The 72,089-nt window shown below is 39.3% G+C and overlaps 1 protein-coding gene, 1 long non-coding RNA gene and 1 pseudogene across 2 annotated transcripts in view; 1 reads left to right on the top strand and 2 right to left on the bottom strand.

The window, feature by feature from the left end:
* Positions 1 to 4,928, bottom strand: part of LOC124108441 (uncharacterized) — a 14,746-nt gene extending 9,818 nt beyond the window's left edge. The window contains exon 1 of the long non-coding RNA XR_006856687.2: positions 4,781 to 4,928. This is a non-coding gene — a long non-coding RNA (uncharacterized LOC124108441). The remainder of the gene's footprint in view (positions 1 to 4,780) is intronic.
* A 56,107-nt stretch (positions 4,929 to 61,035) lies between these two features.
* LOC124108442 (short coiled-coil protein B-like) lies at positions 61,036 to 64,915 on the bottom strand (the record flags this gene model as incomplete). Its single annotated transcript, XM_046466896.2, has 3 exons — positions 61,036 to 61,354; positions 62,155 to 62,239; positions 63,941 to 64,915. A coding segment is annotated over one exon (183 nt), but the record flags the coding sequence as incomplete, so codon positions are not given.
* Positions 64,916 to 68,826: 3,911 nt separating this feature from the next.
* LOC124108440 (E3 ubiquitin-protein ligase ZFP91-like) lies at positions 68,827 to 72,076 on the top strand (annotated as a pseudogene).
* The last annotated feature ends 13 nt before the right edge of the window (positions 72,077 to 72,089 follow it).

Below are 72,089 nucleotides of genomic sequence, written 5' to 3'. Positions count from 1 at the left end.
GTACCAAAAACAGCATGGTACTGGTACCAAAACAAGCGGGTGGACCAATGGTACAGAATAGAGGACACAGAGACTAATCTAAAAAGCTACAACTATGTTATATTTGATAAAGGAGCTAAAAGCATGCAATGGAGGAAGGATAGCATCTTCAACAAATGGTGTTGGGAAAACTGGAAATCCATATGCAACAAAATGAAAATAAATCCCCTCCTCTCGCCATGCACAAAAGTTAACTCAAAGTGGATCAAGGAGCTAGATATCAAATCAGAGACTCTGCATCTGTTAGAAGAAAAATTGGCTCCGATCTACATATTGTGGGGTCGGGCTCCAAATTCCTTAATAGGACACCCATAGCACAAGAGTTAATAACAAGAATCAACAAATGGGACTTACTTAAACTGAAAAGTTTTTTCTCAGCAAGAGAAACAATAAGAGAGGTAAATAGGGAGCCTACATCCTGGGAACAGATCTTTACTCCTCACACATCAGATAGAGCCCTAATATCCAGAGTATACAAAGAACCCAAAAAATTAGACAATAAGATAACAAATAACCCAATCAACAAATGGGCCAAGGACCTGAACAGACACTTCTCAGGAGGACATACAATCAATCAACAAGTACATGAAAAAATGCTCACCATCTCTAGCAGTCAGAGAAATGCAAATCAAAACCACCCTAAGATACCATCTCACTCCAGTAAGATTGGCAGCCATTTTGAAGTCAAACAACAACAAGTGCTGGAGAGGATGTGGGGAAAAGGGTACTCTTGTACATTGCTGGTGGGACTGCAAACTGGTGCAGCCAATTTGTAAAGCAGTATGGAGATTCCTGGGAAATCTGGGAATGGAACCACCATTTGACCCAGCTATTCCCCTTCTCGGACTATTCCCTGAAGACCTTAAAAGAGTGTACTACAAGGATACTGCCACATTGATGTTCATAGCAGCTCAATTCACAATTGCTAGACTGTGGAACCAACACAGATGCCCTTCAATAGATGAATGGATTAAAAAATGTGGCATTTATACACCATGGAGTATTACATAGCACTAAAAAATGACAAAATCATGGAATTTGCAGGGAAATGGATGGCACTAGAGCAGATTATGCTTAGTGAAGCTAGCCAATCCCTAAAAAACAAATACCAAATGTCTTCTTTGATATAGTGAGAGCAACTAAGAACAGAGCAGGGAGGAAGAGCAGGAAGAAAAGATTAACATTAAACAGAGACATGAGGTGGGAGGGAAAGGGAGAGAAAAGGGAAATTGCATGGTAATGGAGGGAGACCCTCAAAATTACATATAAGAGGTTGTGAGGGGAATGGGAAAATAAACAAGGAGAGAAATGAATTACAGTAGATGGGGTAGAGAGAGAAGATGGGAGGGGAGGGAAGGGGGGATAGTAGAGGATAGGAAAGATAGCAGAATACAACAGTTACTAATAGGGCATTATGTAAAAATGTGGATGTGTAACCTATGTGATTCTGCAATCTGTATTTGGGGTAAAATTGGGAGTTCATAACCAACTTGAATCTAATGTATGAAATATGATATGTCAAGAGCTTTGTAATGTTTTGAACAACCAATTAAAAAAAAAGAATTTAGTATCTCGAATAAGGCAAAAGAAATCATGGAATTTCTTCTCAGTATCCCATACAATGCAAGAATTCCCTTACGATCATTCATCACAGGTGATTTTTAGTTTTAATGTTTGTTTTTGTGACAAAAAACATCAATATATAATATAAGTGGTATCTCAAATCAGTAGGGAAACAGTGGGCTTCTTATGAATTGATAATGAATTAAAGAAGTTAAGAATAAAAGTAGACCGATTCAGAATAAATTCTAAATTGGTTGGAAATTTAAATATTAAAAAAAGAAACCAGAGTCTGGGTCTGTGGCTCACTGGTAGAGCACTCACCTCGCACATGTGAGACCCTGGGTTCGATCCTCAGCACCACATAAAAATAAATAAGTGAAATAAAGGTATTAAAATATTTTTTTTAAAAAGAAACCATACAAATACTAAGAAAAAATATGAATGAGTTTCTTAATAACATAAAAAATTGCTAACTAAGTTGCTTTAATGGCTTCAAATTTCAGATACAATTATGAACAGATTGATAAAATTGATGTCATAAAAGTAAACTTTTACATGACAAAAAGTACCAAAAAGAAAATAAAACTATAAGTGACAGGAAAAAAAAAAATACTTGTAATTATTATCCCAGTCGGTTAATAAACCTAATAAAGAGCTTGTAAAAACAGCGTCTTATGACCCACTTCTAATGACAACCACATTGAAAAAAGAAACAGATACGAATAATTCAAACAAAAATAAATTCAAATGGCCCCTAACTTGAAAATCTACTCAAATGCTGCAAGTAGGGGTTGGGATTGTAGCTCAGCGGTAGATTGCTCACCTAGCATGTGCAAAGCCCTGGGTTCAATCCTCAGCACCACATGAAAATAAATAAATAAATAAAATAAAGTCATTGTGTCCAACTACACCTAAAATATATGCAAGTAACAGAAGTCCAAATCAAAACTACACTGTTACCAACAACCACCCCTCCATCAAACTTGCAAAATGCTGTTTGCCACTACACTCTAGGCAAGGCTGGGGGAACATGCACTCACACACATTACTAGTGGAGAAGCAAAATGGTACAACAAGAAGGACAGGAACTCAGTAGTACCTACCAACGTTATATATGTATTTAATCGTTGGCCCAGAAGTTCTACCTCTAAATTTATGGAAACAACTTAAATATCCAGTGGAGATTTTTTTTTCTTTAGGTACTGGGAATCAATTTCCAGGATCTCAAAAAAAAAAAAAAAAAGAATCAAGTTGACTTTGTAAGATAGTGGTATAAACTGGGGTAAAAAGACCTATTTTAGGTTGTCCCCCAAACCCTTCATCAAGTCCTGTCAGTGAGGATGGCAAACAGATTCTCACCCACTCACCCTGCTCAGGAGGCTGGAAGGTAGTCACTAGCTCAATGACTAGCTTAATACTGGGGGTTTGAGGGCCTCTCACATGCTAGGCAAATGCTCGGCCACCAACCTATATACTCAGCCTTCTTTAAATATTATTGTGAGTCAGGGTTTTCCTACATTGCACAGTTTGGGTTCAAATTTGTAATGCTGCTGCCTCAACTTCCTGAGTCACTGAAATTATAGGTATGTTCTAATATGGCTGGCATGATGAGCCAAATTTATTATGAAATTTCAGTAAAAGACTGGCAGGTTTTCGTCCTTTCTATACTAAGCATGGAGTGGTAAATGTGATCTATAGTCATCATAAAACTATTAGCAACATAGCCACAATGCAGATGTAGGGGTCACCTATGAAATCATGTCAGTTAAGCTTTGTTTTTAACACTGCTATGCTGTCAATTTGCCTTTAGTATCATAGCTTCCTTTAGTTTAGACACAAAGATCTGAGAGTTTTTTCAAACTCTTGAATACATTCAAAGTGTAAAGCCAAAAACAATTGTTTGGGGTAGATCAGTTAAAATCACATGCCACACTAATACCCAGATATAATCTCTATTTAGGTGAGTGTTTCCTTCTAATGTCAGGTAGTGAGTTACTTCACTATACATCTCTACCCTTCAATCCCACTTATCTTTTTTGTAATATACAGGACTGGGAATTATAATATCCTGCTGCTTGCCAATGATAGTGAGAAAGGTATGATTACTTTCATAAATTGTAAGTTTGATCCCACAGTTACTAAAAGCTGTATTCCCTTTTTTCCTTCAGTGTAATCTGTGCTAGAGTAGAGTATTTCAAGAAGTCAGTATATATCTCCCTATGATAATGTGGCAGAACACAAACTCAGGTGCATTTAATCTGTGAGACAGCATTCAAACTGAGAGCATTTAGTTTTAAAAGCAAGCTCATATACTGTTGTTGCTCTTTATGTGGTCAAGTATTACCAAGATCATAGTTTTTTGAGTGATAACTCCATGATTAGGCTTTCATGGTGACATAATGACGTGTTATGTGGGTGTCATTTCAGGAGTTCATTCACTGAGCAGGGAGGAAGAAGAGAGTCAAGGCTAGACTCAAGATTCCACCAATCATCATGAACTTAAAGTTTGCTGAACCTCAAAACCCAATAAAGATTGCTATGGTTTGACTTAAAGAGTGGAAGCTGATAAGCTCTTCTCCATATTGAAGTCATAATTTTGACCCTGCCTGCTTCTCAGGTGGTTTGGGAGGTGCCATCAAAGGAAGGAAGTGCATTGAACAGCTCTTCTCCCTGGTGATCACATATTGCAGGAAAGAGGTAAAATGAATTCAGAAGGTGTGTAGTACCTGAATGAACTGACAAGTCAGTGATGGTGACAATGCGAATGAACTCATGCAGCCAAATATTCCCATATGAAGAAAAACAGGGCCCCCACTGAAGAGAATGAAAGCCCTCCCCACTGGACCTGCTTCAAAAGGATCCCACAGTGCCCTAGCAACCACCATGCTATCAATGCTGCCTGGGAGCCACAGCCCATTTTACCTGGAGCAGACAAAGTGTGGTTGAGGGAGGTTGAGAAGAGGTGTAAGAGGAATGCAGGAGGTGGATGAGCTCAATGAGCCTTCACATACCCCTCTCCTCCCTCCATGGAACCTCTTGCATTCCCTCTCAGAGGCGCAATCATAACTGACAGAGGTGGGAGAGCTGGGGTCACAAGCAGCTCAAAGGAGATTTCTGGTGGGAGCAAGAGTAGCAGTTGGGTACCCCACAGGAACACAGAGTCCTGGATATTACTCACAGATACAGCTCAGATATTCTGCCTTGTGTGTCCTCAGAAGCCAGTGAGGGGAAAAGATCCAGACCCAATATTGTCTGATTGTGGACTCAGCTCAGGTCTGCAGCATCCTGGGAGCATCAGATCGCTGTCACTACCATGGGGTACTGGAGGTCAGACTGAGCTGGAATGAAATGTGCAAAGACCAATGACAGCCTCTCAGAGCCAAGAGGCTTACTGGAGATCACTTTACCCCAGTGACCCAGTGTTGATGAGAAAGCAGAAGCCTAGAGAAGGAAAGGGATTCCCTCAAGGCACATGGTATAAACTTTAGATTAGGCCTGGAATCACACTTCTGCTCCTTGCTCAGACACAGCTTACTTCCTGGAAGACTCTCTGTGTGACACCTGCTGGCCAGAATCACTATAGGTTTGGAAAATCCATGCAAGCCTTTCCAGGGGATTTTGGAATACTAATAGCTCCAGAATGGACTCCAAGGCCACATGGGAGTGCCCTTTTTCTCTTGCTGAGCATATCTCCAGCTGCTTTTCTCCTTTACTACCCTGCTACCTCACCAGCCACCTTACCACACCTCTGCAAATAGGAGTGTGCACGTCCTAGGCTTTGGGACAAATGGGGCTTTCCACTGGTATTTTCAGGCCTTCCAGCTAAGATTTTCTAATAAAATCACCTAAAAGGAACACCAAATGATGACAAGAGAAATGATATGAAATTTATAATTCAGTGTACTTTAAAAAATCATTGTTGGAGCACATTCCTACCTGGTCACTTAGGGGTGTCAATGCCTCTTTTTCAATGACAGTGACAGAGTGAGCAGTTGCCAAAAAGGGCATATGGCCCTCAAAAGCTGCAATATTTACCATCAGGCTTTTGCAAAAAAAGAGTTGACCACCTGTTCTCTGAGAAGACTGTTTGTTCCTGTATCAGGAGCATTGGAATAGCTGGCCTCTGCCTGAAACACTCTTCCTCTGATGGACACATGACCTGTCCCTTACTTCCCATTGTGACCTCCTCATAGGCTCTGTCTTGGCCCACCTCCCTGCACTTCTATATATGGTCTTAGATTATTTATGCTCTTTTCTCACATGGACTCACCCATCTGCCTTTGTCTCCCAAAATTTGTATTAGTCCCACTAATGTCTCAGTTCCTTGATAGCAGGGACATCATCATTCCTCAGGATTCCTGGATCCAGGAACTAATGATTAACTTACAAAGAACAAGTGCTCAATGAATATTTGTTGACTGAATAACCAATGTCACATAACACAAGGAGGAGGCCTAGGATCTAGGAGAAAAAGCCAAAATCAACCTTCCCATAGGAAATCATTCTACACTGTGGTGGTGAAATCCATGTATGAAGGGAAGAAGTGCTGCCAAGAATTCCTCTGTGAACAGGACAGTGGGGTGTGGGATGTCAGCACAAATGGGCACAGCACAGAGGATACAGCATCTCTACCCTGAAACCTGCTCACAGGCATCTCCACCAGGAAACAAGGTGAGATGTCCCAAAGGAATCAGGGAGGTAGAAGTTCACATGACTGCAATCTGGCCAATCAGAAGAGACCATCCTCCCAGGACACACTGATTATCTACAGTCTGTGGCAAGTCAGGCTGTATAGGCAAGGACTCAAGGTGGAACAATCAGGGAAGGTTGAAGAGGGAGTTGGTGTCCATCTTGTCACTATGAAGGCATAGCCCTCAAAAAAATGACACCCAGTCAGAAGTCAGCAAGCAGGTCATGAGAGATTACTCCTGCTGTCCTCACCAGAAACAAGATGCAGCTTTGCCTCAGGCCACCTGCCACTGGACTTCTTTCTTTCTTAGATCATTCTTTGCCAGCTCTGCCAAAACAATTTGAACTCATTTCTCTGTCACTGTTCATCCAAAGATTTCTGAGAGTTCCTACCAGCTGTCTAAATGGAGAACTCTGGAACATTAATAACCACCAATAAACTGAAATGGTGGATTCAGCAATTGTCTACAATAAAAATAATCACCATGGGCTAGATCTGGCTTTAGTAAAGCAAACCATAGGTATCAAATATATCATCCACACCAGTAATGACTGTATTAGCATTAATGTTGGGGTCAGTGGTGATGTAATCCCATTAGTTCTGAAAAATGGTAAATATACAGTTGATTATGTAAAAACAAAACATTTTAGGAAGTTAGGAAAATTTTCAATTTCAAAATGTGAACAGAGAATGCAGAAGGGATACAGCATATATTCTTTCTATGGAAGGAGCAGAAAACTAGAATAAGCAAGTTATTGGGGAGTAGGGAAAGAGCAACATAACAAATTTGATCCTTAGTATAAGTAGAGACAAGGAGAAACAAGAGGATAAAAACGTAAAGGACACTAATACAAAATTAAACCAAAATATATAATCCAAAAACCCAAACACCTACAATGTAATACTAGGAAGCAATAGGTACATTTAAAAATGCTAAACATGAGAGAAGAAATAAGTATATTTATATATGTCCTTGAACCAATCAGCCTAGCCAGAATTCACATGAGAATGCACACATGTTCCCACCATTATTGTGTGTGTGTGTTTGTGTGAGAAAAACAAAATGAAAAATAAAAAGAAATAAAAATTTAGAAATCCCAACATCTTAGTGTAGAATGAAGAAATTATCTTTACTGAGGTGGTCAAAATAGTTGATTGGATTCAGTGGTCACTTTCTATGCCTTAGTGTCTTTCTTTCCATTTCTTCTTGAGTTAAATACTGAACTTACAGAGCAAGGGGTGGGAGGTGTTAACACCATTCTGTCTTTGTGTTGCTCTCTGAGATGCCAGTTGGAATGGCTTGAGATTGAAGTGTTTGATATAAGACTCAGCTTCCCTTCTCAACAGTATGAGGTGGGAGGAATTATTTAGTAATGTCAGTAGTATTTTCTCCATTCACCCCAGTTTGGTACACTGGTACACAGTTGGGGTACTCAGTTTGCGTATGCTCAGGGTATGACTTCTACAGCACTCTGTGAAAGGAGTTCCAGCAAGTGAAGCTTAAGTCTAATCAGACCTAATGGGATTTGTTAATGGTGCCACCGTGGGAGGGATTAGATTCACTAATACCTAGGGTAGACAGCAGCTCATCTCTGCTGTGTGTCTGGTCCTCAGAATACTTCCTAGAAAACCAATTGTGGGGAAGAGGTGCCAATCCACTACTGAATGCTGCCCATAAGTACAGCATTCATGGGTTTAGCCCTGAGGTGTTCACCCTGCCAGCTCAGACTCCTAGTCCTCTTCAGCTGGTCATATGAGCCACCAGACACAAACAACAAATGAATTGTGCTTCCCTTTTCCCTTCTTACTTCAATCAAACAGGGTGAAGTCCACTCTGCCTATTTCACTCAATTGGCCACTCCTTGGTCACTCCATAAGTGTCAGCCAAAATATTGCAGCTGTGGTCTTATTTTTTCCCCAAATATCCTAAAACCCCCAGTCACCAGGCAATGATCTCACCCAGAGATGACACCTGCTTCAGATTCCAGAGGCCAGCTGAGATACAGCACACACAGAACTCTCTGCATCAGCTAAGATCAGGCAGCATTTTTATCATTTTAGGCTTTTCTGAATCCAAACTCTATTCCTTCAACATCTGTTTGTGGTGAATTTGCACCAGAGGCACACATAAGGCAGCCAGGTCATCACTGATGTAGTCCCTCATTTTTGCTTATTGTACCAAAATTTCTGAGTGTTAAAGCCACTCTGAGTGTCTAATATGAAATGTTAGTGACATCCCTCCTTCTCAGACCCTGCTGAGAATCTGTACACCATTACTTTGGTCCTGAGGCACATCACAGCCTGGAATGCAGCTTTCTTCCATTCCACCATCTTCCATCTCTTAGTCTACACTCCATCTATGTCATTTATATTAGGTGGCCATTGACATGGGTCCCCGGCCACCAAGCTGTGCACTAAGACCCATGGTCCCTCCAGAGAAGTTGCAGCCTATCAGTGGAATGGAGAAACAGTGGTAGAATGGCAGCCCCAGGTGGGTTGGACACCATTGGTGAATGCGGGCATGAGACAGAGTGGGCCATCCCTGTAGGAGAGCCAAGGCTCTCTATCATCTCAGCAACAACCAACTCCAAGTGGCCCAGTGCAGACCCCTGCTTTAGGCATGGCTGCAGCTAGAGAATATCAGCACCCCCTGCACAACCCATGAGCCTATGGTATTCACTATCTCAACCTCTTGCCAGGAGAGGAGGCCAAGAAAAAATGGAAGTAAGAATAATGTGAATGGGATTTAGGGCTAAGCAATAGCATTTGTAATTTTCCTAACCCTAGTTACCATAAGTTTAGAAGAACAGAATTAGTATTTTGTTCAAACCTAATTGCATAAGATTGGGACAATAGCATTGACCTAAGTGCTATACACTCCCCTACACTCGCACAGGGGGATAGAAAACCTCTCACTGGTTCCCCTCTCACAGGTGAAGAGTATCATTCTTGTTTCTATTCTTCAATAAATCCTATTCTTACCCTCACTCATCTTGTCTGTGGATTTTATTTTTCAATTCAGAAGATAAGAATAAAGAAAGTGGTAGAAATGGACAGTGTGGGGCTGGGGTCTGCTGCAGCATGGGAGGGCATGGCCCACCCTTAAGAAGTGCAACACTTTTTAGCTTAGAGTGCTGCAATTTGTGCAGACCTCATCTGCCAGAAGAATTGTAAACATTTCAGTTTCACTGTCACAGCAATAGAAAGCTGATTAAGGCAGAAAATAAGAATGCAAATGGAATACAGAAGAATACCCATATCTCACTCCATCAATCCTCCCTTCCATCCCCAGCCTCTCCCTACCAGAGTTCAAGTTCTATGAGAGTGAGTCCATCAGATAAATTCCACTGAGTAGTTCATCATATTGGGACCGTCTGAAGATCACAGGCCAGTCATGTATGAGATGAACTGGCAAATGGCTGGTGGCAATGCATCTTCAGCACTGAGGCTCTCAGGCACAAGGAGTCAACAAACCAAGGACCTGGAGGAACAGGAACAAAGATCAGAATCTGCAGGAGGAGTCAGGGGGAGGGAATGTACATTCTACAGTTTCTTTCTATGTATTGTGAAGTGACACTTCAGAGAAGTGGTACCATAAATAGTCACCAAAGAGTAGAGTGCAAGTATCCACACAAGAATAGGTTTAGTGGTCTCCATAGCTAATTTATTTATTTATTTATTTATTTATTCTTTAATTTTTATTGTTGGTTGTTCAAAACATTACATATTTCTTGACATATCGTATTTCACACTTTGATTCAAGTGGGTTATGAACTCCCATTTTTACCCCGTATACAGATTGCAGCATCACATCGGTTACACATCCACTGTTTTACATATTGCTATACTAGTGTCTGTTGTATTCTGCTGCCTTTCCTATCCTCAACTATCCCCCATCCCCTCCCCTCCCATCTTCTCTCTCTACCCTGTCTATTGTAATTCATTTCTCTCCCTTGTTTGTTTTTTTCCCTTTCCCCTCAATTCCTCTTGTATGTAATTTTGTATAACCATGAGGGCCTCCTTCCATTTCCATGCAATTTCCGTTCTCTTTCCTTTTCCCTCTCACCTCTCACCCCTGTTTAATGTTAATCTTCTTCTCATGCTCTTTCTCCCTACTCTGTTCTTAGTTACTCTCCTTATATCAAAGAAAACATTTAGCATTTGTTTTTTAGAGATTGGCTAGCTTCACTTGGCATAATCTGTTTTAATGCCATCCATTTCCCTGCAAATTCTATGATTTTGTCATTTTTTTAATGCAGAGTAATACTCCATTGTGTATAAATGCCACATTTTTTTATCCATTCGTCAATTGAAGGGCATCTAGGTTGGTTCCACAGTCTTGCTATTGTGAATTGTGCTGCTATGAACAACGATGTAGCAGTGTCCCTGTAGCATGCTCTTTTTAGGTCTTTAGGGAATAGACCAAGAGGGGGAATAGCTGGGTCAAATGGTGGTTCCATTCCCAGCTTTCCAAGAAATCTCCATACTGCTTTCCAAAGTGGCTGCACCTATTTGCAGTCCCACCAGCAATGTACAAGTGTACCCTTTTCCCCACATCCTCACCAGCACTTGTTGTTGTTTGACTTCAGAATGGCTGCCAATCTTACTGGCGTGAGATGGTATCTTAGGGTAGTTTTGATTTGCATTTCTCTGACTGCTAGAGATGGTGAGCATTTTTTCATGTACTTATTGATTGATTGTATGTCCTCCTCTGAGAAGTGTCTGTTCAGGTCCTTGGCCCATTTGTTGATTGGGTTGTTTGTTCTCTTATTGTTTAATTTTTTGAGTTCTTTGTATACTCTGGATATTAGGGCTCTATCTGAAGTGTGAGGAGTAAAGATTTGTTCCCAGGATGTAGGCTCCCTGTTTACCTCTCTTATTGTTTGTTTTGCTGAGAAAAAACTTTTTAGTTTGTGTAAGTCCCATTTGTTGATTCTAGTTATTAACTCTTGTGCTATGGGTGTCCTATTAAGGAATTTGGAGCCCGACCCCACAGTATGTAGATCGTAGCCAACTTTTTCTTGTATCAGATGCCGTGTCTCTGATTTGATATCAAGCTCCTTGATCCATTTTGAGTTAACTTTTGTGCATGGCAAGAGAAAGGGATTCGGTTTCATTTTGTTGCATATGGATTTCCAGTTTTCCCAGCACCATTTGTTGAAGATGCTATGCTTCCTCCATTGCATGCTTTTAGCCCCTTTATCAAATATCAGATAGTTGTAGTTTTGTGGATTGGTTTCTGTGTCTTCTATTCTGTACCATTGGTCCACCCGCCTGTTTGGTACCAGTACCATGCTGTTTTTGTTACTATTGCTCTGTAGTATAGTTTGAAGTCTGGTATTGCTATACCGCCTGATTCACACTTCCTGCTTAGCATTGTTTTTGCTATTCTGGGTCTTTTGTTTTTCCATATGAATTTCATGATTGCTTTCTCTATTTCTACAAGAAATGCCGTTGGGATTTTGATTGGCATTGCATTAAACCTATAGAGAACTTTTGGTAATATCGCCATTTTGATGATGTTAGTTCTGCCTATCCATGAACAGGGTATATTTTTCCATCTTCTAAGATCTTCTTCTATTTCTCTCTTTAGGGTTCTGTAGTTTTCATTGTACAAGTCTTTCACCTCTTTTGTTAGGTTGATTCCCAAGTATTTTATTATTTTTTTTTTTGAGGATAATGTGAATGGAGTGGTTGTCCTCATTTCCATTTCAGAGGATTTGTCGCTGATATAAAGGAATTCCTTTGATTTATGCGTGTTGATTTTATATCCTGCCACTTTGCTGAATTCATTTATTAACTCTAATAGTTTCTTTGTAGACCCTTTTGGGTCTTCTAGGTATAGAATCATGTCACCTGTAAATAGTGATAATTTAAGTTCTTCTTTTCCTATTTTTATGCCTTTAATTTCTTTCACCTGTCTAATTGCTCTGGCCAGTGTTTCCAGAACTATATTGAACAGAAATGGTGAGAGAGGGCATCCCTGTCTTGATCCAGATTTTAGAGGGAATGCCTTCAATTTTTCTCCATTCAGCGTGATTCTCTCCTGAGTCTTAGCATAGATTGCTTTTACAATATTTTGGTATGTTCCTGCTATCCCTAGTTTTTGTAGAGTTTTGAACATAAAGGGATGCTGTAGTTTGTCCAATGTTTTTTCTGCATCTATCGAGATGATCATATGGTTCTTGTTTTTAAGTCTATTGATGTGGTGAATAACATTTATTGATTTCCGTATATTGAACCAGCCTTGCATCCCAGGGATGACTCCTACTTGGTCATGGTGCACAATTTTTTTGATATATTTTTGTATCCTATTCACCTGAATTTTATTGAGGATTTTTGCATCTAGGTTCATTAGAGATATTGGTCTGTAGTTTTCTTTCTTTGAAATGTCTTTGTTTGGTTTAGGAATCAGGGTGATGTTGGCCTCATAGAATGAATTTGGAAGTTCTCCCTCTTTTTCTATTTCTTGAAATAGCTTGAAAAGTATTGGTATTAGTTCCTCTTTAAAGGTTTTGTAAAACTCTGCTGTATACCCATCCGGTCCTGGGCTTTTCTTAGTTGGTAGTCTTTTGATGGTTTCTTCTATTTCCTCAATTGATATTGGTCTGTTTAGGTTGTCTATATCCTCCTGACTCAATCAGGGCAGATAATAGGACTTAAGAAATTTATCTATGCCTTCACTATCTTCTATTTTATTGGAGTATAAGGATTCAAAATAATTTCTGATTATCTTCTGTATTTCTGAAGTGTCTGTTGTGATATTGCCTTTTTCATCCCATATGCTAGTAATTTGAGTTCTCTCTCTTCTTCTCTTCGCTAGCATCGCTAAGGGTCTGTCGATCTTATTTATTTTTTCAAAGAACCAACTTTTAGTTTTGTCAATTTTTTCAATTGTTTCTTTTGTTTCGATTTCAGTAATTTCAGCTCTCATTTTAATTAGTTCTTGCCTTCTACTTCTTTTGCTGTTGATTTGCTCTTCTTTTTCTAGGATTTTGAGATGAAGTGTGAGATCATTTATTTGTTGTTTTTTTTTTCTTTTTTTTAAGGAATGAACTCCAAGCAATGAATTTTCCTCTTAGAACTGCTTTCAATGTGTCCCATAGATTCCGATATGTTGTGTCTGTGTTTTCATTTATCTCTAAGAATTTTTTAATTTCCTCCTTGATGTCTTCTATAACCCATTGATCATTCAGTAACCTATTGTTCATTCTCCAAGTGATGTATGCTTTTTCCTTCCTTCTTTTATTGTTGATTTTCAGTTTCATTCCATTATGATCAGATAAGATGCATGGTATTATCTCTACTCCTTTAAAATGCCTAAGAATTGCCCTGTGACATAATATATGATCTATTTTTGAGAAGGATCCATGTGCTACTGAGAAAAAAGTGTAACTGCTTGATGTTGGGTGGTATATTCTATATATGTCAATTAAGTCTAGGTTATTAATTGTGTTATTGAGTTCTATGGTTTCCTTATTCAACTTTTGTTTGGAAGGTCTGTCCAGTGGTGAGAGAGGTGTGTTGAAGTCTCCCATGATTATTGTATGGTGGTCTATTAGACTCTTGAACTTGAGAAGAGTTTGTTTGATGAACATAGCTGCACCATTGTTTGGGGCATATATATTTATGATTGTTATGCCTTGTTGGTGTATGGTTCCCTTGAGCAGTATGTAGTGTCCCTCTTTATCCATTTTGATTAACTTTGGCTTGAAATCTATTTTATTTGATATGAGTATGGACACTCCTGCTTGTTTCCGAAGTCCATATGAGTGATATGATTTTTCCCAACCTTTCACCTTCAGTCTATGTATGTCTTTTCCTAGCAAATGTGTCTCCTGTAGGCAGCATACTGTTGGGTCATGTTTTTTGATCCATTCTACTAGCCTATGTCTCTTAATTGGTGAGCTTAAGCCATTAATATTTATGGTTATTATTGAGATATGGGTTGTTCTTCCAGCCATATTTGTTTATTTATGTTACTAAACATGGTTTGTTTTCCTCTTTGATTATTTCCCCCCCTTTAGTGTCCTACCTCCCACTGATGGTTTTCATTGTTATTTTCCATTTCCTCTTCCTATAATGTTTTGCCGAGGATTTTTTTGAAAGATGGTTTTCTAGCTGCAAATTCTTTTAACTTTTGTTTATCGTGTAAGGTTTTAATTTCATCTTCCATCCTGAAGCTTAATTTTCCTGGATACACAATTCTTGGTTGGAACCCCTTTTCTTTCAGTGTTTGAAATATGTTATTCCAGGATCTTCTAGCTTTCAGAGTCTGTGTTGAAAGATCAGCTGTTATCCTGATTGGTTTACCCCTAAATGTAATCTGCTTCCTTTCTCTTGTAGCTTTTAAAATTCTCTCCTTATTCTGTATGTTGGGCATCTTCATTATAATGTGTCTAGGTGTGGATCTCTTATGATTTTGCACATTCAGCGTCCTGTGGGCTTCTAGGATTTGGGATTCTGTCTCATTCTTCAAGTCTGGGAAGTTTTCTCGTATTATTTCATTGAATAGATTGCTCATTCCTTTGGTTTGGACCTCTATACCTTCCTGTATCCCAATGACTCTTAAGTTTGGTATCTTTATGTTATCCCATATTTCTTGGATGTTCTGCTCATGGTTTCTTAACAGTCTTGCTGAGCTGTCTATGTTCTTTTCAAGTTGAAATACTTTGACTTCATTGTGTGATGTTCTATCTTCTAAGTGTTCTACTCTGCTGGTAGTATTCTCAATTGAGTTTTTAAGTTGGTTAATTGCTTCCTGCATTTCTAGGATTTTTATTTTTTTTTTTTGTTTTTTATAACCTCTATTTCTCTGTATAATTGATCTTTTGCTTCTTGGATTTGTTTATGTAATTCATTGTCGAAGTGATCTTTCATTGTCTGATTTTGCTGTCTAATGTCTTCCTTGAGACTCCAGATCATCCGAAACATGTATATCCTGAATTCTTTATCTGACATTCCATCTGCTGCAGATATTACCTCTTCTAACATTGAGTTGACCTGCATTGCTTGTGGTCCTTTCTTTCCTTGTCTTTTCATACTGTTCACATTTCTTTCTGCTTCGTAAAACTGTTGTGTTATTGAATTTTCACCCTATATATTTATATTGCTCTTGTATAGTTGCAAAGTCTCCCTTGCAGGCATGGGCGGTGTCTCTGCCCGTCCTCCAATTGGAGCAATGTGCCTACAATGCCAGCAGGCCGCCGGGCCTGTTCTGCTGGTCAGTAGCAGGTCCGCCTACCTTGCAGGCATGGACGGCAGCTTTGCCCCTCCACGGGGCCGCTTGGCCTGTTCTGTCTGTCTGTTGCAGGACTGTCTACCTTGCAGGCGCTGGTGGCGTCTCTGCCCCTTCCCCAACCTGGGCGATGTGTCTACATTGCTGGCGGCCCGCTGGGCCTGTTCTGCCAGTGGATTGCAGGTCCACCTACCTTGCATGCATGGTTGGCGGCTCTGCCCCTTCACGGGCCGCTGGGCCTAGTCTGTTGATGGTCACAGTTCCACCTACCTTGCAGGCGCAGGGGGTGGCTCTGCCCCTCCGCAGGCCACTGGGCCTGTTCTGCTGGTTTGTCGCAGGTCCGCCGACCTTGCAGGCCCGGGGGGCGGCTCTGCCCCTCCGCAGGCCACAGGGCATTTTCTGCCAGTGGGTCTCACGTCCGCCTACCTTGCAGGCACGTGGGGCAGCTCTGCCCCTCCGCAGGCCACAGGGCCTTTTCTGCCAGTGGGTCGCAGGTCCGCCTACCTTGCAGGCGCCTCCATAGCTAATTTCACCCCCAAGATAATACTGTGTCAGGAAATGATCCACTGTTTAGTGCAACCACATCAAATCCCAGAGAAGGCAGTCTCCATAGCTTTCCAAAGTCATCATGGACCTTTGAGCATGGCATCTGAGTTGGACCTTGCATCTGATTGGGCATGATATACTGCATCTTGCCTATCCACCTAGCAAGGATTCAGACCAAGTATTCAAGTTCAGGTGGTAGGAATGCAATGAGACCTGCCATCTTCTTTACCATTCTTTGATAAATATTTGTATATGGCACCACTACTCTGGATTATTAGGGAACCATCAAACAGACACAGAATGTATGCAGTAATTCCACCTCTGGTGGATCATGAAAAAAATTAGAGGTACTGACAAAGGATGATGTACTTAAGTGTTCACTGCAGCTTTATTACAATGACTCCCAATTGATAGTCACTTAAATCGCTTCCAGGCAGGTCTGTCCAGATTCAGCAATCCTTCAGGCAGTCCTAAGGGGCTGCTTCCTAGCCACTGACTCTAGTTGTGTAGCTTTCACTACTCCCCTGCCCTATTCAGAAGCCTTTCCTGCCTGTGCCACCCCTCTTCCCCCACGTTTCTTTCTCTGCCTTCATCCTCCCTCTTCTCTTTCCCTTCACACATTGGTCCACCCTGTACTCTCCATCTCTCCCCACCAGCACTGCTCTACCAGTCCCTTCCCTGCTCCTGAGACCCCTCCCCACCACTCCCTGTTTCATTATACCTTCTTTCTCTACAGTGCTTCTATTCTCCAACCCAGACAGAGTCTTATCTCTCTAGCCATGCCTGGAACACCTTGGACACCTCCTCATCCACTGATTCCTCCAGCAGATACTCTGTTCTTTTTTTTAAATTTTTATTGTTGGTTGTTCAAAATATTACATAGTTTTTGATATATCATATTTCACACTTTGATTCAAGTGAGTTTTGAACTCCCATTTTTACCACGTATACAGATTTCAGAATCACATCAGTTACACATCCATTGATATACATATTGCCATACTAGTGTCTGTTGTATTCTGCTGCCTTTCCTATCCTCTACTATCCCCCCTCCTCTCCCCTCCCCTCCCCTCTTCTCTCTCTACCCCCTCTACTGTCATTCATTTCTACCACTTGTATTATTTTTCCCTTTTCCCTCACTTCCTCTTGTATGTAATTTTGTATAACCATTAAGGTCTCCTTCCATTTCCATGCAATTTCCCTTCTCTCTCCCTTTCCTTCCCACCTCTCATCCCTGTTTAATGTTAATCTTCTTCTCATGCTCTTCATCCCTACTCTGTTCTTAGTTACTCTCCTTATATCAAAGAAGATATTTGGCATTTGTTTTTTAGGGATTGGCTAGCTTCACTTAGCATAATCTGCTCTAATGCCATTTATTTCCCTGCAAATTCTATGATTTTGTCATTTTTTTAATGCAGAGTAATACTCCATTGTGTATAAATGCCACATTTTTTTTTATCCATTCGTCAATTGAAGGGCATCTAGGTTGGTTCCACAGTCTTGCTATTGTGAATTGTGCTGCTATGAACAACGATGTAGCAGTGTCCCTGTAGCATGCTCTTTTTAGGTCTTTAGGGAATAGACCAAAAAGGGGAATAGCTGGGTCAAATGGTGGTTCCATTCCCAGCTTTCCAAGAAATCTCCATACTGCTTTCCAAATTGGCTGCACCAATTTGCAGTCCCACCAGCAATGTACAAGTGTACCCTTTTTCCCACATCCTCGCCAGCACTTGTTGTTGTTTGACTTCAGAATGGCTGCCAATCTTACTGGAGTGAGATGGTATCTTAGGGTGGTTTTGATCTGCATTTCTCTGACTGCTAGAGATGGTGAGCATTTTTTCATGTACTTGTTGATTGACTGTATGTCCTCCTCTGAGAAGTGTCTGTTCAGGTCCTTGGCCCATTTGTTGATTGGGTTATTTGTTATCTTATTGTCTAATTTTTTGGGTTCTTTGTCTACTCTGGATATTAGGGCTCTATCTGATGTGTGAGTTGTTCCCAGGATGTAGGCTCCCTATTTACCTCTCTTATTGTTTGTTTTGCTGAGAAAAAACTTTTTAATTTGAGTAAGTCCCATTTGTTGATTCTAGTTATTAACTCTTGTGCTATGGGTGTCCTATTGAGGAATTTGGAGCCCGACCCCACAGTATGTAGATCGTAGCCAACTTTTTCTTGTATCAGATGCCATGTCTCTGATTTGATATCAAGCTCCTTGATCCATTTTGAGTTAACTTTTGTGCATGGCAAGAGAAAGGGATTCGGTTTCATTTTGTTGCATATGGATTTCCAGTTTTCCCAGCACCATTTGTTGAAGATGCTATGCTTCCTCCATTGCATGCTTTTAGCCCCTTTATCAAATATAAGATAGTTGTAGTTTTGTGGATTGGTTTCTGTGTCTTCTATTCTGTACCATTGGTCCACCCGCCTGTTTTGGTACCAGTACCATGCTGTTTTTGTTACTATTGCTCTGTAGTATAGTTTGAAGTCTGGTATTGCTATACCACCTGATTCACACTTCCTGCTTAGCATTGTTTTTGCTATTCTGGGTCTTTTATTTTTCCATATGAATTTCATGATTGCTTTCTCTATTTCTACAAGAAATGCCGTTGGGATTTTGATTGGCATTGCATTAAACCTATAGAGAACTTTTGGTAATATCGCCATTTTGATGATGTTAGTTCTGCCTATCCATGAACAGGGTATATTTTTCCATCTTCTAAGATCTTCTATTTCTCTCTTTAGGGTTCTGTAGTTTTCATTGTACAAGTCTTTCACCTCTTTTGTTAGGTTGATTCCCAAGTATTTTATTATTTTTTTTGAGGATAATGTGAATGGAGTGGTTGTCCTCAACCACTTTTCCATTTCAGAGGATTTGTCAGTGATATACAGGAATGCCTTTGATTTATGTGTGTTGATTTTATATCCTGCCATTTTGCTGAATTCATTTATTAACTCTAATAGTTTCTTTGTAGACCCTTTGGGGTCTTCTAGGTATAGAATCATGTCACCTGCAAATAGTGATAATTTACGTTCTTCTTTTCCTATTTTTATGCCTTTAATTTCTTTTTTCTGTCTAATTGCTCTGGCCAGTGTTTCGAGAACTATGTTGAACAGAAGTGGTGAGAGAGGGCATCCCTGTCTTGATCCAGAATTTAGAGGGAATGCCTTCAATTTTTCTCCTTTCAGAATGATGCTAGCCTGAGTCTTAGCATAGATTGCTTTTACAATATTGAGGTATGTTCCTGTTATCCCTAGTTTTTCTAGAGTTTTGAACATAAAGGGATGCTGTACTTTGTCCAATGTTTTTTCTGCATCTATCGAGAAGATCATATGGTTCTTATTTTTAAGTCTATTGATGTGGTGAATGACATTTATTGATTTCCGTATATTGAACCAGCCTTGCTTCCCAGGGATGAATCCTACTTGATCATGGTGAACAATTTTTTTGATATGTTTTTGTATCCGATTTGCCAGAATTTTATTGAGGATTTTTGCATCTAGGTTCATTAGAGATATTGGTCTGTAGTTTTCTTTCTTTGAAGTGTCTTTGTCTGGTTTAGGAGTCAGTGTGATATTGGCCTCGTAGAATAGATACTCTGTTCTTGAGGACAAAACCCAAAACCCTTTCTGTGTATCTGAGTTTGTACTAATGGTAATCAGAAGAGGTGGTCAGCTGCTGACCCAGCGGGCCAAGGTCTGAAGATCCTTCAGCTTCATAGACATGTCTTAGTCTCCTAGGAACCATGCCAGAAGCTGCCCAGTGGATTTCTCAAGCCACACATTCACTGCCTAAGTTGGGTACACCGGCAGCTGGAAACCTGCAACTTGCCTTGGAAATCATCTCCTTCCAGCCAGCCCTCCATTCAGAGAATTTTCTGTCTCCTGCCATAAATCCTCCCTCTGCCCCCCAGGTTATCTGACCAACTGTTCAGCACACCTTGGAAACTCAGGATATCTTAACTTTCCATTCCTCAATCAGGCCTCTAGAGGAACTACCCCACCCCAGTGCACTAACGGGGAGAAATAAAATCACCAATGGAAGACCAGAGTCCTTGCTTGATACAGTCAAAGAACTGAGCAACAGTAAGTAATACCTAAGCTATTCTGAAGAAATTCCCACCATCACTCCAGGACTCCCATCATAGCCTTCTTTGCAGGTCTTCCTGATGCTATAATGGTGATGGCACCTTTGGTCCTTAGGTCTCTGGTAGATGGGTTCACCAGGTGCCAATGCTGTTGGGTCACACAGTTTCTACATTTCATCCCCCCATGTACTCAGGGCCCTGACCCCCCAAAGCACTTTGAATCATTTGATGATGCTGGGAGACCTCACTGGGTCTGGGGATATCTCACAATTCCCGTGCTATATTCTTAGGAGTACATGACTACCCACAGCTCTAACAGAAGCATAAGCAGTCCTGATTCTGCAAGGGGTGATGAGAAGGAACCACTAAGATGGCAGAAAATGCCAAGTGAAGTCTAGTAAACAAGCTAGGAATAAGAAAATATTGAAAACAGAACATTTATGAAATCTTCTAGGACAGTAGTAATCACCACATATCACTGGCCTAAAAATATTCTGTTGCCATAAATTAGCAGGTGTACAAACTTGATCCTTTGCACTTTAGTGGCTTGCGATCTCTTAAAAGTAGTGGCAGGCAAATTAAGAAACTTCAAAAAGGAATTTGTGTCAAGTTAATTTAAGGGTGGGATGATAAGAGATTCACTGCCAAAAAATACTGACAAGTCTCAAGCATGGACAAACTCCAACCCTTTGGAGACCACAAGGATGCTTCTCCAACACATCCAACAAAAGTCCAACAATACTGACCACAAGTATTTTGGATAATTCATCAAAATTCTACATTAACTATTTGACACAGGTGTCAGTATAAAGTTCAAGTCATTCTTTATATTTTAAAAACTCTATGAAATTAAGTCTAAAGCAAAAAAATGTTATTTACACAAATGTGGTGCCCCAGCTCATTCCAGAGCCTGTCTCAGGACCGCAATGGTTCTTCTTCTATGCAACAGTGCTGTGTCACTAACATCAATTATGTGCTTGAACCATGTGGATGGGCAGCCCAGGAATCTGCATATATGCTGTGACACATATACAAACAGAATTGATACCTCTGTCTAAATGTCTTTAACATACTTAGAAGATAAAAAAAGGAAAGCATGATTATCAAGTATTTTTAAATAAAACTAATTATGAAAACAATATCTCAGGTCTTATCCATAGTACTGACCAGTATAGACAAGAAACATGGAAAAAAAATCTAACTTGCATCTTCCCCTGGTATTTAGCCACCCAGAATGGCAGAGTGTTAGCTTTCCAATTACACTACTCAGAGGTACATGTGTTCAAAATAGAATTAAGTAATAAAAGTACCTAATTCCTATTTTGCAAATTTGTGTTTGATAAGCATTGTCATAGTGGCTTAAACCCTTGTTCAGTGACTTAACTTAGAACTTAAAGGCACCATCAGCCACTCATGGGCACTGAGCACTTGACATGTATCTAGTGTGATGGAGAAGTGCAATTATTAATGTGTTTTAATTTAAACTTACACAGGCTCATGTTGCGATTAGCCACCACATAGAAGTACATCTCTGAAGACGAGCGCCATCCCTCTTGCTTTGCCAAGGTCCTCAACTTTACTGCACAGCTGGGCTCCTGATCCTGTCTCAAGGCCTACAGGAGAAGACTGCCGCTGTGTGAACCTCCTATGGAGCATTTCTGTTCCATAGAGGTTATGCAAGCAACACCCTCTGCTGGCACACTGCAACCTACATAAAGAGAAGAAAAGGTTCTTCTCTTCTTAGTTACTTCAGCTTCCAACAGAAGGCCTATATTCATGGTGCATTCTCACTGCAGTTTTTTAAACTGAAGTGAAATTGTTACAAGCACCTCATTAATTAGAGGAATTCAAGTTGAGTCCTCCAGGACTCTGGAACTCCATCCTTTGGCCCGACCTTTGTTTTGTTACACTCATCAAAGACATTACACCTTATCAAAATCCTAGCAGCACAGCCTTTCTGCTACAGCTATTTGAAGGGTGCCTTATATAATTGGCCATGTGCTACCCATGGGACTTAAAAGTTCCAGTTCATTGGCTCACTTACCCTCCAACATCAGGCATCAAAACCATAGTTTCACTGTATCATGAACTAAAGAATGAGCCAAATGAGTGCACTCACCATCATCAACATTTAAGTTCTTGAAAGTCAGCTTGGAAATAGCCCTCAGCAAGGTCCTGACCCAGGTGGAGATATCCAGGAATCCAGAGTCTCTGATGCTCACATGGTATGATGTTCAATATTTAAAAAAACCCATTTGCTAGTTTATGATTTTGGGACTCTAGTATTTTAAAAATTTAACTCCACATATTTATACACACACACACACACACACACACACACACACACACACACACACACATATATATATATATATATATATATATCCATTTACTTGTTGGTGGGTTTTTTTCCCTGTAAAGACTACTTTCCCAAAAATGGGTGATTTTTCTATAATTCCACAAATTCAAAGAATTATGACCTGGACATCAAGAAGCTGGGAACTTATCATGCATGGAAAATGACATTCTATATTTCATCCATTTCAAAATACAATTTCATTCCTTGGAGGCAATGGCAATGATAGTTAACAAAATAAAAATCCACAAAAAATGAGTTGAACTTAAAAATATTCTTTTTTTCTAAACCTAAGAAATTCTTAATATATCTGCCAAAATAAGATGACAAAAATTAAATACAGATATCAAACTTTTATATATAAAAGTGAAATCTAACAAATGCATTGTAAGCAGTTTTCAATTTTGGATCTATGAACATATTTTATTGATATTGAGGTACACAATGACTTACATTAATTATTTTGTCAGATCTCTTAAAATTGATAATTCATACCCTATTGGAATCAAATGTATGATACGTCAAGATCATTGTATTGTTTTGAGCAACTAATAAAAAAAATGTTGAAAATAAAAACTGTGATAATAAATAAGAACATATTCAGCATTCTTGAGGCCACTAATTTTTTTAACCAGGTAGCACATGCATAAAATTTAATGAATAACTTGGAAAAACTATAAAGTTGGTATGATCCACAATAGCAATGGGATATTTTAATGTATCTCAGTAAATAAAAAAGACAAAATTGTACAAATTACTTGAACAATTTCAATAAAATATTACTAAGAATCATGTACAGAAATCCAGCTTGAGGAAAGATTTCTCAATATTTTAATCAGAGAATAAAACAGAACTAAAAATAAGCAGAATGGCCATATTAAACTGTGAGGAGTAGGAAAACACCCCGAATTTTCCATCCAGTCTCCTCAGATAGAAGCATTTGCAGTCACCATACGTGGTAGACAGTGCTCTACCACTGTGCTACACTCCCATTCCCTCATCTAGTGGCTTTGTGTTGGCATCACTGTAGCTGCCATATAATAAATAACAGATTAACTGGCACTGAAAACAGATATTCACTATACAAATCAGATCTTATACCAATTTAACTTGTAGGGGAAAATCACACAGTATTTTCGAGAATGACTGGCTACATTGGCTGCCTGACAGACACCTTAGGGTTTGTGAGAAATTTCTAACTGAGGGATATTTGATGTGGAACTGGTACAAAAATGTAGTAGTAGGAAACTTCACCTCTGAGAACAGGGAAACCAATCGTTTTTTGTTTAAGTTGTAGATGAACAAAATACCTTTATTTGTTTATTTTTATGTGGTACTGAGGATTGAACCCAGTGCCTCACATGTACAAGGCAAGTGCTCTACCACTGAGTGTCAATCTCAGCCCAAAACCAACTGATTTGAGGATGGTTTTCATTAGCAAGGCTACGAAGCAGAATAATGTGCTTGTAGCAAATGTTCACATTTAAATTTATTTTTTAGCTGACACATAAAAAATGGTTTATGGAGTACCTCATGGCATTTCCATACATGTCAAAAATGCCCTGAATTTGAAATTGAGTAATCCTAGTAATAAATACAGTCTAATTCCATTTTAAGATTGGGAGCCATCTCATTATGAAGTCATGAAAAGTTAATTTCTGTTTTACTAAAAATTACTGTGATTTCTAAATTTGTGTGGAATTCCTGTCTGTGCCTTGAACTCACCCATGCCTTGTTTTCCCTGACCATATAACAACCCTCTCTAAAACCTTAGTGACACCTCATATATCGTGGCTCCCCCTGACCAAATAACAACCCTCTCTGAAACATCAGCAATGCCTCATAAATTCTAATGTTTGGATCTAAATATTTTCCCTACCATTACATATTAAGCCATGTAGATCTTTAACTTACTACCTGCCTTTGTATTATGGTTGTCAAAATCCTGTTATCTATAAGTTCTCAAGACACCCCCCTTTGCAACTTTTTGTGCTATAAAACCTTGTTTCTGGACAGCTGGGGTGCTGATCTCTAGTCTGGGTTGGGAGAGACAGCCGCTGATCAGCTCTATTTTGTGTGTGTATACAATGCAAGCTTTCTTTAATTTGATTTAAAATTGGAGTTGGTGGTCTTTTCTTTTTGTCAGGGTTCAACAGTAGATGCAATTTTCTTAGGCATACTGGGTTCTGAGAAACAGATCTAAGCTACATGTCATGTTTCTAAAATTTAAACAACATTATACTGTTCCACCACTAGCATTGTGTTTTTCTCAAGGCAATGTATTCAAGATTAGTTCTGCAGCTTCAGTTAGCTATCATGAATTTGTTTTAACTACTCTACTGAAAATTAGTTTTAGATTCTCAAGTCAGAAGACCTTTAAGTTCTTTCCAATTTCCTGCCACTACAATTTATTCTCCAGTGAATTGTCTTTTCAGGTTTGTTTGTATGCAAAAGCCTCTATAAGTCTCATGTCTGGATAAGAAATAACAAGGCCCACTCCAGCCTTATGAGATCAGGCTACATTGGTCCTCACAGTAGTTGTACTAATTAATAGTCCCATGAATTTACTTAGTTTTTGCTAAACTGGTGGGGCCATAATAGGTTTTCATTGGGATTTTAACATATATTGTCTTGATATTAGTTATGTTGAGTGTCTTCCATGTTTATTAGATGTAAATTATCTGTACCCTCTTCTAATTATTATATCAGAACATCTAATTGGGTATAGGAGTCTTGGAGTTGTTCTGCAAGGCTTTTCACTTAGTTTATCATCCCTTTTGATGTACATAAGTTTTTCAATATAGTAAAATTTATTAGATTTTTCTGTTTACTCAATAGTATCTAAGGAGCAATTAATCACAAGCATGGGGTTTTAAAAAGAAGGAAGCCAGGGTGGAAAATAGGCAAATAAGTGATACCATATCACAAGTATGATTGGAAAGATAAAGCAAGGCAAAGGGAATGACACACATTACACAGGATATAGCTATCAGTGCTAAAGTGCCCCTGAGTTAAAAAAAAATCTATTTATCTATCCATCCATTCATCCATCCATCCATCCCAGGAGAAGAATAAAAACATCATGACTTTTCTTAAGACACTTAAGAAAACAGGAGTAACTGGCCACAGTGGCACACAACTATAATCCTAGCTACTGGGGAGGATGAGGCAGGATGATTGAAATTTTGATGCCAGCTTGGGCAAGTTAGCCTAAGAGTGGCTTGGGCAACTTAGCCCAAGAGTGGAGACAGAGGGTGTCACTGAGGGCATGGAAAATGCACTTATATTGGGACTGCTGTACTCCTTAAGGGGAGCAGTGGCCACAGTCAGAGTTGTGGTATTATACATTTTCATATATCCATTGTTTGAAAAATTATTTAAAGCAATGTACTTTATTGTATATGTTAAATATTAGCTTGACTAAAAAACCTATAAAAGAACTTCCAATCGTTTTTAAAATGTACATTCATGCATGAATTTTAGGGCTCTCTTCTTCCAATGGCAGCATGAGTTCATGTGAGACCTGCTATTAGAGCCAGGGTGACTGTAGACAGGAGAGGATTGGAAAGCTTTGGGGGACAGAGGCCTAAGGCTGGGAAGACATTTTCAGATCAGAGAGGGACACCGTGGAAAGGGCAAATATCTCTTGGTGGTTTGGTAGGGAAAACTAGAGAGGGGCTGAAAATAAGAGTCCCACAGAAACAGAAAATATCAAATAAATCCAAGAATTCTGAACCCCTCATCCACAGGAACACCATTTTTTTTTAAAAATCTGCACTTCACTTGATCCACAGAAGAGGGCACTCTGAAACCCCATGGGCTGAGCCACCTGTGACTGGTGGTCAGGAAAATCCAACCCCATCAGGAGCAGAAATAAACTTACACACAGCAGACAGAGTTTAAATCAGCTAATTGAAGGAGTTATGGAAAAAAAATGTAAAATGTAAGAAAATATCCCAATACTAAATAAATAAAACAAGAAATGGAAAAAAACTGAAACTTGGGATTTTAATATTCTGAAAAGAAATATACAATTATACAAAGATGTGACAGAATATTGGAAAGAAACCAAATATAAAGATGAAAGTTTTCCAAAATGACCAAAAAAAAAGTTTCCTTGACACAGAGATTTAAAATATTTAAGTGGAAAGAAAGGGCAGGAAAAAAAGAGATAGGAACCAAATAATACAACTGTAAATCAGAAAAATGAACATCAAATTTTCTTTTAAAGGGTTTCTGTCTAATTTAATAAAAACATTGTTAACTCTTGGATCCAATAGCAACAACAACAAAACCACAAAATTAATTATAGGACATTTAAAAGAGATTTTGAAAACTTACTATATGTCAGAATTTACACAATAAAATTAAAGTACTAATCAGAGGAAAAGTCACACCTTTAGGAAAATACATTAAAAAGGAAAATAAGTGAACTAAAGAGCTCAATTCATAGATACAAAAAATTTAAAAATCGCATGGGAAAATATAGAACAAAGAAAATAATAAATATGAAACTATGTAAATTATGCATTTGTAAACAGGACTAATCAATTCCAGGAGACTGATTTGCAATACTCTATGCAAAGCATTTGGAAATTTACATGAAGTCTGCATATCTTTAAAAGAAATTATTTAATAAAATTGACTTCAGTAAAAATAGAAAATTTAAATTCATAATTTTAAATGGAATACAGTTATTGAAGAAGTATCCCCATACAAAAGTGCACTGGGCCCATATGATTTCATAGGAAAATTCTTTGGAACACTCAAAGGACATAATACTTGAATTTTCCAGGGCACAGAAAAAGAAGAAAATATTCCACATTCTTTTTATGCAGTGGGTATAACAATCATACATAAATGTGAAAAAATTAGAAAATACCAGCAATTTTAGGCTGAATCTTACTTGTGAACGCATGTAGATGTAGGGATTGGTGTAAAATGTGATGTCAAAAGGAAAGAGCCTTAGCAGGCACCTGAGTGTGTGCAGGGGCCAGCTAGCTGATAAGCTCATAGGAGGTCAGTCCTTGCCTCCTGGCTCACTTCCAAATAAGTCTGCCTAGTTCTGGGACATGGCGAAATCCCTCTTTTCATTACTTCTTTAGAGTGAACTATAGAAAACATATTTTCATTCTGACATAAACATGTATGTGACAAGAAAACAATATCTAAAAATCATGAAACTCAACAGATACTGTACCTACTTCCACAATCCCAGTTCATTCCCACAAAGAAAGCCCTTATTGCCATTTTTGTATATTCTGATGTCTTTGTGTATCTTCCACATCATTCTGCATTTTTATATGAACTTCCATTGTATTTATGTGTTCATGTCTTTGTATTCTTTTAATGTTTTGTACAAATAGGAGCATTCCATGACTCCATGTGACAATTTGCTGCCCTACTTGACTGTATAACACAGACTGTGGCCCTCCCTGTCCAAGAAGATTTCATTGATTTTTTAAATTGAATTTATTTTTTTAAATACATGACAGTGGAATGCATTACAATTCTTATTACACAAATAGAGCACAAGTTTTCATATCTCTGTTTGTATATAAAATATGTTCACATCAATTTGTATCTTCATACATGTACTTTGGATAATGATGTCCATCACATCCCACCATCCTTACTAACCCCTTGCCCCCTCTCTTTCTCTCCCACCCCAGTGCCTTATCTAGAGTTCTTCTATTCCTCCTATGCTCTTCCTCCCTACCCCACTATGAGTCAGTCACCTTATATCAGAGAAAACATTCATCATTTGTTTTTTGGGGATTGGCTAACTTCACTGAGCATTCTCTTCTACCACTCCATTCATTAGCCTGCAAATGCCATGATTTTATTCTCTTTTAATGCTGAGTAATATTTCATTGTGTCATTCATACTTAAAAAGTAGCATCATATCCAATACTAGCTATGTTCCATGATTTATTTAACTAATTTTCTATTAATGGATGCTTATGCTTTATTAGGGGTTAATTTTGTTCTTTTTGTATGTTTGGGTATTTGGTCACTACAAACAATGCCATAAGCCATGTTTGGTGGAACACAACTATATTCCCAGTTACATGGGAGACTGAAGTAGGAGGGTCACAAGTTTGATGCTAGCAAGACCTTATCTCAAAATAAAAAAAGTTAAGGATGTAGTTTACTATTAGGGTGCTTGTCTAGCATGCATGAGCCATGGGTTAGATCTCAAGTACCATGAAAACAAAGAAAATAAAGCTATAGCATAGAGTCTTTTACATACACTTCAGCATGCATTGGGAAATGTAGCTGTAATTTAAATTCACAGAACTGATGTTCAAATAAATCATAATAAGAAGGCTGTTCTAGAATTGAACACAATCCAAATGTCTCCCTTTAGAGTTGATAAAATACATAGTAGTCAGTATATACTTTCATAATTCTCCCTAGCTTGTCAGAAAAGGCACATGTGACTTGGACAAGTCACAAATTTATAATGGCAAAGAACCCATCTCCCATTTATTTTATTGTCTCATTTAACCTGAAAAGCTTAAGCAAAGAAAAGCAGGTCATCTTGCATTGTATAAATCATCTAACTAAAAAGAAAGGGTGGAAAAGGACTCCTGAGGATCTTCAGATGAGCTAGTTTTAAACACTTGAGACAGAACTCCAGATCATGTGTGTGGCTACTCCCTCCCTGGAGAGCTGAGGGTCACTTAATTCACTGTCTTGGGGATGACTTGCTTCTGAGGAGTGTGAGAAGAAGTGGGGAAAGTAACTTCACAGTGGAGATACCTGTGAACAAGCTTATTCTCACATGTGATGAACCATGTTAACTGGATGTGTCCTGCAAGAAATGATGAGAATATCACCAGTATGCTTTCTTACCCAAAATCCATAATCAAGAGACTAAACAATGCGTACATTATATATCATACATATTATAGAGCTGGGGCTCCCTTACCTGGGTATAACCCACAGTGGTTTCCTCACACATTGGCTGCAAAGACCTTTTTCACTTTATAATAAGAATAAGGAAGGACTTCAGAAGTTTCTGGCTTCAGTGTGTTATGGAGACTGATATGTACCAGTTTAGATATTAAGATCTGTAGGAGGTTTCAATGGCTCTTCCATTCCAAGTCTGGAAATCCGTAATGACTTTTGCCTTTTAAATAACTGATCATACCTACACTCAAGGTGTGCAAATTGTTTTCCTTCCAAATCAAAACAATTGGTGTCCAAAGGATGGTAGTGATTCATTCACATCCTGACACTGGCACAAATGCTTCATACCCTAAGACACTGAAGGCCATGTTGTTCACATCTATGGGGCTGAGAGGAAGGGTACTTGGTTATCATTTCCTCATAAGGTCTTCATCACATTTCTCCTCAGAAACCATAGAACACAGAAGACAGTAGGTTGAAATATTCAAAGTGGTGAGAGACAAACCTGTCAGCCAATAATCCTCTGGTCAGCCCATGTGTTCTTCCCACAGCAGGAAGCATTCACTCTTCAACTATATCAAACAAGAGGAAAATGAACTTGAGTGGATTACAAACTCAAATTCAAATCATTAACAAATAATCATATTGTGATAGTAGGAGCAAATGTGACTCCATTTTGTTTTATGTCTTCATCCTGTGAAACAACCATGCCAAGTAGAAGAGTCATGACTGGGGCAAGAAGTTCATTTCCTTTTGCTATAGAAATCTTTAAGAACAAAACTACCTAATGGGGTATTGTTTCTGTAACTAGGATAATGGGGCTCTGTTTCTGTAACTGCTGTGACTGGTCTAACTGTGATTGGTTAGGTTTCCCTCTGCTTGACTGCACTGTCCCGCTTCTGTAACCTAGCTTGCTTGCAATGGGTAGACCCCCCAAACATCCCTTTTGCAGTTTTCAGGCGTATAAGGAGTGCCTTTGCAATTGTTCAGGGCTGATCAGGGGAACAGCTCTGTGTTCTGGTCAGCCACCACCGGTGTGCTTCAATAAAGGCTTGATTCAATTATATGTGAGTGGTCTGGAAGTCAGTTTATGAAACCCTGGAATGAAGCTTTAACTATAACATTATATGCTGAATGAGAAATGAAATGAATAAGAATTATGCAATTAAAAACAACCAGAAACATAACTTTGACAGTGAAATAAAGGAATAAAACAAGATACAAGAAGACTACCAGTTTCTGGTTCTACCTAAAAGAAGATTGGAAGTTTCCCACCCTTGTAATAAGTCAAACACTGAACAAACCCGAAATTAGCAACTCTTGTTCATCCAACAAAGAATTGAGATCTCAGAGCAAACTGTTGGCAAAAAAATGGTGGATCTAAGGGCTGAGGCTGTAGCTAGTGGTAGAGTGTGTGCTTAGCATACAGGAGGCCCTGGGTGAACTCTAGAAAGACACATTGATAGGGAGAATTACAACTCACCACAGCCATAATCCATAATCACAAACCTGGATAGGGTTTCTATAAGGGTAGGAAAACCTAGCCTATAATAGACAAATTGCTGGAGTCTCAAAGGTCACATGTCCCAGAGTTAAAATCTTCAGGCTGCTTACACTGAGAAGAGGTCCGACACCTTTTCAGGTCATCTTCAGGAGTCTACTGGGTCCTCAGAGTGAAGTGTGGAGAAAAAAAAAAACAAAAAAAAACCACTTATGCTTCTTGAAGATCAGGGTGAACAACTGTTTTCAAATATTCCTAGAACATTTGTTGCTTCTCAATGAGGCCTGGCATCAAGAGTAAGTATTTGGACTGACTTCACCTGACTGGGTTTAATCAGGGAAACACAAATCTGGAGAAAGAAATGCTCAACTCCAGTCCATTCGATCCTTCCTGTTCCACTTGAGGAGCAGGCAAAACAGAGGAATTTTTTTTAAGAGACAACCTTGGGGACACAGGTTCACCAATACCACTCAACTTAATCACTGAAATGAACAGTGCCTCCCCTCAGCCCAAACCTCACAACCAAGTCACTAACCACATCACTATCTCTCTGCCTGAAGTCCTTGACCTGTAAGTCATGTCCAGCATTGTCATGAATACTAAAAGGCAAGCAGAGAAGGCAGAGACAGAGAAGTGTCAGAGCCAGACTCAGATAAGGCAGGATGTCAGAATGATCAAACCAGGAAATTAAAAAAAAAACTGTGATTTGTACAGTAAAGACACTATAGGAAAAGCAGACAACATGAAAAGCCAGATGTTTTATATAAGTATGATATACATATTCTAAGAAAAATCAAAAAGAAATATTAGACAGCAAAAACAAACAAAGAATGCCTTCATGGGGCTTGTTAGTAGACCAGCTGCAACTAAAGGAAATTTCAGGAAGCTTGAGAATACATCAATATAAACTCCCCAAATTGAAAATCAAAGAGAAAAACACAGAAGAACAAGATAGCACAAGCGTATAACCCCAGCTACTCAGTAGCTGGGGGCAGAAAAATCATAAGGCAGACTATGATCTGAGCATGATATTTTCTCAAAATAAAAATTTAATCTGGCTTGTTAGAAAGTTTGGGCAGTTTGGCCACATGCCAACATCAGAGTCCCCTGCTCCAGAGCTGCCCTGCTTTCACATGCACCAAGCCAGCAGAGGACCTTTAGGAATACCCAGAAGCTGGCAGTACAGCCCTGAGGAGGCACCAAGTTCATCCACTGGCATTCCCTAAATTAGTCACCCACCACAGACAAGCCACAATTTCTGGAGGATGGAGCCCATACTGTTCTTCATGAATAAGGGGACACTGGCTTTTAGTGTATAGGCAGTGCTATCCTCTGCACATTTTTACTAGTGTATGTCATTGGAAGCTGCACATTTTCCTTGAAACCATTTTCTTCTTCTTTTTTTTTTTTTTGTATCTCATTTGTTCTGATAGACTGCATACATTATTTTCTAGATGTTCCATTATTTTAATCTTTAGCACTTTAAAAAAATACTAGGTTTTTATTTAGTTTTAAAATATTTTTGGAACAAAAGTTTATTTTCTAGTTGGGCTACCAGCTTCTACTTTTATTAAATTATGATCAGCACATAGTATTTGTATTGTTTCTTTTCTTGTGAGTTGAGATTTGATATTTTGGAGTGTATGACCTGATTTTGTAAATCCTTGAGAATGTTTGAAGTGATGGAACATTCTATATAAATGGATACACTGTTAAAATATGTGTGTATAGTTATTTAATATTAGGTAATAATTTTGTACTTATGAAATCTGCAATGGATACAGAAAGGAGAACTGAAACTTCTTTTGCTTTCTCCTTTTTTATTCCAAAGGTTTGTACTGATAAACACTGATGTTCTTTTCTTTTGAACATAGAAATTCAGAGCTTCAAAATTTGTATTTGTCATTGATTTTTAAACTGAAGCTAATTTGTCTCATTTAATGGTAGTATTTCAGTGGTTTTATGTGACAGGATCTGGGCATGCCTCACTCTGCCCATTGTGTTTTTCCATATGGCTGGTGTGGATTGTCCATCCTATTATTTCCAGCCTTCCTGAGATGACCTTTCTTGAGTGTGTAAATAACAAAATGCCTGGATTTTACTTTCTGATTCACACTGATTCCTTTTGGCCATAATAGGCAAGTTACAGCCACTTACACAGCAGATGTTATCAATGTATTTGATGCCCCTTTTGCATTTTATTTTTAAAATTTTTTTTAGTGGTAGTTGGACACAATATATATATTTATTTTTATGTGGTACTGAGGATCAAACCCAGTGCTTCACATGTGTGAGGCAGGTGATTTACCAATAAGCTGCAACCCCAGCCAATGCATTGTAATTTGATTCACTTGTTTCTTTTACTTAAAAAAAAAAAAAAACAAAAACTTTTTCTATGTGATCTGTATTTTTTAAATTATGGTTTGTTTACCTTTTGATAATGAAAGGATTGTAGTTTGGTGTTTTAGAATTATCTTTAATTAAAAGAACATTTACATTGAACCTATTCTTGAGGTGTTTTCTGTTGGTCACTTGCAATGCAGGGGATTGAAAATAGTTCATTTCCAATTCTTTTATTTTTTCCTTCCCCATGCCAAAATTTTCCAAGTTCATTTTTCTTAGGTTTCACTGTAATTGCTTAATATATATATATATATATATATATATATATATATATATATATATCTCCATTACTTGATGTCACCATATTAAATATCTTTTAATTCTCTGTTTTGCTAATTGTACTTGGTTATGGCATTTCTTTTCCTGTGGAACTGATATAATTTTTATTCTGTTCTATACCCATAAGTCATGAATCTGTTCTAGTCGAGGTCACATATAAGGAACCCTGGTCACTTCAGGTTTCTTGTTATAGTTATCACTTCATTTCTTGAATAGTAGAAGTTCATCCTTCAGTAATATTTACAAGAGAACTTGTGTAAAGAGCATTTGAGTTCCTATGTGTTGCTTGTGCTCATGAACCTATGGAACTGGGCTCTGGTGATTCTACTGGGGTTCAGAACTGGCTTCTACCCCTTTCCTCAAACAATTTATTGAACTCTTCTGTGACTATTTTCTCATTTTTAAAATGAGGATAATCAGAATTCCCACCTCCAAGAGTGTTTTGTAGACTAAAAAGGGTTATAAACCTGAAATGCTTACAAGATTGGCTGAAAATGGATGATTGCAAAGACATTACTATCTCAGAAACCCATCCCCCACTGTGATAGGAGCAAAAGCCTACCTTAATCTTTCACAGGGGACTTGAAGCAGAATCCCACCAACTGTTCACAAGATATAATTCTGAAAAAATTCTCAGGCCAATCAATTATTTTCCCTTTATAGGTGACTTTGGCTTCTTCTTTGGTTTTCCAACAAAAATTCTTTGGGATTTTGATAACTTTATCTGAATCAGTCAATCCCTTTCAAAGTCATGATGTTTTTCCAGGTAGAGCACTTTTGGAGAAAAATGCATACCACTACACATGCAGCTTAATGACTTGTTATAAAACACAGATCCTTGTAATCAGAACCCAGGAAAAGATAGGGGACATCTTCATATTCCAGAAGCCCCCACATGGACTTCAAATCACCAGTTAGTAGACCTGCCTCTAGTAGATCTGGTGAACACCCCCAGGAAAATCAAACCTCAAAAATCTAAGAAGTTGGGCTGGGGTTGTGGCTCAGAGATAGAGGTCTCACTTAGCATGCACAAGGCCCTGGGTTCTATCCTTAGCACCACATAAAAATAAATAAAATGGAGGTATTGTGTCCAACTACAACTAAAAAAAAATAAATATTAAAAAAAAATCTAAGCTGTTTAATTCTTCACTATTATGTGAAGTTTGTCAGATCTTCAAGCAACATTTTGGATTGCTTTTATGTTTCAAACAGCACAGCATACAAATCACCCCTGAAAGCACACACTTCCTTTCCACAAGGACACACCTCTGTGCCCTCCAAACCTTTGAGGACCTCTGGACAGGTAATCCCTCCCCCAAAGGTGCAGTGATGGTGCCCGCATTACTGTTACTTAGTCACAGGACTTCACAGCCCAGCTAGGCTCTGGACAGGGTCCATGCTGTGACTCTCAATGCCTACATGCTGTTGCTCAGGATTCTACTCCTCGTGGATCTTCCTGGTTGTTTTCTCCCTTACTTAGGGTAGGATGTCAAAGTCTCTGTTGTTAACATTGAATGATTGGTTGCTCCCTTAATCTTGTCATTTTTCCTTCCTAATGGTGCTCTGCTGTTTTATGTACATTTGTTTATACCTACTTATATTCTTAATAAATTGACCATTTGCCATAAGATGTCCTTCTCTTTCTTTGTAACCAATTATGTTCCAAAGTCTATTATTCTGTGTCAGTGGAGTCACACTAACTTTGCTTATTTGCCATGTCTTTTTCCTCCCTATTGCTTTGCACCTATTTGTATTCTTGAATCTAAGGTATGTCTTCAATAGCAACATGTTACATGATCCTGTTTTCAATCCACTCTGGTGATCTGATCGATACCTTTTGATTTTAGTGCTTAGTCCATTTCCATTTGGCATGATTACTGAGGAAGTACAATTCACGTCTGGTTCATGTTTCAATATGGCATGTATGTGATATTTCTGTTTCTCAACTTATGCTTCTTTCTTTCTTTTTATTAACTTTTATTTTTGTGTGGTGCTGAGGATAGAATCACAAGTGCTAGGCCAGTGCTCTACTACTGAGCCACAACCCCAGCCCCCACTTATGCCTTCTTTATTTTTAAGTGGGTACATTCTAGTGTACTATTTTAATTATTTTCTTGTTTCTTTAATTGAATTTTAAAATTCAACTTTTTAATAATTGTCCTAGGGAGTATCATGAGCTTTTAAAAACAATCTAATTTAGATTAATGTTAAGTTCAATATTGTACAAAAATCGGACTCCAATATAACTTCATTTCCTCCCACTTCCTTTGGGCTATTTTGTAAAACCAGTCTTCTCTTTGTTAATTTTATGTCCTTCATCACAATTTTGTACCTCTTTTAAAACAAACATTGGAAGAAAGGAGTTATAGACATAACTCGTGCATCCTGTTCCATATTCCCCGGGGACACAACTGCCTTTGCTGCTGTTTTTTATTTCCCTGTGTGGATTTGAGTTATTTGTACTATCCTTTAATTCTAAGGGGCACACTTTCATAACTTTGTAGGGTTGGTTACTGGTCTTGAGATGGACAGGACAGGGGGCAGCCCCTGTGACGATGTAACAGACACTGCTGTCTTAACTATGTTACTTTCTCATAGATAGACAATGTTCATTTGAGCCATGGCCTCAGTTAATTTCACAGTTCAGAAATGGATGACTGTAGTTGCTTGCTTGTGGGACAATATGTGGCTACCTGATCCTTCTTCTCTGTTTACAGATGACCGTTGCCCTAGGATGTATTTTTTTAAAAAGATTTTTCAGCTGTTGGTGAACCTTCATTTTATTCATTTATTTATATGAGGTGCTGAGAATTGAACCCAGTGTCTCACACATGCTAGGCAAGTCCTCTACAACTGAGCCACAACCCAGCCCCCCTAGGATGTATTTTAATATTTTTGGTTCATCTGTTTTTGTCATTTTGGGGGCATGGACATGATGTGCCCTTTTAATAACTAGGTAAAATCCTCTTTTATTCCTACAAATGTTCTTTAATTGTAAACAGAGTATTTCTTATTATTTCTAGACTGTGTTTCAGGAACACTTATTGTATAGAAGTTTAAGAAAAAAATAACCTAAGAAGTCAATAATAAAATCCCCAAGAACACACACATAGAATTCACAAGATGTGAGCAAACTAACTGGATTAAAAGCCAAGCTGTCCTTTGGCAGGGTCAAGTTTTGTGCGGTATTGAATTCACCCTGTTTAAAGTCCTTCTTTTCTTTGCAATGCAGATCATGGGCTTTCTGATACTGAATTTCAGTGTTCTGACACTCTCTAGTGCTACTAATGAGTAAAGGCCACTTCCCTATAGCTTTTTCTTTTTTTCTGTTTTTTAATTGATTTTTAAAGAGGTAAATGACACCAGAATGCACTATGATTCTTATTACACATATACAGCACATTTTTATATCTCTGGTTGTATTTAAAGTATTTTCACACCAATTCATGTTTTTATACATGTACTTTGGTAATGATGTTCATCATATTCCACCATCATTTCTAACCCCATACCACCTCCCTTCCCCACCCCCACCCCTTTGCCCTATCTAGAGTTTGTGTATTCCTCCCATTCTCCCCCTCCTTACCCCACTATGAGTCAGCTTCCTTATATCAGAGAAAACATTTGGCATTTGTTTTGTTGGGATTGCCTAACTTCACTAACTATTCCCTCCACTCCTCCTCCACGCACTCTTCCTTTCTCCTGTAATAATTTTCTAATTCAATATTTTCTAAGTTAAACTAGTCACACTTTCATCCTCTTCCAGCTTTATGCCTAGAAGAAACACATCACTTTCTGTTCCTGATCCTTTAACAAAGGTTTTAGGGTTTCTGACTTTCAAGCTGAATGAAAGAAAATTGAAAAATTTAAAAATAATCCATTCAAAAGAAGCCAAAAGAGAGCAAAGAAAAAGAAGTAAGCATGAGCTGACAAGATGATATAATTAAATTCAGAATTCTTACAAGAGCTATGCTAAATGCAGTAGGGTAAATATTCTAATTAAAAGCCATAAATCAGACTAAATAAAAACTCATGCTTCTTATATAAAACAACCTTGAACATAAGGACACAGAAAATTGAAAAGAAAATGATGCAGAAAGATAAGCCATAAAAATACTAACTTAAAACCAGTGGTGCAACTGTGTAATATCACAAAAAATAGAATTTAAGTACAAATATTCCTGAAGAGATGCTGCATGATCACAGAAAGCGGAAGATTTTTTAAAAAATTTATTTGGTTACACCTAATAACCTGGTGTGCATGTATGTATATGTGTATATTTTTATAGATACCTATTATGGGTATGATGATTTTCTCATATTTCAAATTTTAAATAAAAAAGTTGTAGATGGACAGAATGCCTTTATTTTGTTTGTTTATTTTTATGTGGTACTGAGGATCCAAGCCAGTGCCTCACAAATGCTAGGCAAGTACTCTACTACTGAACCACAGCCCCAGCCCTGATTTTCTAATATTTTTGATTTCTCAATTGTTCTGGAGAAAATACTCTGAAAGCAGAATGATTTCACTTATTGGAAATTTTTGAGGCTTGATTTATGTTGAAGAATACAGTCTAATTTGTGAAAATATTTTGCAGATATTTTTGTGTAGGTGTATGAATTGAAGAAAACTTAAAAAGAATCAGACAAGTAAAACATAGAAGTTTTCTTTTTATATATTTGTTTTTTAGTTGTAGGTAAAAAAATAATAATAATCTTCATTTTAGTTTTATGTGGTGCTGAGGATCAAACCCAGTGCCTCACTTTTGTAGTTGCGAGGCAAGTGCTCTACCACTGAGCCACAACCCAAGCCCTAGAAATTTTTGTCTGATAGAAAAGCAGGTGTAGGGATGTAGCTCAGTGGTAAAACACTTCTCTAGCACACATAGGGTCCTGGGTTCCATCTGAAGCAGTACACACATGCACAGATGCACATTGACACATACATGTGGAACAAAAATTGGTATAAGTTAATAATGGAACAAATTTTAGCAGATTTAACCAATGTACATACACTTAGAGAACAATGAAACATTTTAGGGAATATAAACTATTCTTTTTAAGCACATTTTCAAAACTGATCATATTTTTTATCATAGATTTTCATCAATCACTCAGAGTTTGTTCTTTGCAATTCAATGAGGAATCATACATTTTTACAAAATGTTCCTATGTACTTGTAACTATGTAGAAGCAATATACTTCTAAATAACACAGGGATATAAAGAATCCCAATAGAATATAGATATTAGTTTGAACTGAACTATAATAAAGGCTATAAAAATTCACAGGCTGCACCTAATGCCACTGTTAGGGGAAAACATACATGTTTCCCTGTGTATACAGGGTGAAAAGAGGGAGCAAACCCAGAAGAGAAGCACTTGTCTCAAGAAGTAAGAAAAAGAGAAACAATGGAGCTCAGACATGGTGGCAGGTTGGGAGACACAAAGAACACAATTAAACAAATAGAAAAGAACCCTCGATGGAGAAGGTCTACAAAGCCCAAAGGATATTGCTGGGGAAAGAGTAAGTAGGGGATGGGTCCCTGATGACTGATCCTGGGTGAGTGAGAAGGGCAAGGGCCTGAAGGAGGATGAAAAGGCTCACATCATCACCTGGCTCACAGACATTTTAAAAGTCCACAAGAGGACGCTATGGAAAACTTTATATCAGAAGAAGTAGACAAATTCCTAGAAAATATATTTATGAAAACTTTTATAGCAACTGAGAAGGCAATTCCTGTAAAGTGGGCAAATTCCTAGAAAAATGCATTTACCAAAAGACAAAATAAATATTCAAATATGCTAAATTAATTAAAGATACTGCATTCACAATCTACCTGCTTGCTTCTTGGGGAGTAGTTATTCTCTAGGCCTCCTCTTTGTGAGTTGTTGTTCAGATAATTTTTTGAAATTTCTTTTTCCTGTTTGCACAGCTTGCTCCTTAGTCTCAGACTACTCCTCAAAACTAATTGTCTCCTTTTAATGCAGCAGGCTTTCTAGCACATCTGAAGGAAGGTGACAGTCATATAGCAGGCCTGTGGTGCCCTCTGTGGTGCAGATGAGGGTCATCCTCAGTGCCAGACTGGTTTTGGGATATTAAACCACCTGGAATTCTTGGGCAAATCCTACCTGTTCATATTGTATACTCCTTGTCAGTGTTGCTCCATTCAGATGACCAGTATCTTATTAATGATTTTTGCTTTTCTTAAGGAGGGACAATAAGTGATCTGTGGTTTTCTTGTCATGTTTACTCTTGATTTTGTATAAAATAATATTTGCCTTGTAGAATGAGTTGGAAAGTGTTCTTTCTTCCCTATTTTCTGAAAATGTTTGCAGATGAGAATCATAGCTCTGTTAAGACCCACAATACCCTTCCACCTAACAACTGCTCCTCTGTAATAGCAGCCTGTTATTCTAGTTTCAATCAAAGGAACAGTCCTTTAAACCTTAGGAAGACCAATCATTATAATTTTTAAGCATCTCTCTTGTTTTTCTTATTCATCACACATGGGGGTAATTTCTCAGGGTTTTAAGCTTTCAAACTTTTTGTTGTTCCTGAATTTGAATCCAGGCACACTTAAGAATGTCCAACATCCCCTGCCCTATTATTGTTTTATTATTATTATTATTATTATTATTATTATTATTATCATCATCATCATCATCATCATCATCATCATCAACATCCCTGGTGATCACATATTGGAGGAAGGAGGTAAAATGAATTCAGAAGGTGTGTAGTACCTGAATGAACTGACAAGTCAGTGATGGTGACCATGGGAATGAACTCATGCAGCCAAATGTTCCCATATGAAGAAAAACAGGGCCCCCACTGAAGAGAATGAAAGCCCTCCCCACTGGACCTGCTTCAAAACAATCCCACAGTGCCCTAGCAACCACCATGCTATCAATGCTGCCTGGGAGCCACAGCCCATTTTACCTGGAGCAGACAAAGAGTGGTTGAGGGAGGTTGAGAAGAGGTGTAAGAGGAATGCAGGAGGTGGATGAGCTCAATGAGCCTTCACATACCCCTCTCCTCCCTCCATGGAACCTCTTGCATTCCCTCTCAGAGGCTCAATCATAACTGACAGAGGTAGGAGAGCTGGGGTCACAAGCAGCTCAAAGGAGATTTCTGGTGGGAGCAAGAGTAGCAGTTGGGTACCCCACAGGAACACAGAGTCCTGGATATTACTCACAGATACAGCTCAGATATTCTGCCTTGTGTGTCCTCAGAAGCCAGTGAGGGGAAAAGATCCAGACCCAATATTGTCTGATTGTGGACTCAGCTCAGGTCTGCAGCACCCTGGGAGCATCAGATCGCTGTCAGCACCATGGGGTGCTGGAGGTCAGACTGAGCTGGAATGAAATGTGCAAAGACAAATGACAGCCTGTCAGAGCCAAGAGGCTTACTGGAGATCACTTTTCCCCAGTGACCCAGTGTTGATGAGAAAGCAGAAGCCCAGAGAAAGAAAGGGATTCCCTAAAGGCACAAGGTAAACTTTAGATTAGGCCTGGAATCACACTTCTGCTCCTTGCTCAGACACAGCTTACTTCCTGGAAGACTCTCTGGGTGACACCTGCTGGCCAGAATCACTGTAGGTTCGGAAAATCCATGCAAGCCTTTCCAGGGGATTTTGGAATACTAACAGCTCCAGAATGGGCTCCAAGGCCACATGGGAGTGTCCTTTTTCTCTTGCTGAGCATATCTCCAGCTGCTTTTCTCCCTTACTGCCCTGCTACATCACCAGCCAACTTACCACACCTCTGCAAACAGGAGTGTGCACATCCCAGGCTTTGGGACAAATGGGGCTTTCCACTGGTATTTTCAGGCCTTCCAGCTAAGATTTTCTACTTAAAATCACCAAAAAGGAACACTAAATGATGACAAGAGAAATTATATAAAATTTATAATTCAGTGTCCTTTAAAAAAATCATCGTTGGAGCACATTCCTACCTGGTCAGTTACAGGTGTCAATGCCTCTTTTTCAATGACAGTGGCAGAGTGAGCAGTTGCCACAAAAGTCATATGGCCCTCAAAAGCTGCTATATTTACCATCAGGGTTTTGAAAAGAAAGAGTTGACCACCTGTTCTCTGAGAAGATTGTTTGTTCCTGTATCAGGAGCATTGGAATAGCTGGCCTCTGCCTGCAACACTCTTCCTCTGATGGACACATGACCTGTCCCTTACTTCCCATTGTGACGTCCTCATAGGCTCTGCCTTGGCCCACCTCCCTGCACTTCTATATATGGTCTTAGATTATTTATGCTCTTTTCTCACATGGAGTCACCCTGCCTTTGACTCCCAAAATTTGTATTAGTCCCACTAATGTCTCAGTTCCTTGATAGCAGGGACATCATCATTCCTCAGGATTCCTGGATCCAGAAACTAGTGATGACCTTACAAAGAACAAGTGCTCAATGAATATTTGTTGACTAAATAACCAATGTCAGATAACAAAAGGAGTAGGCCTAGGATCCAGGAGCAAAAGCCAAATTCAACCTTCGAACAGGAAATCTTACTACACTGTGGTGGTGGAATCCATGTATGAAGGGAAGAAGTGCTGCCAAGAATTCCTCTGTGAACAGGAGACATTGGGGTGTGGGATGTCAGCACAAATGGGCACAGCACAGAGGATACAGCATCTCTACCCTGAAACCTGCTCACAAGCATCTCCACCAGGAAACACGCGTGAGATGTTCCAAAGGCATCAGGGAGGTAGAAGGTCACATGACTGCAATCTGGCCAATCAGAAGAGACACACTGATTATCTACAGTCTGAGACAAGTCAGGCTGTATAGGTCAGGACTCAATGTGGAACAATAAGGGAAGTTTGAAGACGGAGTTGTAACTATGAAGGCATAGCCCTCAAAATATCACACCCAATCAGAAGTCAGCAAGCAGGTCATGAGAGATTACTCCTGCTGTCCTCACCAGCAACAAGATGCAGCTTTGCCTCAGGCACTGGACTTCTTTCTTTCTTATATCATTCTCCCTGCATTCTTTGCTTGCTCTGCCAAAACAATTTGAACTCATTTCTCTGTCACTGTTCATCCAAAGATTCCTGAGAGTTCCTACCAGCTGTCTAAATGGAGAACTCTGGAACATTAATTACCACCAATAAACTGGAATGGTGGATTCAGCAATTGTCTACAATAAAAACAATCACCATGAACTAGATCTGGCTTTAGTAGAGCAAACCATAGCTGTCAAATATATCATCCACACCAGTAATGACTGTATTAGAATTAATGGTATGGTCAGTGGTGATATAATTCCATTAGTTCTGAAAATGGTAAATATAGAGTTGATTATGTAAAAAAAAACATTTTAGGAAGTTAGGAAAATTTTCAATTTCAAAATGTGAACAGAGAATGCAGAAGAGATACAGCATATATTCTTTCTATGGAAGGAGGATAAAATATAATAAGCGAGTTATTGGGAAAGAGGGAAAGAGCAACATAATTTGATCCTTAGTATAAGTAGAGACAAAGAGAAACAAGAGGAAAAAAAGTAAAGGACACTAGTACAAAATTAAAACAAAATATATAATCCAAAAACCCAAACACCTACAAGGTAATACTAGGAAGCAATAGGTACATTTAAAAATGCTAAACATGAAAGAAGAAATAAGTATATTTATATATGTCCTTGAACCAATCAGCATAGCCAGAATTCACATGACAATGCACACATGTTCCCACCACTTTTTTTTGTGTGTGTGTGTGTGTGTGTGTGTGTGTGTGTGTGAGAGAGAGAGAGAGAGAGAGAGAGAGAAAATGAAAAATAAAAAGAAATGAAAATTTAGAAATCCCAACATCTTAGTGTAGAATGAAGAAACTATCTTCACTGAGGTCGTCAAAATAGTTGATTGGACTCAGTGGTCACTGTCTATGCCCTAGGGTCTTTCTTTCCATTTCTTCTTGAGTTAAATACTGAAATTACAGAGCAAGGGGTGGGAGGTGTTAAGACCATTCTGTCTTTGTGTTGCTCTCTGAGTTGCCAGTTGGAATGGCTTGAGAATGAAGACTCAGCTTCCCTTCGCAACAGTATGAGGTGGAAGGAATTATTCAGTAATGTCAGTACTATTTTCTTCATTCACCCCAGTTTGGTACACTGGTACACAGTTGGGGTACTCAGTTTGCGTATGCTCAGGGTACCACTTCTACAGCACTCTGTGAGAGGAGTTCCAGCAAGTGAAGCTTAAGTCTAATCAGACCTAATGGGATTTGTTAGTGGTGCCACCTTGGGAGGGATTAGATTGACTAAGACCTAGGGTAGACAGCAGTTCATTTCTGATGTGTGTCTGGTCCTCAGGAGACTCCCTAAAAAACCATTTGTGGAGAAGAGGGGCCAATCCTCCACTGAATGCTGCCCATAAGTACAGCATTCATGGGTTTAGCCCCTGAGGTGTTCACCCTGCCAGCTCAGAATCCCAGCCCACTTCAGCTGGTCACATGAGCCACGAGACACAAACTACAAATGAGTTGTGCTCCCCTTTGTCCTTCTTACTTCAATCAAACAGGGTGAAGTCCACTCTGCCTATTTCACTCAATTGGCCACTCCTTGGTCACTCCATGGGTGTCAGCCAAAATATCACAGCTGTGGTCTTATTTTTTCCCCAAATATCCTAAGATCCCCAGTCACCAGTGCAGTGATCTCACCCAGAGATGACTTCTGCTTCAGTTTCCAGAGGCCAGCTGAGATACAGCACACACTGAACTCTCTGCATCAGCTAAGATCAGGCAGCATTTTTATCATTTCAGGCTTCTCTGAATCCAAACTCTATTCCTCCACTCTCTGTTTGTGGTGAATTAGCACCAGAGGCACACATAAGGCAGCCAGGTCATCACTGATGTAGTCCCTCATTTTTGCTTATTGTACCAAAATTTCTGAGTGTTAAAGCCACTCTGAGTGTCTAATATGAAATGTTAGTGACATCCCTCCTTCTCAGACCCTGCTGAGAATCTGTACACCATTACTTTGGTCCTGAGGCACATCACAGCCTGGAATGCAGCTTTCTTCCATTCCACCATCTTCCATCTCTTAGTCTACACTCCATCTATGTCATTTATATTAGGTGGCCATTGACATGGGTCCCCGGCCACCAAGCTGTGCACTAAGACCCATGGTCCCTCCAGAGAAGTTGCAGCCTATCAGTGGAATGGAGAAACAGTGGTAGAATGGCAGCCCCAGGTGGGTTGGACACCATTGGTGAATGCGGGCATGAGACACAGTGGGCCATCCCTGTAGGAGAGCCAAGGCTCTCTATCATCTCAGCAACAACCAACTCCAACTGGCCCAGTGCAGACCCCTGCTTTAGGCATGGCTGCAGCTAGAGAATATCAACACCCCCTGCACAACCCATGAGCCTATGGTATTCACTATCTCAACCTCTTGCCAGGAGAGGAGGCCAAGAAAAAATGGAAGTAAGAATAATGTGAATGGGATTTAGGGCTAAGCAATAGCATTTGTAATTTTCCTAACCCTAGTTACCATAAGTTTAGAAGAACAGAATTAGTATTTTGTTCAAACCTAATTGCATAAGATTGGGACAATAGCATTGACCTAAGTGCTGTGCACTCCCCTACACTCGCACAGGGGGATAGAAAACCTCGCACTGGTTCCCCTCTCACAGGTGAAGAGTATCATTCTTGTTTCTACTCTTCAATAAATCCTATTCTTACCCTCACTCATCTTGTCTGTGGATTTTATTTTTCAATTCAGAAGATAAGAATAAAGAAAGTGGTAGAAATGGACAGTGTGGGGCTGGGGTCTGCTGCAGCATGGGAGGGCATGGCCCACCCTTAAGAAGTGCAACACTTTTTAGCTTAGAGTGCTGCAATTTGTGCAGACCTCATCTGCCAGAAGAAGTGTAAACATTCCAGTTTCACTGTCACAGCAATAGAAAGCTGATTAAGGCAGAAAATAAGAATGCAAGTGGAATACAGAAAAATACCCATATCTCACTCCATCAATCCTCCCTTCCATCCCCAGCCTCTCCCTACCAGAGTTCAAGTTCTATGAGAGTGAGTCCATCAGATAAATTCCACTGAGTAGTTCATCATTTTGGGACCGTCTGAAGACCACAGGCCAGTCATGTATGAGATGAACTGGCAAATGGCTGGTGGCAATTCATCTTCAGCACTGAGGCTCTCAGGCACAAGGAGTCAACTAAACCAAGGACCTGGAGGAACAAGAACAAAGATCAGAATCTGCAGGAGGAGTCAGGGGGAGGGAATGTACATTCTACAGTTTCTTTCTATGTATTGTGAAGTGACACTTCAGAGAAGTGGTACCATAAATAGTTGCCGCAGTCTGGCTGGGCACAAATGCCGCAGTCTGGCTGGGCACACAATCACGAGCCACCACACAGCTTGTAGATTCAAACAGCAACTCTTTATTCCCGAACTCACACCAGCCGTCTACAATCACGTTCTGGGGAAATCCACGTTCTCTGCCCAAATCCACGTTCTCTGCCCAAATCCACCTCCACTGGGCTTCTATCTCCAAAATATACTGTCTGAATCCCGTGAGAACTCAAGGGGAACTCAGGCAGCAGGATACGCCCTATTCCCAGCAGGAATAATCTTAAACCTTAAACCTGGAACCTAAACTGGGAACGCCCTAAACAAGATTATCTTAAAACCGGGAACACCCTAATCTGCCTTGGTCCTTGAGCAAGGTTAAGTACATTCAATGTCACTGCAACATGGGGTACGCTGGCAAGGAAATTGTCATACCTACTTGGCTAATGGCTCCCAGCATCTCCCCCCTTCTGATTAATTAAACAACAAGCAATGTGGCTTAAGGACCGTGCCTGGTAGGTTGTCCAATTCAACATATGGTTCTTACCCGTCATCGGAAAAACTGACCTTTAGGCGTCAGCCTCCTGTCTTAGGTTGATACCACTCCAATTGAATCATACCCGTCACTGACTACCGGTCCAGCATACAGCCATACTTGTGGATAGGTCTATGCACCAGTGGGGGGGTGAGGTTCTTTGCCTCACCTCTGTTGGCCCCCAAATTTGGCCTTGGTGCCAGTGGGGGAGTGAGGTTAATGTGGCTTATGGACCGTGCCTGGTAGGTTGTCCAATTCAACATATGGTTCTTACCCGTCATCGGAAAACTGACCTTTAGGCGTCAGCCTCCTGTCTTAGGTTGATACCACTGCAATTGGATCATACCCGTCACTGACTACCGGTCCAGCATAAGCCATTGGCCCCCAAATTTTAGACCATCACTAGCAGAAGGGAGGAGGATACAGAAATGCCACGACACCAAGCCAATTGACGGCTCCTTGGGAAAAATTGCATCACTGGTGACACCATCAGCAAAGATATGTCAGCACTACCACAATTAACATGGGGTGCGCTGGCAAGGAAATAAAAATTGCATCACTAGTGACACCATCAAACGATAGTTACATAGTCCAGGCAAGTTCTGCAAGCAGTTCAAAGCAGAGGAATCTATCAATATGTCCATTTCCTCCCAAAATCCGTTTCCTCCCAAAGTAAGTTGACTCTTTGAGCATTACTTGTTGAGTTCTTCACCGGCACTGGGATGGAGATAGGAATTCTGGCAATGATGCTAAAGAGACATTATCCTGAAAAGAATTATTAAATATAATGAAAAGGAAAGGTGAAAGTAAACAAACAGATCTGTTAACCTACTTTAAAAACAATCCTTAACAGCCTTTTACCTAATTTAAACTAGTAAACAAACAGATCTGTTAACCACCTTTAAAAACAATCCTTAACAGCTGTTTACATAATTTAAATTAAACCATTTAAATCACGTGAATAAAAAAAATAATAATAATTCGGATCCATTTTTCATGAGCGCTCCTCATATAAGAAATATGGACATACGCACATACAGACATACAACACAAAACACAAGAGTGTACACAAACGTACAACACATAAGAAAATAGTAAAGGCCTTGTAGCTTTACCTAGGTGAAATCTCCATTGCAATGTTTAAAAACTCCACAGTCAAAAAATAAAACTGATCAGAAAAACATTAACCTAGGTTTGTATGAGCTCAAAAAATAAAAATAGAACCTTATGATGTGGAAAAATGCAATAATAAAATAGCTATTGAAAAAAGCATCCTGGTTAATCACTGTCGCAGATGTAAGAATGGCCAAGCTGGAGTTCTGGATATCAGCTGTTATGGATTTGAGTCAAATCATCTTCTTTTCGATCTGTAGAAACTGTTTTAGTTAATCTCTCTGGAATCCAAATGGGCTGCTGTTCTCCCTGTGGAAAAACACAAACAGACCCCCGACTCCAGACAATCACTGGGTCAGGACCTTTCCATTGTCCTGTTAGAATATCTTTCCAAAGTACTTTAGGCTTATGTACATTTTTTGGATACATATGCCTTTCCGCAGCACTAAGTCCTGATGAATCCAAATTTAAAAAGTTTAGAGTAAAAAGCGTTATTTTAAGTTTATCTTTGGGGGATATATACCCCCTTCCAATTCCCTCTTTTTGCTTTAATAAGTATGTTTTAATAGTTTGATGAGCTCTTTCAACTATGCCTTGTCCCTGTGGATTGTATGGGATTCCTGTTATATGAGTAATACCAAATGATGAGCAAAATTGTTTAAAAGAGGTAGAGGTATAGCCAGGACCATTATCAGTTTTTAACTGTTTAGGAACGCCCACAGTGGCAAAATTTTGTAAGCAATGAGCTATAACATCTTTAGTTTTTTCTCCGGCATGAAGGGAGCCCATCAAAAATCCAGAAGAAGTATCGACTGTAACGTGTAAATATTTTAATTTTCCAAATTCTGGCAAGTGTGTGACGTCCATCTGCCAAATATGGTTAGGTATCAGTCCTCTAGGATTGACTCCAAGATTAACTTGTGGTAAAAATGTCACACAATTTTGACATTGTTTTATTATATGTCTGGCTTGTTCCTTAGTTATTTTAAAACGCTTTTGTAAAGTATTAGCATTAACATGAAACCTTTTATGAAAATTTGTAGCTTCTTCAAATGTAGAGAAAATATGTATGTCATGTGTAGTTTTATCTGCTAAATCATTGCCTAAACTAAGGGCTCCAGGCAATCCTGTATGTGCCCTAATATGTCCTATAAAGAATGGATCTTTTCTGTCCCAGATTAGACTTTGTATAGTGGAAAACAAAGAGAAAACAGTAGAAGAAGGGGAAATCCTACCAGCATCTTCAAGAGATACTATAGCATTAACTACATACTGACTATCAGAAAATAAATTAAATACAGAATCTTTAAACATCAAAAAAGCTTGTAAAACTGCATTAAGCTCTACCTTTTGAGCTGATTGTTTGGGTACTAAAAATGTAAAAGTTTGATCAGGGGTAACTACTGCTGCTGTACCATTATTTGACCCATCAGTGAATATATTTGGAGCATTCATGATAGGTGTTTTTCTTGTCATTTTAGGAAAAACTACAGGATGCTTAGACCAAAAAGACAACAAAGGATTAGATGGTAAATGATTATCAAATGAAACATTAGATTTACACATGATTATTGCCCAAGTATTTAACTCATTAGCTAACTCATCAATTTGATCCATAGTATATGGAGTAATAATTTTATTGGGAGAAATTCCAAACACTCCCTTCGCTGCTTTTATTCCTTTGAGTATTAATTGTCCTACAGCCTCAGGATACCTAGTAAGAATCGTGTTAGGAGAATAAGATAAATGTATCCACAATAATGGACCTTCTTGCCAAAATACTCCTGTAGGAATATTTTTTGTTGGTAGTACAATAAATAATAAAGGCAAACTTATATCAATTCTATCCAAATGTATGTTTTCCATATATGTTTCAATAATTTTTAATGCCTTTCTTGCTTTAGGAGTTAACATGCGGGGTGAATTTGGATCTGATGGACCTTTTAGAATATCAAATAAAGGTCCCAATTCTCCTGTTGGTATACCTAGATAAGGCCTTATCCAATTTATGTCTCCCAATAACTTTTGAAAGTCGTTAAGTGATTTGAGTTGATCTACTCGTATTTGAATTTTTGGTGGACGGACCATGGTTGAGGATAATAGAACTCCTAAATAATTAATTGGAAAATTTAATTGTACTTTATCTATTGCTATCTCTAGATTATAATTTTTTAATAAGTTTGTAAGTGTGGCATAACATTCCAGCAATATGTTTTTATCTTTATGTGCCAATAATACATCATCCATATAGTGAAATATTTGTAGTTCAGGATTTTGATTTCTAAGTGGCTGGATTGCTTTGTTAACATATATTTGACACATAGTTGGACTGTTAGCCATCCCTTGAGGGAGTACTTTCCATTCATATCTCTGATCAGGACCTTCATGATTTAATGCAGGGATAGTAAATGCAAAACGTGGACTATCCTCGGGATGAATTGGAATTGAAAAAAAACAATCTTTAATATCTATAGCTAAAACATGCCAGGTTTTTGGCAAAGCAGACAATTGAGGAATCCCTGATTGAGCAGGTCCCATAATAACCATCTCATTATTAATGGCTCTTAAATCTTGCAACAATCTCCATTTACCAGATTTCTTTTTGATGACAAAAATGGGAGTATTATGGGGAGATATGGAAGGTTGTATATGTCCTTCCGCTAATTGTTGTTTGACCAGATCATGGGCTACTTGTATCTTTTCTTTAGTCAGGGGCCACTGAGGAACCCACACTGGTCTTTCTGATTTCCAAGTAATTTTGATTGTCTCAGTGGCCCTTTCTGAAAATCCAACCCATGTCTGTCTGTTCCTTGATCTATTTGTACTGGTGCTGCTATACCTTGCCCTTGTTTTCCTAATCTTTTTTCTTTCCTAAAGCCTTGTCTAGCTCTAGTAGTGGGCGCATTAGGATTGATGTTATTTGTTAACGTCAAACCTAATTGATCTAGGACATCTCGTCCCCATAAATTTATAGGAAGATGATCCAATACATATGGCTGTATAGTTCCTTCACATCCTTCAGGATCCTTCCAATCTAATATCATAGAACTTCTATGGGGATTAGTCGCCACTCCTAGGCCTCGAAGCGTTTGAGTGGCTTGTTGTAATGGCCAATGTTTTGGCCATTCTTGACGAGATATGATGCTAAGGTCAGCTCCTGTGTCCAGTAGCCCATTAAACTCATGACCTTGAATATTTAGTTTTAGCATTGGGCGAGAATCTAAATTTAAAGACAACATAGCCCAATCTACACCTGTGGAGCCTAATCCCCTGGAACCTCTTTCTACACTATGACTAGGAAATTTATTATGTAGGCTGGGTATTATTAACAACTGTGCTATTCTATCTCCAGGTGAAATTACTGATATACCTCTTGGAGAACTAGCTATAATTTTTATTTCACCTACATAATCGGGATCAATTACCCCAGGACTTATCATAAGTCCTTTTAATGTAGATGAACTACGTCCCAATAATAAGCCTACTGTTCCTTGGGGAAGAGGTCCTTTTACTCCTGTGGGAATGATTTGAACTCCCATCTCTGGAGTTAATACTGCTCTGGCAGAGGCACAGATGTCCAACCCTGCGCTCCCTCGGGTTTGTCTGATGAGGGATTTAATGGACAATGTGTCCTGGGCACTACCCTGATGGTGTTGCTGGGATCCTCCACTGCCCCGTATATTTGTGGTTGTGGGCCCCGGAGCATTGGGCCCCCCTGTCCGTTTTTTGGCAATGGAGCCTGATGCCTTTCTCCACGATATCTTGGATAAATACCTGGTCTTTGTCCGTTTTTTGATAAGGGAGTACCTTCTATGGTGGTTTGAGAACGGCATTCATTAGCCCAATGTCTCCCTCTACGGCATCGTGGGCAAATACCTGGTATTCTATTCCTTTGATACCTACTTTTGTTAAACCCTCCTCCTATGGGGCAATTCCTTTTAAAATGTCCTGTTTGTTCACAATCATAGCATGTTTTTGGCCTGGCATCTAAAGCCTGTTGTACTGCAGCTGCCAAGACTTGCCCTTGTTCATTAATATCTCTACATAATTTAATATATGTGTTTAAATCTTCATGTCTCCATGGTCTAATAACCTCTCTGCAGCAACGATTTGCTTGGTCATAAGCCAGTTGTTTTATTAATGGCATTGCTTGTTCTGTATCCCCAAAAATTTTGGCAGCCGTTTGAATTAGCCTATCTACAAAGTCAGCGTAAGGTTCATTAGCTCTCTGTATTACCTTAGATAGCTGACCTTGTAAATCTCCATGTCCTTGTAAAGTCTTCCATGCCCTAACTGCGTCTGCAGCAATTTGTGCATATATAGCAGGATCATATTCAATTTGTTGCCGTTGACCCTCATAAGGTCCTTTTCCTAACAACATATCTAGATTTCTTTGAGGGTAACCGGCTGCTGCATTTCGCCTAGCTGTCTCCGTGCAAAATTCCTCATTGGCAACCTTCCATAACAAATATTGTCCTCCATTTAGTACAGATTTACACATGCTAGCCCAATCTGCTGGCGTCATGTCCAAGTTAGTAATGGACTCAACCATGCTTACCGTGAAGGGAGCTTGGGGACCATAGGTTGTTACAGCCTCCTTTAACTGCTTCACTGTTTTAAAATCTAAAGCACGGTGAATTCGCTGCCCTCCTGCCTGTTCAAGTACAGGGCATGCTAATCTTTGAGGTCCTGTCTCAGGATCCCATTTATCAACTACGGGGTTTGAGGGCCACTCAGCTGTCTCCATCGGTGGGGCTGTTGGTTGAATTACGCCCTCTTGTGATAAAATGGAGTTAGTAACAGCCTCCTGTTGTGGCCTTTTTCCTAACAACCCCTTTTCCTTTAAATTTTCTTCCTCTGTCTGACTAGCTCGAGAGACCTTCTCTTTTGCTTGATCTAAAATGTCTTTCTCCATGGTCTGAACCTCTAACAATTTACTTAACATCTTTTCGGTTTGTTTTTTACTAATTTCTAATCTACTATAAAGATAACGCAACCCAATAAGATAGCACAAAACAAAGCCGAAACTGAATGAAACAAAAACGGAATAAAAAATCGTTGTATCAATTTTCTCTTCCTCAGGGCCGACAAACTTCAAACCTTTACTCAACCATTTTTTCCAGTTTGCCTGAGAAATTTCTAGGGATAGGCAGCTTGAAACAAAAACAAGATAAATCAAAACAATAACACATTGTTTTTTGAGTTGGTCACCCATTCTTTCGCTCTTCCTCAGGGGCAAGCAATTTCACTTACCTCCAAGCTTCAGAAGTTCCCCGCACGGGCCGCCAAATGCCGCAGTCTGGCTGGGCACAAATGCCGCAGTCTGGCTGGGCACACAATCACGAGCCACCACACAGCTTGTAGATTCAAACAGCAACTCTTTATTCCCGAACTCACACCAGCCGTCTACAATCACGTTCTGGGGAAATCCACGTTCTCTGCCCAAATCCACGTTCTCTGCCCAAATCCACCTCCACTGGGCTTCTATCTCCAAAATATACTGTCTGAATCCCGTGAGAACTCAAGGGGAACTCAGGCAGCAGGATACGCCCTATTCCCAGCAGGAATAATCTTAAACCTTAAACCTGGAACCTAAACTGGGAACGCCCTAAACACGATTATCTTAAAACCGGGAACACCCTAATCTGCCTTGGTCCTTGAGCAAGGTCACGTACATTCAATGTCACTGCAACATGGGGTACGCTGGCAAGGAAATTGTCATACTTACTTGGCTAATGGCTCCCAGCAAATAGTCACCAAAGAGTAGAGTGCAAGTGTCCACACAAGAACAGGTTCAGTGGTCTCCATAGCTAATTTCACACCCAAGATAATACTGTGTTAGGAAATGATCCACTGTTTAGTGCAACTACATCAAATCCTACAGAATGCAGTCTCCATAGCTGTTCCACAGTCGTCATGGACCTGTGAGCATGGCATCTGATTTTGACCTTGCATTTGATTGGGCATGATATAGTGCTTCTTGCCTATCCACCTAGCAAAGATTCAGAGAAGTATTCAAGTTCAGGTAGTAGGAATGCAATGAGACCTGCCATCTTCTTTACCATTCTTTGATAAATATTTATATATGGCACCACTACTCTGGATTATTAGGGAAGCATCAAACACACAGAGAATGTATGCAGTAATTCCACCTCTGGTGGATCACGAAAAAATTAATCAGAGGTACTGACAAATGATGATGTACTTAAGTGTTCACTGCAGGTTTATTACAATGACTCCCAATTGAAAGTCACTTAAATCCCTTCCAGAAAGGTCTGTCCAGATTCAGCCATCCTTCAGACAGTCCTAAGGGGCTGCTTCCTAGCCACTGCCTCTGGTTGATGCCACCCTATTTGTGTAGCCTTCACTACTCCCTTGCCCTGTTCACAAGCCTTTCCGGCCTGTGCCACCCCTCTTCCCCCACGTTTCTTCCTCTGCCTTCATCCTCTCAACATCTCCTCCCTCTTCTCTTTCCCTTCACACATTGGTCCACCCTGTACTCTCCATCTCTCCCCACCAACACTGCTCTATCAGTCCCTTCCCTGCTCCCGAGACCACTCCCCCACCCCTCCCTCTTTCATTATCCCTTCTTTCTCTACAGTGCTTCTATTCTCCAACCCAGACAGAGTCTTATCTCTCTAGCCATGCATGGAACAACTTGAACACCTCCTAATCCACTGATTCCTCCAGCAGATGCTCTGCTCTTGAGGACAAAACCCAAAGCCCTTTCTGTGTATCTGAGTTTTGACTAGTGGTAGACAGAAGAGGTGGTCAGCTGCTGACCCAGTGGGCCAAGGTCTGAAAATCCTTCAGCTTCATAGACATGTCTTAGGCTCCTAGGAACCATGCCAGAAGCTGCCCAGTGGGTTTCTCAAGCCACACATTCACTGCCTAAGTTGGGAACACTGGCAGCTGGAAACCTGCAACTTGCCTTGGAAAACATCTCCTTCCAGCCAGCCCTCCATTCAGAGAGGTTTCTGTCTCCTTCCATAAATCCTCCCTCTGCCCCCCAGGTTATCTGACCAACTGTTCAGCACACCTTGGAAACTCAGGATGGCTGAACTTTCCATTCCTCAATCAGGCCTCTAGAGGAACTACCCCACCCCAGTGCACTAACGGGAAGAAATAAAATCACCAATGGAAGACCAGAGTCCTTGCTTGAAACAGTCAGAAAACTGAGCAACAGATAAGTAATACCTAAGCTATTCTGAGGAAATCCCCACCATCACTCTAGGACTCCCATCATAGCCTTCTTTGCAGGTCTTCCTGATGCTATAATGGTGAGGGCACCTTTGGTCCTTAGGTCTCTTGTAGATGAGTTCACCAGGTGCCAACGCTGTTGGGTCACACAGTGTCTACATTTCAGCCCCTCATGTACTCAGGGCCCTGGACCCCAAATCACTTTGAATCATTTGATGCTACTGGGAGACCTCACTGGGTCTGTGGATGTCTCACTATTCCCGTGCTATATTCTTAGATGCACATGACTACCCACAGCTCCAACAGAAGCATAAGCAGCCCTGATTCTGCAAGGGATGATGAGAAGGAACCACTAAGATGGCAGAAAGTGCCAAGTCAAGTCTAGTACACAAGCTAGGAATAAGAAAATATTGAAAACAGAACATTTATGAAATCTTCTAGGACAGTAGTAATCACCACATATCACTGGCCTAAAAATATTCTGTTGCCATAAATTAGCAGGTGTACAAACTTGATCCTTTGCACTTTAGTGGCTTGCGAACTCTTAAAAGTAGTGGCAGGCAAATTAAGAAGCTTCAAAAAGGAATTTGTGTCAAGTTAATTTAAGGGTGGGATGATGAGAGATTTACTGCCAAAAAATAGTGAAAAGTCTCAGGCATGGGCAAACTCCAACCACTTGGAGACCACAAGGATGCTTCTCCAGCACCTCCAACAAAAGTCCAACAATACTGACCACAAGTATTTTGGATAATTCATCAAAATTCTACATTGACTATTTGACACAGGTGTCAATATAAAGTTCAAGTCATTCTTTATATTTTAAAAACTCTGTGAAGTTAAGCCTAAAACCAAAAAAAAAAGTTATTTACACAAATGTGGTGCCCCAGCTCATTCCATCACCTGTCTCAGGACCACAGTGGTTCTTCTTCTATGCAACAGTGCTGTGTCACTAACATCAGTTATGTGATTGAACAGTGTGGATGGGCAGTCCAGGAATCTGCAAATATGCTGTGACACATATACAAACAAAATTGATACCTCTGTCTAAAGGTTTTTAACATACTTAGAAGATAAAAAAAGGAAAGCATGATTATCAAATATTTTAAAATAAAACTAATTATGAAAACAATATCTCAGGTCTTATCCATAGTACTGGCCAGTATAGACAAGAAACATGGAAAAAATCAAACTTTCATCTTCCCCTGGTATTTAGCCACCCAGAATGGTAGAGTATTAGATTTCCAATTTCATTACTCAGAGATACATGTGTTCAAAATAGAATTAAGTAATAAAGGTACAAAATTCCTATTTTGCAATTTTGTATTTGATAAGCATGGTCATAGTGGCTTAAACACTTGTTCAGTGACTTAACTTAGAACTTAAAGGCACCATCAGCCACTCATGGGCACTGAGCACTTGACATGTAGCTAGTGTGATGGAGAAGTGCAACTATTAATGTGCTTTAATTTAAACTTACACAGGCTCATGTTGCCATAGGCCACCCCATAGAAGTACATCTCTGAAGACAAGCGCCATCCCCCTTGCTTTGCCAAGGTCCTCAACTTTACTGCACAGCTGGGCTCCTGATCCTTTCTCAAGCCCTGCAGGAGAAGAATGCCTCTGCATGAAGCTCCTATGGAGCATTTCTGCTCCATAGAGGTTATGCAAGCAACACCCTCCGCTGGCACACTGCAACCTACATAAAGAGAAGACCAGGTTCTTTTTCTTCTTAGTTACCTCAGCTTCCAGCAGAAGGCCTATATTCATGATGGATTCTCATTGCAGTTTTGTGAACTGAAGTGAAATTGTTACAAGCACCTCATTAACTAGAGGAATTCAAGTTGAGTCCTCCAGGACTCTGGAACTCCATCCTTTGGCCCGACCTTTGTTTTGTTACACTCATCAAAGACATTTACACCTTATCAAAATCCAAGCTAGCAGCACAGCCTTTCTGCTACAGCTATTTCAAGGGTGCCTTATCCAATTGGCCACATGGTACCCATGGGACTTAAAAGTTCCAGCTCATTGGCTCACTTACCCTCCAACATCAGGCATCAGAACCATAGTTTCACTGTATCATGAACTTAAGAATGAGCCAAATGAGCGCACTCACCATCACCAACATTTAAGTTCTTGAAAGCCAGCTAGGAAATAGCCCTCAGCAAGGTCCTGACCCAGGTGGAGATATCCAGGAATCCAGAGTCTCCGATGCTCACATGGTATGTTGTTGAATATTAACAAAAATCCAGTTGCTAGTTTATGCTTTTGGGGACTCTAGTATTTTAAAAATTTAACTCCATATATATATATATATATATGAAAATATGTGGAGTTATCCATTTACTTGTTGGTGGGTTTTTTTTTTCTTTGTAAAGACTACTTTCTTAAAAATGGGTAATTTTTCTATAATTCCACAAATACAAAGAATTATGACCTGGACATCAAGAAGCTGGGAAATTATCATGCATGGAAAATGACATTCTAGATTTCATCCATTTCAAAATAAAATTTCATTCTTTGGAGGCAATGGCAATGATAGTTAACAAAATAAAAATCCAGAAAGAAAAAAAAAATTGAGTTGAACTTAAAAATATTCTTTTTTTCCCAAACCTAACAAATTCTAAAGATATCTGCAAAAATAAGATGACAAAAATTAAATACAGACATCAAACTTTTATATATAAAAGTGAAATCTAACAAATGCATTGTAAACAGTTTTCAATTTTGGATCTATGGACATATTCCATTGATATTGAGGTACACAATCACTTACAGTAATTATTTTGTCAGATCTCTTAAAATTGAGAATTCATACCCTATTGAAATCAAATGTATGATACATCAAGATCATTGTATTGTCTTGAGCAACTAATAAAAAATGTTGAAAATAAAAACTATGATAATAAATAAGAACATATTCAGCATTCTTGAGGCCACTAATTTTTAACAAGGTAGCACATGCATAAAATTTAATGAATAACTTGGCAAAATTATAAAGTTGGTCTGATCCACAATAGCAATGGGATATTTTAATGTATCTCAGTAAATAAAAAAGACAAAACTGTACAAATTACTTGAACAATTTCAATAAAATATTACTATGACACATGTACAGAAATCCTGCTTGAGGAAAGATTTCTCAATATTTTTAATCAGAGAATAAAACAGAACTAAAAATAAGCAGAATGGCCATATTAAACTGTGAGGAGTAGGAAAACACCCAGAATTTTCCATCCAGTCTCCTCAGATAGAAGCATTTGCAGTCACCATACGTGGTAGACAGTGCTCTACCACTGTGCTACACTCCCAGTCCCTCATCTAGTGGCTTTGTGTTGGCATCACTGTAGCTGCCATATAATAAGTAGCAGATTAACTGGCACTGAAAACATAGATATTCACTATACAAATGAGATCTTATACCAATGTAACTTGTAGGGGAAAATAACACAGTATTTTCGAGAATGACTGGCTAAAAACCTTAGGGTTTGTGAGAAAATTCTAACTGAGGGATATTTGATGTGGAACTGGTACAAAAATGTAGTAGTAGGAAACTTCACCTCTGAGAACAGGGAAACCAATCGTTTTTTGTTTAAGTTGTAGATGAACAAAATACCTTTATTTGTTTATTTTTATGTGGTACTGAGGATTGAACCCAGTGCCTCACATGTACAAGGCAAGTGCTCTACCACTGAGTGTCAATCTCAGCCCAAAACCAACTGATTTGAGGATGGTTTTCATTAGCAAGGCTACGAAGCAGAATAATGTGCTTGTAGCAAATGTTCACATTTAAATTTATTTTTTAGCTGACACATAAAAAATGGTTTACGGAGTACCTCATGACATTTCCATACATGTCAAAAATGCCCTGAATTTGAAATTGAGTAATCCTAGTAATGAATACAGTCTAATTCCATCTTAAAATTGGGAGCCATCTCATTATGAAGTCATGAAAAGTTAATTTCTGTTTTACTAAAAATTACTGTGATTTCTAAACTTGTGTGGAATTCCTGCCTGTGCCTTGAACTCACCCATGCCTTGTTTTCCCTGACCATATAACAACCCTCTCTAAAACCTTAGTGACACCTCATATATCGTGGCTCCCCCTGACCAAATAACAACCCTCTCTGAAACATCAGCAATGCTTCATGAATTCTAATGTTTGGATCTAAATATTTTCCCTACCATTACATATTAAGCCATGTAGATCTTTAACTTACTACCTGCCTTTGTATTATGGTTGTCAAAATCCTGTTATCTATAAGTTCTCAAGACACCCCCCAATGTATTCAAGATTAGTTCTGCAGCTTCAGTTAGCTATCATGAATTTGTTTTAACTACTCTACTGAAAATTAGTTTTAGATTCTCAAGTCAGAAGACCTTTAAGTTCTTTCCAATTTCCTGCCACTACAATTTATTCTCCAGTGAATTGTCTTTTCAGGTTTGTTTGTATGCAAAAGCCTCTATAAGTCTCATGTCTGGATAAGAAATAACAAGGCCCACTCCAGCCTTATGAGATCAGGCTACATTGGTCCTCACAGTAGTTGTACTAATTAATAGTCCCATGAATTTACTTAGTTTTTGCTAAACTGGTGGGGCCATAATAGGTTTTCATTGGGATTTTAACATATATTGTCTTGATATTAGTTATGTTGAGTGTCTTTCATGTTTATTAGATGTAAATTATCTGTACCCTCTTCTAACTATTCTATCAGAACATCTAATTGGGTATAGGAGTCTTGGTGTTGTTCTGCAAGGTTTTTCACTTAGTTTATCATCCCTTTTGATGTACATAAGTTTTTCAATATAGTAAAATTTATTAGATTTTTCTGTTTACTCAATAGTATCTAAGGAGCAATTAATCACAAGCATGGGGTTTTAAAAAGAAGGAAGCCAGGGTGGAAAATAGGCAAATAAGTGATACCATATCACAAGTATGATTGGAAAGATAAAGCAAGGCAAAGGGAATGACACACATTACACAGGATATGATGAAAAGTCCTCTCCAAGAATATTTTATTGAATTAATGTTTTAAATGAAGTGTGAATGAGTGCTTCATTGCTTTCAAAAAAGTCTTCCCCTCTCCAAGGTCATGAAGATAGCCTACGCTGTTGACTTCAAAATCTTCTGTCTTATGCAATTGGATCTCTTCCTGCAAATGTCTGTATATGATGCAAGGGAGAAATCTAGTACTTTTACCATTTTGAAATCAATGATCTGATCTCCACGGACTGACTAGTCCATCATTTTTCTACTTATCTGCAAGAGAACCTTCAGTGTATAACAAAATCCACATGTGCACATATGTAGTTTGTGACTGCCTTTGTACAGTGTCTTGACTTTATGTCACCTGGTGAGATGTTTTTTCTATCCTCAACACTATGTTTTATGTTTGCCTGCATTGACATTCATAACTATAATTCATTCATTATATTAAGACTATATGGAAAATCATTCATTTTCCTTCTGAAGAATATTCCACTCACCCCCAATACTGCCTTTTTATTTATTTATTTTTCTATTGTAAATGATATCACTAAGGCAATACTTGAAAGTCTTTTGGCACCCCCTTTCTCAAGGGCACCTCTCCAAGGGTGGAGACACTGGCTGAGAAGATGTGTGAATACACAACTTTGTGTGATGATGCCAAAGTTCTTTAAAATGGTTCTGAAACTCTCCAACATTTCAGGTTATGCTGACCTACATCCATGTTGATGCCAGTTACTATCAATTCCCTAACTGTGGCAAATGGAGTAAAAATTAAATGGTGTTTCATGGTGAGTTAGGAAATAGCACAGACTGCAGATGAGAGGAGTTCTTATTTAATTCCACAGGAAGAGGACTGGGCTGCTCTAGAAGACATACTGCAAACACTGTCTTAAATTTAGAAATCAGAACTCAGAGAATTGTTACATGGACATAAATTAATGCATTTGATTAAACAGAAAAGAAAGTCAGACTTTTTATGACAAAAGATAATTATTTTAACTATTTATTTTGAAAGTGAAAGCCAGCTTTTACCAACTAGGTTACATGGGTAAAAATACACTAATGGAACAAGGTGAATTGTACCCCAAGATTTTAGTGAAACACAAACATACACATAACACACATTATACACACAGAGAGCAATATAAAAAATAACTATGTTATGCTTGCAAAATAACATGAAATTAATAATTCCATTTTCTTTCCCATGTGAAAGAAAAGCAGGAATACTTATTTGTTGTGTTGGAATTTTTATTTTTTTAATCTTTGTAGCACTAATAATGCCTTTTTCATATACATTCCAAAAACCTGAAAAAAATATAAATGGCTGTAACAGGAGGATAATGAATTCTTTTGCAAGTTAGGTGGTTTCCAATTATTTTGTTCTTAAAAAATTCCACAAAGAATTTATTGAGTTGTCAACAGAAAAAATCATTAAACAGGATTTTTTGTTATAAACAGCAATGATTTTTGGTTCGCTGAATACAATGAGCTTTTTAATAACAAAAATTGTGAACATGAACACTGCAACTGATCTTGCAATTTTACTCAAAGGCAAAGTCTTCTTGTCAAAAGGACATCACCCAAAGGTGTGATCTAGAGTGGGGAAAATGGAGTAGAAATACAGTTCAGAGAAAAATGGACAATGTAAAATTATCAGTTATCAATGTTTTCATATGGTTTTTACATAGATTCTGATGGCAGATAGTTTATCTTTTACCATTAGATACACAAGAAACTGAGCAGAAAGGATCACTTCAAAACATAAATGTATGAAACATACCATAAAATTATACCTTTGAGACTATTCACACATTTAAGTAAATATAAATGAGAAAATAATAACATCACAAAGTAGCTACCATTTATCATATACCTGATCATTTAGTACCTAACACTTCCCTATGAAGCAGGTAACTTCAAGGACTGTTAGCAATGAGGATGCAGAGTTTACAAGGCTAAGCATTGCTACAGGCAGAGCCACTCAGCATGTGTCTGCTTGGCTTTCTCATCTTCAAATAGGGATAACAAAACTTGCTTTATAATTATTCCTCAAACATGTTTTCTGAATAAAAGCAAATAAAATTATAAACAATTGATAAGAAATGGAAAGTCACATGAAGTCATGAATTCAGATATAAGTGCTCAAACAATAGAAATAAGACTCTTTTTATAAAATACTCTCAAACACACACTGAGCTTAGTTTTTCCTCTCAGCAACCTGAGAGTCTACTGTCCACCACAAACATGAAGAAGCATATGTAATTCAGCTCATATGAATTTTTTAATCTGCAGTGGATGGCCAAGTACAAGCAAGGCACCCAGGTCTCCCTCAATCTGCATAGGCTTCACTAACAGCACCCTGAAGGGTGGATACAGCCTGTCACTCAACTTACTTCTTTGGAGGCTTCATTTTTTTTCACCTTTTCTTCAGTGTATTCATCCAAAATACTCACATGACATCCTAGTGCCAACAAAGTCCTGCAAAACAAAAGCAAACACTAGCTACAGGTGTCTTCCCTGGGTCCAGACAACCCAACCTAATGGCTGTGAAGGAGATAGTACTCCAACCTAAAAACACAGCATATGTCAGTTGCTTTAAAGCTAAACAAAACGTTTTTTTTATTTTCAATTTTTTACTTTTGAATAAAGTGCAAGATCCTAAATATTGAAATGGCACAAAAAGGAATAACTGGAAACATAAGTCTCCCCCTAGTTCCTTCTGTTTAGTGCCTTTTCCTTCTACAGAGGCATTGACTGCTGCTGGTTCTTGTACATTGTTGAACCCTGATGCAAAGAAAAGACTAACAACTCCATTTTTAAGTCAAATTAAAGAAAGCTTCTATTTGTGTACACAAAGAGAGCTGATCAGTGGCTGTCTCTCCCAACATGGGCTAGAGGTCAGCACCCCAGATTTAAGGAAAGAGGTTTTGTAGCACAACAAGTTGCAAAGGGGGGTGTCTTGAGAACTAACAGCTAACAGGATTTTGACAAGCATAACACAAAAGCAGATAGTAATTAATGATATAAATGGCTCAACATTTCAAGACAGAAAATAAATTCAGATCCCAACATCAGAATTTAAGAGGCACCACTAAATTTTCAGAGAGGTTTGTTAACTGCTCAGGAAAATCCAGGCATGGGTGAGTTCAATGCAAGGGAAGGCATTCCAAGCAAGTTTAAAACCTCAAAATATGGCCAGGCCAAATACAAAATCTAGTATTTACAGAAAATAGAAATATACTTTTTATAACTTTTGATGAGATGGCTCCCAAACTTAAGAGGGAATTAGGATGGGTTTATCACCATCGGCCTGGAGTCTACACATATTAAATAAAAATATGTGTCTGTGTGTGTGTGTGTGTCTGTGTGTGCATGCATGTGCACATGTATGCCATTGATGGTGTGCCTTTCCCACAAACAAGAAAATACAAGTTATTTCTCTATAACTTCCTCTTTTGACTTGAAAATACAACCTTCAGATTACTATCCTTTCACTTAAAGCTGGTTTATTTTTTTAACTCCCTGAAGTATTCCATAAGGTGGAAATGTCAAAATGCTTTTCTTTCTTATGTAAGAGCTTTTTATTAAAAAGCAAATCAGAACTGTAACACAACCTTAAATATTTGTAAATTAGGTCACAAAAGGGATGCAAAATTTTTGTGGTTTAATTATATATTCATACAGCTAAAGTCACATATAAAATCTTACACTAATACACAAGATTATTCCATGATTAAAATAGTCCGAATCTAATAACCTTAAGCTATGTTAGTAATCTCTTTTCCTCTTATCTTAATATTATTTCCAATATGAATTCCCTGACCAAATGGAATCTAAAAAATAAATCTAAAAAAATTGTTAAAGAATGACTTAACCTCTGCAAACTAAATGGTTGAATTACAAAAATTTCTGGGAAAATAAAGTCCTAAAGTACTAAGATTAAAATTACCATTATTGTACATGTATATTTTATCATGTGTTCATGATTCTCTTACTAATAAACTTTTTTAAGGAATTTTGCAAGAGTTGATCTAATTGACCTCCCTAATATGTGGCTTACATAAAGTTATTCAAACTTAATGTACGTTCATATTTATATTTAATTCACCAAAAATCTATTCTGCCAGAGGGAACAAAAATCTGGAGTGAAAGCATTTGGAGTTACTTACTAGTACTTACCAAGTCCTGCCCCATTTCTATTTTTTCTCAAGATTTTCTATCTTGAACACACACATGATCAGAACCCTTATCCTTCCAGGTAACAAGTGGGTTATTTCATGCAAAATAAATTTCATGCAAAATAAAGATTTAAACAAATCTTCCCAGTATGAGTCCATTTTATACTTTTAGTCCATCTTCCAATTGCCTAAAGACAAACCAGCAATCCTCTCTCATTATTAAATATCACACAGGACAAGCCCTAGCTAACAGAGTATCTTATTTTTGTTGAGTTTCAACAACTAGAGTCAGGTTACACTCAAAAGTGATTAGCTATTAAAATTACTTTTCCAAATGTGAAATCTTTTTTTTTCTCTTAGGGGAGGGGAAATTTTAGGCACAAGTGAGAGACAGGGTACATAAAGCTGTGCATTTAGTACGTGACTTTGTTCACTTTTTCACAACATGGTGGTTATTTTCTTATATATTTTACTAAGCCTATATAAGAAAAGATAGTGCTAAACCTATATATGAAAGCAAATTTGATAAAACATTCATTTTCAAGTCTCATAAATATATGCAGTTCTCATTATAAAGTCTCTACAATACATTTGCACATTTTCATAGACTAACATAATACACAAACTCATGGATGTCTCTTGCTATGCAGTTAATTTTGCCTAGATCTGCAATTATCTTCATAAATATTCAATAAAGCCACAAAAAAGTACTATAATTTTAGGAATTTATCCAAACTTTAAAGGAAAAAAATGAGCAGCAGAAATTCCATAAAACAGAAGGGAAACCAATCCCTTATTTTGTTTTTCTTTTTGTGTCACTTGTTTGAGAATCACTAGAAGCATACATGAGGTTTTCTATATATTGTTCAAGAACTTGGTTTTCTGATCTTAGCTTCAGATTTTCTTCTTTCACTGTAACTTCTCTTGCAGAGAAATCTTCAAGATCTTCAAGGCAAATATTAAATAACTTTGACAAGAAAGATTATGTATTGAAATTAGAGCTACAAAAATTCTGTAAGATGCTCTAAGAGGGGACAAGTTGTGGTGGGAAAATCCCTACCAAAGAAGTGACATAAGTAAAGACAGTGTAAGCAGGGAAGAGGCTGTTTGAACATTAGGCAGAGAACTTTCTAGTGAAGGGAAAGAGAACAGACAAGGCAGCAAAATGCAAACTTACTGGAGGAGGTCAAGGGGGCTGGAAGACAAAGAACAAGGGATGGTAAGGCCCTGCAGCTCCTGTGAAAATATGGGGTTCAAAAGCAATGAGAATCCAATGAAGGGCTTTAAGCAACCTGTGTGTGGGGTCACATATGTGCATGAGTAAATGTGAAATTCCATGTGCAGAATATAGAGAGAGGGTGGGAGGACCAGTTAGGAGACTCTGGGTAGTCTGGGTGACAGTCAGTCACTACATGGGGGTAGTGGGGAGAGGGGGACAGATTGTAGCTATTCTTGGAGTGATTAATGATGGGATGGACTCAGGGTTAAGACAAAAGGAGGTGTCCAGAATGACTCAGGGTTCCTGGCTGTGCAGCCAGATAACTGACTCAGGAGCTCATTTGATGAAGAGACTTCAGTGACACTGCTTCATCATACACTGAGGAACATGTCACCTGCAGGCTGGGATGGACACCTCCTCTTCTCATAGCAGGTGTCTGTTAAGGATCAACACTGGGGCACTTTGAGAAACTCTCCTCATGGCATGACCTGAACACCTGTGGAGAGTTTAGCTCAAGAAGAACAAAGGCCCCAGTTTAAGCATAAAGATTCACAATATTCAGGACTGGGAAGATTGCTGCCAGCAAGAGACCAAAAAAAAAAAAAAAAGATACAGAAGAGGGAGCAGAGGGAGGACCACCTGCTCCTTTAGACAGGAATGATGACTTTCCATTACCTACTGTCTCTCCCCCTCTTCATCACTCTTCTCCACTGTCCTATTTCCCTCATTCCTCCCTCTCCTATGCCCACATATGTACCAATCCTACAAATGGCATTCAAGGAAAAATACATAGCCAGGAGAAAATCACCGACATCTATCTATATGTTAACTTCCCACGAAAGTATTCTACAAAAGTATGTTGTGTGTTGGTTAAACACCATTATAATAACAATTTCTGAACCATGACTTATTTATTCAGAAATTAAGACCTGGAATTTGAACAGTATTTTATTAATTGAACATGACACCAGATACTAGAATTTGAGCCAGGTTGTCCACTCAAAGACACCTGGCTGCACACTCTAGTGACCTGTGCTATTCCCAAGTAGATGTTAGAACTTCATGTTCTTCTACAATAGGCAAATGACAGTTTGGGTGTAAAGTAAGTCGTCTGCTAATGATTTACATTACAGAAAGCCACAGAAAGAGTACCACATTATATTTACATTAAATTGCCCCTTTATCTAAAATGAGGGTTTGTCAATTCTCAGGATTCAATGAAAAAAGTTGTTAATCCCTCTGAGATATACTAAAAATCCAGCAAACAGAAACATGGATGGTGCTTGCTCTGCTGTACATAGGTGGAACTGAAGGCTTCAACATAATGCTGTCACTGAGCCCCCACATCAATGACAGGAAATAGAGACACTATTATCACACTGAACAAGGTGTTTTCTGTTTTTCTATTATTCATGTACTGAGTTGGCAAGGGCCCCAGCAGAGTAAATGAGAGAACAGTCTCTGGCACTGGGCGGCTTAGGGTCAAAGACTTGCTCCACCAAGGTGATCTTCCTGAAGTAACTCAGCTTCACTGATCCTACGAACTTTAAAGACAATTTGTCTCAAAAAATTAAAAGGGTTGAGGGAGTAGCTCAATGCAAGAGTACTGGATAAAACCCTCAGAACCCAAAACAAAACAAAACAAACACAAACAAACTACTAGAACAGAGACAGTCTGTGCCTAATTTATTTCCCAAATTCTAGAATCTGAAACACTGTTTAAGTTTTATGTTCTGGGTCCTGGGTAAAATGGCTCCAATGAAAATAACTCCTTATCCTTAGCAAAATAGAAACCAAAAAAACAAAAAACAATGTACTAGTTAAGTGACCTATTTGAATAAAACCAATTCTACAAGTCATCAAGGATGAAAGGGGCCAAAAGAAAAGTTACATAGTTTTCAAAATCATTTTCTGAACTTTTTACATAAATTTGAAAATATATTCATTTATTCTACCAGCACCAGTTTTAGCTTGGCAAAAAGGAGATAGTAAATTCAAGAGATCAACGGGTAGACAGCCAGTGAAGAGCAAAGTCACATTTGCAAGATGATTAAAAAAAACAAAACAAAACAAAACAAAAAAAACAGCCCATCAGAGTTTTCCCAAAAGAAAAGACTACTGTTCAGACAGGCAGTCTCAGAGGACTCTATGAAATAGGGTGCTGTGACTCAGTATGCCTAGAAACAGGAAAGGCTGAATCCACACTTTCTAGCTACTGTCAGCACACAGATGTGAAAAATGTGAAGTACAATGACACTTGTTTAACCCTTTTAACTCAGCACCCTTTAAACAGGTCAGATCAGTACTTCTCAAACCACCCATGACAAGGGACTAGTTTTAAATTTCCAGTTACATCATGGTCTGCATCTCTAATAAAATACAATAAAACTTCTAGAGTAATTAACATTTCAAAATGAATACATAAAGGATACATACCCACAATTTCAAGTTATTAGCTTAACAGGCATTAAATTTCTCCCTTAAACAGATATAAAATGTTTAATCCGTTAGTCTTAATATCTTAACTCATTTTGTCCCAGACCAGTCATCGCTTTTGACTGGTCTGGTTCCTGGTCTGCGTAGCACTGCATTGGATCACGAAATTCCCATGTTCTGTAACATCCATCAATACCTGTAGGATACCTTTTGGAAAATGCTGACCTAGAGCAAAAAGACACAACATAACAGGGTTAGAGTCAAATTCCCAGCAAATATCCATCCAATACACCAACACATTAATGGAAAGTTCTAGCTGGAATTCAGCTAACTTCATAACTGAGTTAAAGTAAAACATTTCTTTCTGGCTTTTTTTAGGTGAGACAGATTTGGAAAATGAAAAATTTGAGGCACTCAACTTTTTGAAGTTGTAATTGTGTGCCTGTTGAGGCATCTTGGGGAACTAACTCCACCAGACATGGGTGTTGTCTCTTAGTGTCATCATTAACCTGGGACATGACAGGAAATAAAATACTCTCAGGCATCAGATAAGCAATAATGCTTCAATGGGTGGCAAGTGGAGACCTAGAGCAAGAAGCAGCACTCAGGGCTATGCCAAGGGAAGCTGCCTCAGGATCCCTGGTCCACATCAGATCAAGTGTTAGTAGTAGGTTACCATCCTCCATGCTCCCTGCTCTCTACCCCTATCCATGCCTCAAGCTCCCATGGGTCTCTGCCATGCATACTCTTCGCCTGATGCCCACACTGCTGCTCACTCCACTCCTTCCAGCATTTGATCCGACCTTACTTTCTCCACGAGGTTCACCAGTCTTGCACACAGGGCAGTATGCCCACCCACCTTACTCCTTTAGATTTGTCCAAAATACTCAACACCTTTAACAGACAAGATCCTTATCTATTTGTTGGTTTCTGTCTCCCTGCACTTGGAAGAGAAGAACAAAAAAACAAGGATTTGCATCATTTGTTCTTTTTTAAAAAAATATTTGTAGGTCCGCTGAGCATTTGTGGCGGGCGCGCGCGCGTGCCGTCAGCGGTAGCGGGTCTTGAGTGGCAGGGGGTGGGGGGGGTATCCTCGGAGCGGGCGGAGGGGAGGGGGGAAAGGAGCTCAGGGTGAGAGTGAGCCGGACGCTCCAGGAGGCGAGGGGGGCAGGGGGAGCAGCGTCGCGGCCGCCGCCGCCTCCGCCTCCACCGCCTGGAACGAGGGGGTGGGGGACGGACGAGCCCCGATGCCGGGGGAGACGGAAGAGCCGAGACCCCCGAGCAGCAGGACCAGGAAGGGGGAGAGGCGGCGGCGGCCAAGGCGGCTCCAGAGGAGCCCCAACAACGGCCCCTTGAGGTGGCGGCGGCGGCGCCTGCGGGGACCACGAGCAGCCGCGTGCTGAGGGGAGGTCGGGACCGAGGCCGAGCCGCTGCGGCCGCCGCCGCCGCCGCCGCTGTGTCCCGCCGGAGGAAGGCCGAGTATCCCCGCCGGCGGAGGAGCAGCCCCAGCGCCAGGCCTCTCGACGCCCCAGGGCAGCAGTCCCAGGCCGCCAAGGCCCCGTCTCCAGTTCACGGCAAGAAGAGTCCGCGGCTCCTATGCGTAGAAAAATAACAACTGATAAAGATCCTAAGGAAGAGAAAGAGGAAGAAGACGAGTCTGCTCTCCCTCAGGAAGTTTCCGTTGCTGCATCTAGACCTAGCAGGGGCTGGCGCAGTAGTAGCAGGACATCTATCTCTCGCCTTCGAGATACAGAAAACACTCGAAGTTCTCGCTCCAAGACTGGGTCATTGCAGCTCATCTGCAAGTCAGAACCAATTACAGATCAGCTTGATTATGAAGTTGCAGAAGAACATCAGTCTCCTGGTGGCATTAGTAGTGATGAGGAAGAGGAGGAGGAAGAAGAGATGCTAATCAGTGAAGAAGAAATACCATTTAAAGATGATCCAAGAGACTAGACCTACAAACCTCACTTAGAAAGGGAAACCCCAAAGCCACGGAGAAAATCAGGGAAGGTGAAAGAAGAGAAAGAAAAGAAGGAAATTAAAGTGGAAGTAGAAGTGGAGATGAAAGAAGAAGAGAATGAAATTAGGGAAGATGAGGAACCTCCTAGGAAGAGAGGAAGAAGGCGAAAAGATGACAAAAGTCCACGTTTACCCAAAAGGAGGAAAAAACCTCCAATTCAATATGTCCGTTGTGAGATGGAAGGATGTGGAACTGTTCTTGCTCACCCTCGCTATTTGCAGCATCACATTAAATACCAGCATTTGCTGAAGAAGAAATATGTATGTCCCCATCCCTCCTGTGGACGACTCTTTAGGCTCCAGAAACAACTTCTGCGACATGCCAAACATCATACTGATCAAAGGGATTATATCTGTGAGTATTGTGCTCTGGCCTTCAAGAGTTCCCACAATCTGGCAGTGCACAGGATGATTCACACTGGCGAGAAGCCATTACAATGTGAGATCTGTGGATTTACTTGTCGACAAAAGGCATCCCTTAATTGGCACATGAAGAAGCATGATGCAGACTCCTTCTACCAGTTTTCTTGCAATATCTGTGGCAAAAAATTTGAGAAGAAGGACAGCGTAGTGGCACACAAAGCAAAAAGCCACCCTGAGGTGCTGATTGCAGAAGCTCTGGCTGCCAATGCAGGCGCCCTCATCACCAGCACAGATATCCTGGGCACTAACCCAGAGTCCCTGACACAACCTGCAGATGGTCAGGGTCTTCCTCTTCTTCCTGAGCCCTTGGGAAATTCAACTTCTGGAGAGTGCCTGCTGCTAGAAGCTGAAGGGATGTCAAAGTCGTACTGCAGTGGGACAGAACGGGTGAGCCTGATGGCTGATGGAAAGATCTTTGTGGGAAGTGGCAGCAGTGGGGGCACTGAAGGGCTGGTCATGAACTCGGATATTCCCGGTGCTACCACAGAGGTTCTGATTGAAGATTCAGACTCTACTGGACCTTAGTGGAAAGGAAGACTTTGGACACTGGGACAGTTCAGACTTTGTATTTAAAAGATAAAAAGGACAAAAAAAATTTAAAGCATTTAAAATCTAGTAAAATAACTGAAGGGCCTGCTCTTTCCATTGTGGATCACAGCACACACAAACCCCATCCCAAGAGCTCCCTCTGTTCTCCCTCTTATAAAATTGATGTTGCCTTTAACAGAAAGGTAGACAAAAAGCAGCAGCAGCTCTAAAAGTGAGGGTTAATCCTCATACTCGGTTCCAGCCAGCAGCAGACTTCTGCTCAATTGGCAGATCCCCTTTCCAACCCATAACTCCGATGTGCTCTGGATCAGCTTTTGACTCAATAGTATACTACTGTCCTTTCAATCCTATCTTCTCCTCCACTGCTGCCCTATGGTTCTGGCTTCTACCCACTGCAACACACTTATCCTCAAATACTATATAATTCTAATCTCTGGAGGCTGGCAGCTTGAATTGGCACTTTAGGGCCCCTTAACAGGATGTGCTGTTAAAACAGCACATGTTTCTCACCCCTCTTTCTCCATTCCCCACTGGGTTTTGGAAAGGAAGGATACATGTGGACCACCTCCCTCCTCTTTGATCCCAGCACCTCATTCCCCCTCCCAAACCTTCATATGGCTCTTAATGGTGCTTATTTGCTTGGAAGCAGGCTCCCAAGAGGGAGGGGGCTGCCCTCTACACAGTCTTTTTGACTGTAAGATAGGGCTGTGTATTAGTGAGACAGTGAGAAAAGTCCCAGGCTAATGGCAGAAATTTGCACTTTGAACATGTGTGTTTTTGTGTTGTGGAACCTGAGATTCCTTATTTATTAATGGAAAGTCTGATTTTTTTGGGGGGGAGGGTCTTCGTTGCTATATTTTGTGGGGCTGGGAGAGATTAGATTATTCTGACATGGGATCCTTTCCACAAGAGGTACTTTGAAGGCAAGGTATAGGGTTGAAAAGCACAGCCAGCCTCTAAAATCATAGCTCTCCAGTGGCCTTTAAAGAAAGCTGGTTCTCAGCACTAACAAAATCACTACAATAGCCTAGTTCTTTTTTTTGGAAGCCTTCTTAGGGAAGGATAATGGGTTTGTGGTAACCAATGTGCTCTTTGAGATTTTAAGAGCATTGAGATTTAAGGAAATTTGAGGGGATGAGGATGGTTGTTCAGGTCTGAATTACAGATATGAGATTTTTTTTTCTTGTGAATTTCCTTTTGTCTCTATCATTTCCTTTTATGTATCACCCTTCTTGCCTGTTGGTTGTTTTGGTTTGTTTTTTTGTTGTTGTTTTTGTTTTTTGCTTTGCTTTATCATTGGTTTGCGGCAGCTCCCTATTAGACACTGTTAGAGAAAGAACAAAGTGTAAGAGTCCTAAGTAAGTCAAAGAAAACTGCTGATTTGTTTCTCTTTTAGTAACACCTCAGAAAAGACTTCAGTAGACAAAGTTAGGCTATATGATAATGGCTTTGGCTTTCACCTGAAGTTCTGGGAATTACCACTTCCCTTCAGATAGATTTT

Source organism: Marmota monax, unplaced genomic scaffold (genome assembly GCF_021218885.2).
Source record: "Marmota monax isolate L192 unplaced genomic scaffold, Marmota_monax_Labrador192_F-V1.1 WCK01_AAM20220418_F8-fsc00613, whole genome shotgun sequence".
Classification (NCBI taxonomy): Eukaryota; Metazoa; Chordata; class Mammalia; order Rodentia; family Sciuridae; genus Marmota; species Marmota monax.
This window is presented reverse-complemented; position numbering and strand designations above follow the sequence as displayed.